Source organism: Corythoichthys intestinalis, chromosome 6 (assembly GCF_030265065.1).
Source record: "Corythoichthys intestinalis isolate RoL2023-P3 chromosome 6, ASM3026506v1, whole genome shotgun sequence".
Taxonomy (NCBI): domain Eukaryota; kingdom Metazoa; phylum Chordata; class Actinopteri; order Syngnathiformes; family Syngnathidae; genus Corythoichthys; species Corythoichthys intestinalis.
In genome coordinates, this window is record NC_080400.1 from 57,376,718 (window position 1) to 57,442,929 (window position 66,212).

Sequence of the window (66,212 nt, forward strand, 5' to 3'; positions counted from 1 at the left end):
TAGGGTTGTTCTTGAGTAGGCGTTGAAAGGCAAACAACTGGGAAGAGGCCAGCGACGTGTTCTTCCATCATGTGTGGTCTCCCACATCCGTGACAAGTGCACTTCTGTCAGTGGGAACTACAATGGTTTTAGGGAAACTGAAGATGCTCTGCAATTGTTCTAAGTACAACTCCTACATACCCAGAAACTTTTGATCTTTTAAACCTTCAGATTTCACAAATAAGACAATATGTGTTTTTTTTCTTATAGTACATTCAAAAAAATCTATTAAAAAGGAAAATGTCAGCCTAATTATTTTTTAAATCTACTGACATGTAAAATGACTTTCTTTATCAGGCCTTTTGATGCCTGGGGAATTGTAGTTGGAGGCTTGAAATAAAAGTCTGGGTCAGCAAATTTCACTGATGAATCCTGCAGTCTTTCCAGGACATGCGCCACCAAATTCTGTCAGAATGTCCGCGTTGTTGGCTTGTAACTCCTCCAGGCAACCCATCTTTTTGTTTGCTTAGGAAACTCCAAGCTGTATCTCGAAGTCCCTAATAGAGTAAATCTGATTGAGATATGTACACATAAGAAGGGTAGAGTGAAATTGTTAATGGGACAAATGTTGATAGAGCCTACCATCAGCATTCCTCGCTTGCTGGCGCCCTTGCCTTCATGGAGTTGAAAACAAAGTGGAGCCTCTTCTGGGTGTACCTACAGCATCTCCAGGTCACCTAGAGATCACCGTAAAAAATAGCTTGTTATATTTGTCATGATAATATGCCTGTGTTGTAGACACAACCGCACCACGGAATAAGGTAAACCCTAATATCTAAAAAAAACTTATCCAGGATTGTCATATTCAGCAAAAAAGTTTTAGAATTTATTATTTAAATCGTATTTAGGAGCGTTGTTCAACGCTTTCTCAAAGACCAACTCGGAGACTACATCTTGGTTTATTCCTTTATTTATTACAAGCTAGGTAGGTGTCACTTAAGGACATAGAAACGTAACAGTTATCACTAAGCGTACGGTCAAAATGTTTCTTCTCAATTTTCATGAAAGGGATAAAGTATTGCAATATCCCCCAGTTCACTCACAATCCTTATTATAAATAACCATTCAATAACTGATTGCGTGAGGTGTCTGGGGCGAATAGTGAAGGATAAAAAAAATATTGTATGATTGACATATTACTTATTTACATACAACCAACTACTAGTTCCAATGAGGAAGAGTCAGATTACGTGTCTGTGTGTGGGGTTGTGCAAAAAACGGTGGTTGCTCACGCACATAACCCACGAACCATTCGTAAACCGAATCCCAACCCGAAGTGGAAGGATTTACTGCATTCGGGATGGTGACCTGGAAGTTGACTGTACTGTTCCCCTTGAGTGTGTGAGTGAACACAACTCCATTCAAAATAAATACGGGAGGTAGCGTCGGAGGTCCAGGTGCTTTATTGTGCTGCACTGTCGCATCCAAAAATGAATCAGAGCGAAAAGACGATGCTTCGAAACTGCAAACAACGCAACCTGCGCTCACCAAACGACGGACTGACGAAAATACTACAAAAATGGCCGCCGCAGTACTTCCTTCCTGTCAAACGGCTGTTTAAATAATAGCACTAATGAAAAAATTCACTTCGTGAGATTTTGGACAGAACATTGACCATTGTTTCCTATTTAAAAACGCGAACCACAAATATGCATGGGGTTAGTTACAAGCCTCTCTCACGCGAGCTGCGATATTGAGGTGTGCATGCGATATTCTTTCATATATGAATTTTTTTTTTTTTTTTTTACCTGTTTATCAGAAGCTCTTGAAGACGTTTGGACAGTCGAAGGTACAGCATTTGGTTTCAGGAGAGGATACCGATGAAAATGCGCAATGCAAATACTCCAGAGCAGTACAGTACTTTTCCCCCGGTGTGTGTATGTCATATCCACCAAAGTAACCACATTTTGAATAGTTCCTCGTTCTTCACAGGCAAGCGGTGGAAACTTTCCTTTGTCCATTTCTTCTGTATGTTTCCACAGCTTCTAAAAGCACATTTCACCATGTTGACGTCTGTTGTGTATTACACTTTTGATTTGCAATGCCACCATGCCGCCAGTGGGCGTCAGTATGTGACTGTACTTGGGTTGCAAGGGAGAAGAAGTAGAGTTGAATAAAAAAAAAAAATGGAGAAGTGTGGATGTGAAGAGAAGACGCTCGTCTCGTGTACTTCTTCGGCCTTATTCTATTCTAGTGATACAGTCTAGAATAGAACAACGTCCTTCCGTGAACACTGTGCATAGCAGACCGTGGTGAAGACGAATGGCCGTAGCACTCCCCTCTATTTTGGTGTCATTACGCATATGGAAAAATAGTCCCACAGAATTAAATGAATTACGGCAGTTTGGTGAGACATTGTTTTGGCTTCAGGGGGTTTTTGAACATTGAGCTGCGTTTTGAATTTATTTGACTATGTTAGATCTGTGAATATTGGTATTTATATTTATACATATTGACTTGCATTAACATAATCACTGAGGAGCCCTGAAAATAATAAAAGACTAACAAACGATACGGAATTTCTTTCGGTCAACTCCACTGACGAATTATCATCTTCGTTGCTGTCGGCCTTGCTGGTGGCAAGAGCACCGTCCTTGGTCACAGATTCTGATGGATCGCAGATTTCGGTACAACACCTGATCTTGTTCCGGCAGGACCCAGCACAAATTAACCCCTGGCTTAATCAGTAAATAGATTACATTTTCAAGTAGTCTGTGGCCAGTGGCGCCACCCCTATAAATTTGTTGTCCACCCCACTGGCCACCCCGCTTGCCAGTATATCGTTAGATTGTTGTAGCATCAGTTATGCCTTCATCCCAAATGCACAGCCAGGACTATTGATTATGGACTATGCAGGGGTCCCCATCTGTCGGCATTCAATACCGTGCCGCACAGAAATAATATTTTATTAACGACCGCATTCTGGCCGAATTAAGTTTGGCCTGTGCCCCTGCTTAACACATCAACATCCCTGTCTACACTAGATATAATACTACAGTATGGATTAGAATGTCGTCATAGAAATCCATTGATTGGACTGCAAGCAGTACATCTTGTTCCGTATAGTACATCTTGTTCCGTATATATAATATATCTATGTGCGTTTGTCCTCCATAATAACGTATGACGAGGCCCCGGGCGCAGCACATTTGTTCCCCCACACTAGCTAAAATTACTGGATAACAGACGTCTTTGGAGATATTTTTTACGGCGAAAAAGGGCACCTGACTAGCCAGAAGATGAGCCTACAACCTCAAAGACCCACGAACTGTGAAGGAGTGGATTCCTGACCCGTTTGTGAATAAACCGAGTGATTCGAGCATGTCTGTGCAACAGGAGGATCAGCTTGTAGAGATCGCAAATGACGGCAACCTGAAATGTACATTTGAGACAATTAAAGTCATTGCGGAATATCCTGACAGCGCTACAAGAACACTGAAAACCTTGCACGCATCTTTGTAAAGCGGGCTTCTTCATTCATGCTTAACGACACGGCGAAGGCGTTAACAGTGAGAGAGCGGTGTGCAGCTAACATGACAGGATGGGTCTGAGGAGAACTTTTGTCCATCCACTATCAAACGTAAATTAATATTCCTTTCTTTAAAGAAAGTTTGTAGTGTTTAATTTGGAATCGCTGCAGTGGCGGCCATTTTTAATGTTACGCACATGCGCGGAACCGCATAGTTGCAGTTTTTGATGGGTTGCAAAATTTGTCAGAACCAGTGACGGGATCTGTCGTTCACTTGAGTAAACGAATCCATTCCGGTTCGTTCAGTAAAAAGATTGGTTCAAACGAATCGTTCAACGAATCGTTCGCCCCCCTCATCTCCCTCCCCGCCCAAATAAATCGTTCGGTTAGTGAACGGGAAGTGACGTTGCCGAACGAATCACCAAAGATCGCTTTGCAGTATAACTGAACGGGAAGTGACATTGCTTGGTCCCTCCCTCTATCGCACATTGACCACTCGTCGTAGTTTCAGAAATGAGTGACAGGCGATATCATTCTGCTTTCACAGACAGCCTCGTCTCCCTCCCGCTGCTGCAAAAGTGAGGGAGAACTTCCGCGTCGTCTGTCCTAGTTCTATGGGCTCAAAGTCATGGCTCGTGCTTGCATTTCGATTTAGGACACGGTTAAACATTTTCCTTTTGAGGGGGAAGTGGGGGTTTGGGGTCGGGGGCGCACGGACTTTCTTTAGCATGATCTTGCTCACATATTCAATGCTGCTGCTACCAGCCAACGCGGCATGCTTGCTGTCACGAAAATAAAAATAAATCGAAAGTTTAATTTCTAAATATGGAACGACCAACACATCATATTTACCTCTCGCTCTGTTCTATTTTTGTTTTTTATTATTAAGATGATCGTATTGAATTTTTGCACTGGTATTAATAAATAAAATAATCCGGTCAGCTCCCCTGTCGTCCCCGCATCTCAGATCGTCAAATGCTGACGAGAAATAGTTGTTTGCTCTTTATGATGTCGCCTTTCTACTCTCATTAGTCTGTTAAAAAAAAAATGTTGACATATTGCGACATCTCCCGTGTCCGCGCGCTTTGTTTTTGGGCGCTTGAGTAGCACGTGATGGACGGATTGACATAATTTGTCAAACCAACCGACACCCTCTGACACGAAAAAAAAAATAAAACACTCGGAAAAAATTGACATGTATATACAGTTTCATTGCAAATCAGTATTATGGTGATCATACTAAATATTCTTTTTTTTCTGTGCACATATGAGGTAAATATCGCTGCCATGAAGCCTCCATATAGTGACAGTTCTCCGCCCGCTTCACTGCCGTCACGTGACCGCAGCTCAGCTTTTGCTTGCCTCGTAGCTACGCGTGTTTTAAATTACTGTAAATTTGATAGTATATCGTCATAGGTACAGTCCCGAGTCTGTTGAGAAAAGTAGAACACTAAACCATGCTCGCTAGATTTGTGTGGTGTTTTTGTCTGTTTGAGCAGCATTTGATAGGCTCCACGTTAACAAATATGTGACAAAGTCCTTTCCTTTCATTTTATGACTCGTTCACCGCATAGTCATTACTGGAAAGTCAAGTTAGCAGCAAGCTAGGTCAGGAACCGGAGGACCGAATCACTGAACGGGAAGTGACAAAACTCAGTCTTTCCCCCCCTGCCTGCACGCTTGGCTGCTTATTGGCCACACGTGGAAATGAGTGACAGACGCCTTGATTCTGTTTCCGCTCCCTCCCCTGCCCGCGATGAGGCTGGCGTCTGATTGGTCGTGTGCGATGTCAGAAGACGCTGCCGCTTGCTCAACGCCCTCCCACGCAGCGAACAAGTGCCACCAACTTCATAGAACGAATCAGTGCAGATGGTGATTAGTTCGGTCTCGTTCACCCAAACAATTCGTTCAAAAAGAACGAATCGTTCGCGACCGATACAACACTAGTCAGAACACCGGTCCGTGAAAAAAGACCCAAATCACACCGGTCCGTGGTGCAAAAAAGGTTGGGGACCCCTGCATTAAATCATTAGTAACATCAAATATTACACAATACACCAAAGTATATCAGTAGCCGTGTCCTTAAGTATTTCTGATAGTTTTCCCCTGATCTTTTTACTGCAATAATATAATAAAAACCTGAAATAATGGCTTTTAGTTTTGATGTGTCACCCCCAGATTTTAAGTGGCCCCATCTGGCCACCCTATGAAAAATTTCTGGAGGCGGCACTGTCTGTGGCAACACCGTCAATGTTCTGCGGGTCAGCGTCTAACAAAATAAGGAACGCTTCACGAATTTGCGTGTCATCCTTGCGCCAGGGGCCATGCTAATCTTCTCTGTATCGTTCCAATTGTAGCATATGCGAAGCCAAAGCTACGCAATGTACCTCAGGAGCTGAATCGAATATGAAAAAAGCAAAAACTAATACATTTTACGATTACGGTGTCGATGACAAGTGCTGAGATACTCAAATACCAGTGGTTACCACACAGTGGTATATATGGGCCTTTAAAAACCCCTCTTCAACATTTCCCCCCGTCATCGTAGTGCTTGTATTGGCATAAATTATCAAGAAAATCACACAAGGCTACCATATGCACCCCTCTGATTGGCTGCCATGGCGATTATGCAAAAAGCTGATAGGAAAAGATGTTTTCATTTTGAAAATTAAAGGAGGGCAAGGTGCCGCAAATCGTAGCGACTCTGAATGGTTAAAGGAAGCAATCAAAGCGTCGCCGTTGCGGAAATATTGAACTCACAGAACAGTTTATTACTTCGTATGTCAGTTGCATTTCTATCCACGTGAGGGTGCTGTCGCCTTTGTTAACAACTGCTTAGCCAACAATGGGCCAGTGTCAGTGTTTGCACTGGTAGTTGATAGGTTTATTTCCATCAATAGACCCTACTCACCTACGTCGCAAAATGACGTGTCGCTGTATCCGGCCGCCATATTGTCCGTCATTTTTTAGCCCTATTCTCAATGGTTTCAATTAGGCGCGCAATTTATAGAGCAATTCATGGAAGCCCCGGTGTTATCTGACGCTGTAAACTCATTGGATGCGTTGCATAAAAGGCGTTATGTGGAAAAGCTTCAGTTTATCCATTCGCCAGATATTTGATGCCTAAATCGATGTTTTTCGATCCGCTGTCTCCGCCGTCTCTGCCTGACATCTGCCCTGATATTTACAACTATCTTGTCCACACAAAATCAGCCTATTCTCACGAAAGTTTGAAAAACTCTAAGAGCTTGGAGGCTTATAAATACTTCGTTGCTGGTTGGGTGAAACAGGTCCTCGTCCACGAAAATTCGGCAGGAATCTATCTTGTGCTCGGGAAGGTGAGTTACGAAATTTTCAATTCAAAATCTTTTGTTCTTGCTAACATCCACTGTCAAGTCTAATGTATTTCATGTCATTTGTCAATGGAGCTAGGGCTTTTAATGTTTATATGGTTTAGCGATAGCCCTCTCACTACATACATATATAATATGTAATAAATATGAAGTGCGATAGCACTACTCCAGATTGTCCCTAGTTGAATTTATTTTTTGGCTTTTGACCTCAATAGTGAAATTGTAAATTAATTGTATGACAACTGTCTTATTATCCCCTTATAATTATATATTTTCAGGTAGTTCATTCACAACGTCTGAGTGTATGTTGTCGGCGATTAGCCTCGCAATGATCTTAATTGTGGTTGTCAGCCCAAAACCCTCTAAATATATATTAAATGCATCTTACCAGATATAAAATGACTACTACATAATCTGTGGTAATCGTTTGGAGCCCAGTTTTCTCGTCGAATTGCAGCAGCCCATCTCGCTCTCCTCTCCGGGTCTCCCTACTCACAAGACGTCACAACCACGCCTCCGCGCCATATTGTCCGTCTACTCGTCGTGTTGACGCATTACCGCTACGTAAATTCCTCCTATTATGGCGTGTTTTTCTGCTCGTTAACATTAATAATCAAAATGGTGAAGGCGTGTGTGGCGGTCGGTTGCAATAACAGAGAAGATAGACGGAGAGACTTGAAATTCTACCGGATTCCGAGAGACCCGGAGAGGAGAGCGAGATAGACTGCTGCAATTCGAAGAGAAAACTGGGCTCCAAACGATTACCACGGATTATGTAGTAGTCATTTTATATCTGGTAAGATGCATTTAATATATATTTAGAGGGTTTTGGGCTGACAACCACAATTAAGATCATTGCGAGGCTAATCGCCGACAACATACAGTTTCAAATTCAAGATGCTTATTTCTTCCACCATCATTACATTTTGAATAATATTTAGCTGGTACCAAGTGAAAGAAGCTGGCCTCGTCTACGGATCACCAGTTAAACAGGTGTGTCCAAACCTTTTGCAAAGGGGGCCAGATTTGGTGTGGTAAAAATGCGGGGGGCTACCTTGGCTGATTTACATAGAACAATATATTTAAACAAATTTTAGCAAGCCCTTCTGTGTGTCACATTTGCTTTATTTTTTATTTTTTTAATTATAATTTCAACAGTCTTGTCTTTGTGGCTTTCTCTTTCGACATTCAGACTCTTGCGAAATACTGCTGCTGTGAAAAAATAAACTAGCTTCAAGTTGCTATAATTTCTCGCTGCGTATCTTCCCTGTAATGTTGTCGTACATGTCAGCGTGTCTTGTTTAGTAATATTGCGTCACATCGAACTCTTTGAAAACAGCGACTGTCTCTTTGCAAATGAGGCAGACACAGTTGTTGCGTGTTTTATTGAAGAAATAGTCCAATATCCACCTATCCTTGAAGCGTCGGCCATCGCAGTCAACTTTTTTTTTTTTTTTTGGATTGTCGCCATTTTAGAAATCACACAGGGTAATGTTGCTTAGAGTGCACCTTCCCGAGCACAAGATAGATTCCTGCCGAATTTTCGTGGACGAGGACCTGTTTCACCCAACCAGCAACGAAGTATTTATAAGCCTCTTCCATGAACTGCTCTATAAACTGAACGACTAATTGAAACCATTGAGAATAGGGCTAAACAGAGACGGACAATATGGCGGCCGGATACAGCGACACGTCATTCTGTGATGTTGGTGAGTAGGGTCTATTGCGCTTTTCATTTTATGTAAAAAAAATTTTTTTAAATTAAAAAATCTGTCTGCAATGCATGAAAATAATGTAATTTAAAGTTTCACTTTTTGAAAGCATTTACGAAAATATATAATCTTTTTGATGATTTTCCAATTTACTGGCCAGCACCTGTAAGTGATGATTCTGCAACTGACTTTTCTGATTCAAAACTTCACTCATTGTTCTTCGGGTTAGCGTCTGACAAAAAGAGGAACACTCTGCGGTTTCGCAGGTGCTGCGAGCGAGTAATAGTCGAGGTTCATTCTCTGGAATGTCAGCCAATAGGGTTCTCTGATTTCTTGCAATTTCAGCCCCATTTCTTGGAATGGCAGACAATAGCGTTGCGAATCCCGCTGAGTGTCAGCCAATGGTGATACGAGTTGCGTCGTAACTAGCGTAACACGTCACCTTTGCTCATGAATATTCATGACATAAGCAACTGTTGCTAGGGGGGTCAAACTTGCATTTGTCCCTCATGCTAGATGCATGTAAACAGTGTACGAAGGAGACGTTTACTGAGCGAAACTTACACATTTTTGGTCTTGGTCTTAAGACAAATGTTTATTTTTTGCATTCCTGGATAGTTAAGCGATTATAAACACGTGTATTTATTGTGTATAGTAATATGATTGAAGTTATTAGCAAATTTAAATTAAAATATTTGAACATACATACATACAAGTTCTCAAAATGTTTCTTTAGTAGTTTTTGAATACAAAGGTTTGAATTGAATGGTCAATCACCTGAAAGCATTACACATGAAAGATTTATTTTTGCATTGATCCTTTAGCCTATCAATTAATTAGGTTCATACTCTTGAGAAATGTAGCCCTAACCCCCGTTCACCCAATCTGCTTGGTCTTATTAATGTTGCGTCCCCATCAAAAAAAAGTGTTCATGCAGGTTATGCCGTCTCTTTGAATGTTGAGACCAAACCTACACCCTTGCTGTAATGTATGTAGTTTCTGACTGACCACTTTCTTCCATGGTACAAAACGAACAACCATACCTTCCGACAAAAAAATCATCTTCATGCATGACAATGCCCCAACTCATGCTGCAAGAACACCAGAGTCACAGGCTGCTATGAGCATACAAGAAGAGAAATTCATCTTCTCCTGACCTAGATCCTATTGAGAACTTCTGGAGCATCATCCACCAAAAGATCTTCAACAGTGGGAGACAGTTCACATCCAAGGAGCAGCTCTGGGACGCTATTCTAACATCCTGCAAATAAATTAAATATATACGAAACTGTACAAGAACTCACAAGTTCAATGGGTGTAAGGCTTTATAAAGTGATATCAAACAAGGGATCCTATATTAATATGCAGTACAGTTCGATGGTCATGCGTAAGTTCTTTGGAAATACATTGTATCACAAAAGTGAGTACACCCCACGCATTTCTGCAGATATTTAATTTTATGGGACAACACTGACAAAATGACACTTTGACACAATAAAAGTAGTCTGTGTGCAGCTTATATAATAGAGTTAATTTATTTTCCCCTCAAAATAACTCAAAATATAGCCATTAATATCTAAACCCCTGGCAACAAAAGTGAGTACACCCCTCAGAAACTACATCCCCAAATGTGCAAATTGAGTACTGCTTGTCATTTTCTCTCCAAAATGTCACGTGACTTGTTTGTGTTACTAGGTCCAGGTGTGCATAGGGAGCAGGTGTGTTCAAATTTGTAGTGCAGCTTTCACACTCCCTCATACTGGTCACTAAAAGTTCCAACATGGCACCACATGGCAAAGAACTCTCTGAGGAGCTTAAAAGATGTATTGTTGCGCTACATGAAGATGGCCAAGGCTACAAGAAGATCGCCAACACCCTGAAACTGAGCTGCAGCACAGTGGCTAAGATCAACCAGCGTTTTAAAAGAGCAGGGTCCACTCAAAACAGGCCTCGGGTTGGTCGTCCGAAGAAGCTGAGCGCACGTGCTGAGCGTCACATCCAAATGCTTTCTTTGAAAGATCGTCGCAGGAGTGCTGTCAGCATTGCTGCAGAGATTGAAGAGGTGGGGGGTCAGCCTGTTAGTGCTCAGGCCATACGCCCCACTCTACATCAAATTGGTGTGCATAGCTGTCACCCCAGGAGGAAGCCTCTTCTGAAGACAGTACACAAGAAAGCGCGCAAACAGTTTGCTGAAGACATGTCAACAAAGCACATGGATTACTGGAATCATGTCCTATGGTCTGATGAGACGAAGATTAATTTGTCTGGTTCCGATGGTCTCAAGCGTGTGTGGCGGCGACCAGGTGAGGAGTACAAAGATAAGTGTGTCCTGCCTACAGTCAAGCATGTTGGTGGGAATGTCATGGTCTGGGGCTGCATGAGTGCTGCAGGTGTTGGAGAGTTACATTCCATTGAGGGAAACATGAACTCCAACATGTATTGTGAAATACTGCAGCAGAGCACGATCCCCTCCCTACAGAAACTGGGTCGCAGGACAGTGTTCCAGTATGACAATGACCCCAAACACACCTCCAAGATGAACACTGCTTTACTGAAGAGGCTGAGCGTAAAGGTGAATGACTGGCCAAACGTCGCCAGACTAGAACCCAATAGAACATCTTTGGGGGATCCTCAAGCAGAAGGTGGACTTGCACGACGTCTCAAATATCCAGCAGCTCCGCAACGTCGTCATGGAGGAGTGGAAGAGCATTCCAGTGGCAACCTGTGAAGCTCTGGTCAACTCCATGCCCAGAAGAGTAAAGGCAGTTCTGGATAATAGTGGTGGCCACACAAAGTATTTCATGTTGACATGTTGTATGTTAATATTGACAACTTTCACTAAGGGGTGTACTCACTTTTGTTTCCAGGGGTTTAGATATTAATGGCTATATATTGAGTTATTTTGAGGGGAAAGTAAATTAACTCTATTATATTAGCTGCACACAGACTACTTTTCATGGTGTCAAAGTGTCATTTAGTCAGTGTTGTCCCATGAAAAGATATATATATCTGCAGGAATGCGAGGGGTGTACTCATTTTTGTTATATACTGTATGCATTGTTTTCATAAACTGAGCAATGTACTGTACTGTCTTACAGAGTAGCAGAGATCATTTTTCTTCCCCTTATTGCTTGTAACCTGTGTCCTGCTTAATATTGTGGAACATCACTTTCAAGCAGTTTTTCTTTATTTGGGCTCACCTGAGAGGCAATCTATCACAGGTGTCTGAGATTGATGTCAATGACTACAGTGCACAGAGACACAACAAAAACATTTTCTTTTTATACTCTAAAATCAAATTTGCACAGTTAATGTAGCCATATATGCAACGCTTGAAAGATCAGTCTAAATCATCGAAAATAGCCGGTAGAGTGTGAAAATGGTTATTTTCAATGTCAAAACAAAATATTTGATAAAAACATACATTACGTTTAAATGAACTCTTTTCCAAATAACAGCACTGGGTGTCAGTAATGAGACTGTTGGACTGCATCATATCATTGCTTTTCATCTTTTATTTATTAATTTTTTTCCGTTGATTTTCTAAGCAGGAAGTGAGATCACAGAACATATATTCCGGTGCGCAAAAATATATTTTTCTCATCATTTTTATGTTTGGTAACTTATAAGTCTCTGCTAAAACAATATATACCATTTTTATCTATGACAAAAATACATGTTCTTTTTTTAACAGCAACAACGTACTCAACAGGATAAGTGATACACACAGTAGTCTCTGCGATACAAGTACAACATGCAACTATTTACCAGACAGATAATATGGGCCATTCAAATATCTTAAGCCCTCTCGGATTTGTGACCTTTTCACCTTTAGATAATTGCTGCTGTCGTGTCGTATACTTGGCTGCTTTTGTCATAAATCGCAATGTGACTAACGATTGAATAATGCGGCAATACAGAGCGCTCCCCCTTTTTTCTTGACATCTTTACTGCTTAATATGACTGCTATAATGATACTCGACAAGTATTCTGATTGATATGAGCTCATTCTCCGCCAATGACGTGGAATCCATCTGAGCAGGGATGGTTGGCATTTGAAAGATGTTTCAGTGGCATTGATGGTGAAATAGCAAAGTAGTTGCAACAGCACGAAGGTTGCTGATAGGTTTCCTGTTGTAAGAGGTTGCAAAATTACCATGAGGTCAATGTGCAGTGATGTGAAAAAGTATCGGAATCTTATGAAATTCCTCACATTTCTGCATAAAATCACCATCAAATGGGATCTGATCTTCGTCAAAATCACACAGATGAAAATACAGTGTCTGCTCTAACTAAAATAACCCTAACATTTATAGGTTTTCATATTTTAATGAGGATAGTATGCAAACAATGACAAAAAAATAAGTGAACCCTCTGCCTAAGGAGATTTAAAGAGCAATTGAAAACATTTTTTTTTTTTTTAACTGATAATTGGTTTTAAGCTGGCCTGCCCACTATAAAACAAACACCTGGTAAGAAACGTCATGATGAGAAGCATTGTCTGATGTGCATCATGGCTCGGTCAAAAGAGCTGTCTGAAGTCCTGCGATCAAGTTGTGTTATTTTTTTATAAAGCTGGGAAAGGATATAAAACCATCTCTAAAAGTGGCTGTTCATCAATCGACAGTCACAGAAGTTGCCTACAAATGGAGAGAGTTTGGCACCGTTGCTTCTCTCCCAAAGGAGTGGCCGTCCACCAAAGATGACGCAAAGAGTTCAACGCAGCATATTCAGAGGTAAAAAAGAACCCTAGACTGTCTGCTAAAGACTTACAGAAATGACTGGCACAGTCCAATATCTCTGCACACATCAACTATATGTAAAACTAAGGCCAAGAATGGTGTTCATGGGAGGACTCCACAGAGGAAGCCAATGCTATCAACAACAACAACAACAAAAAACATTGTTGCTCGTTTAATGTTCGCAAAAAGGCACTTGGACACTCCACAGAAGTTTTGGCAAAATATTTTGTCCACTGATGAAACCAAAGTTTAATTGTTTGGGAGTAACACACAATGTCATATGTGGAGGAAAAATGGAACACCTGACCAACATCAACACCTCATCCCCACCATTAAGCATGGTGGAGGGAGCATCTTGATTTGGGGCTGTTTTGCTACCTCAATGCCTGGACAATTTGTAATCATTAACAGAAGAATGAATTCAAAAGTTTATCAGGATGTTTTGCAGGAAAACCTGAGGCCGTCTGTCAGACAGTTGAAGCTAAAACGAGGATGGAGGCTGCAACAAGACAATGATCCAAAACAGAGAAGTAAATGAACTTCAGAATGGTTTTAGAAGAACAAAATACACATTCTGTAGTGGCCAAGTCAAAGTCCAGACTTGAACCCCATTGAGATGCTGTGGCATGACCTAAAGACAGCGATTCATGCCAGACATTCCAGGAATCTGACTGAACTATAGCAGTTTTGTAGAGAAGAATGGGCCAAAATTAGTCCTGATCGATGTGCCCGACTGATTTGCAGCTACAGGAAGCGTCTGGTTGAAGTTATTGCTGCCAAGGGGGGGCACAAAATATTAAATGTGATGGTTCACTTACTTTTTCCCCTTCTGTCATCGTTTTCATACTGCCCTCATTAAAATATGAAAACCGATATATGTTTGGGTGGTTTTAGTTAAAGCAGACTTTTTTCATCTGTGTGATTTTGACAAAGATCAGATCACATTTGATGGTTATTTTATGCAGAAATGTAATTCCAAAAGGTTTATATACTCTTTCATACCAATGTAATTACCATTTATTTTTTACAACCGATGTGTTTCTTGTCCATCATCGTCAATGGGAGCCAATGAGTTAAAGTACTTGTCATTTAGGTAACGACAGGAGGAAGGTGGAGTAAGTGTGGGGGTGAGGAGTAAAGAGCAAAGTACATCAACACATTGCAGGATGATTGGTTAACAATTTATTTTGATTGAATTATTCTCTATGTCTAATCTGCACAGGAAGAAACAAAACGCAAGTGTATGAGGCTACACTTCAATCTATGGCACAATTAGGAATGTGTAAATTATATGTGTAGTAACACAAGAGAAAACCACTTGTTCTAAAATGGGGGAAATAATTGCTTACAAAAGATTCACTCTAAAGTGTCTGCAAGAAATAAAAATACAACCAAGTAGATCTATTTTTATGAGCTGCCTATTTATGAAATGAGCACACCATTGTGAACTTTGTCAGATGTGATAACAGATTAACACAAGATCCGCGTTTGAGAACTTAAAGGGATAAAAAAACTTGCTTACTACTGCATCAGCAGCAAGTATTGCTACACATTCATTCAATTGCATCCAATTTCACTGGGATGTTAATTTGCCCTTATTTTGGAAGCCAAAACAAGACCGGACAATTTACAAAAACCTTGTGACGTCAGACACACAACAAGAAAACCTTTACTGCATGCAAATCATCCGACCTTCCTGATAAAACCATTATCACAGTTACAGTATAGAAACGATCAAAAACAAAAACATGCCATTACCTTTCCTCACTATGAATAGCTGTTCTTAATAAATCCCCTAATTCATTGGATTTTTAAGTGATTGTATTCCCGAAACCCATTCAATATGGGCTGATATTTTTGCCATCAGACACTGAATCTGACAATGCCATACTGAATCCGAATTACTTTATTTATAGGTTTCAATTTTACTTTCTCACATTGTTTGCAAAATTACAGTTCAAACCACATTATTCAGATTCAAGTGAACGTTAGGCTGCAACAACAAATCGATTAATAAATTAGCTGCCAACGAATTTGATAATCGATTTTTTTCCCAGCGCCTAATAGCAGTCCCGTTTGGGTCTTTATGTAATATGAGGCTGTGATTAGAGCATGCGAGAGAGAGAGAGTTCACTGCTACACTCAGGTTGGGTTGCTAAATGAATAACTTTACAAAGTGTCGGGGGTTTCCTGTGGTGTTAGATCCAGTGTGCCTCCGTCAGAGGTAAGTAAATGAATCCAACAGCATACCGCACAAATGCCATTTTTAGACCGGGACGTCGCCATTGTATCGCGGAAGTGGGCCATTATAGACACGCCCTCGAATACAATCCATGTCATTTCGGCTTGTTTTCTCTGTTAATCATTCAAAAAAGAACATGACGATTAAACACTGCTGCTATGGAACTTGTAGGAACGACTCTAGACATTACGACATATGATGTTTCTTCATACGTTTCCCGAAACCTAAAAACTCGGAGGAAAAATTTTGAAGAATGGATCAACTTGCGCAGACGTTCAAAAGACCAGTTTAATGCCAGCAAGGTGAAGCCATTCACATTACATATGCATTACACATTTTTGGGGGGCCATAGTCATTCAGAGGAAGAAGAGGTAAGCCATTTTGATATTTTTTACTTATTAGTGTGGCGTTTTGCCGTGCTGCTTGTCTGACAATGAATGACCTGAAAAATTTAAAAATGGTATCTACTGCCACTGTTACCTTTTCTGTTGTAAAAAAAATAATTTTTGTAAGGGGGAAGTGTAAATAAATTATAGAATTAAAATTAGTTATTAATGAAAAAAATTTAAAGTGTTCGCTGGCTGTCAACGAGTAGCATTTGAGGTCTCTACATAAAAATAGCAATGTAAATTGCCCAAAAGAACGGTCAGAGACATAAGACAGAGGATATAGTACATAAGAAAGGAAGGGCATATGGTGGTAAAGGATATATTGTTGAAACAGGAGAATGACATCATCAGTGGTATAAGGCAATGCACACAAGAAAAAGATGTCAATAAAAAAGCTAACTCTGGTTCATGTCGGCTCTTTTTTCAGTCCTCGACACTCAAGCCATCTCTTTAACTGAACATTTGTATGTTTTTTCATCATCATTTTCTGACAGAATTAGTAGGTTTAGCTCAGTAAACATCTCGTTCGTACACTATTTCCATGCATTTACTATTAGGGACAAACGGGAGGTTAACCCGCTTAGCCACAATTGCTAACGTCATGAATATTAATGATCAAAAGTGACGTGTTGCTTGCGGTACGCCATTATATTGTTTGTATTCTTTGTTGATGCAATATTACTATTTGGCACAGAGCGCTAAGGTAGTTAGCGATGAGACTAATCAGTGTCTTAAGTGTCAGTTTGTATTGAGTTATGGAGAAGTGTATCAGCACTTGAGTTATTGTTAGATAGTAAAGTTGTTTCAAAACTTTTTATAAAGAAACCACACACATAAACCCATTCCATAGACTTAATAATGGTATTGATGGGTCAGATCGGTCATGCACTGCGCCTCGCCTTCAAGTAGGGGGCTGCCCACATCAAGAGGAGCTATTCACAAACACACTGACGTAGCGATCTAACGCCGGATTTCTGTTGAAAATGAAAGCTGTAGGGCATACAAACAGGAAGGGTTTCTCAGGAGTGATTTGTTCGAAGATTCAAGGTAATTATTATATTTTTTGAACCATTTATGCATTTTGAAACGTTGTGAAAAAAAATCAATGGAATAAATTAGCCGCTACTGCAATTGCATCATAGTTCGCAATTTTTCCGTAAAACGTTTTTTTTTTTTTTTGCTTTTAACAAAGAATCAAGACTGTTTTACATCCATATTTATAAAGAATTCGGGGATTTAAGCATTTATTCACAATAATTTTCACCAAAAAAGCTGTTTACATAATGCGCCCGCTAGCCACATTTACTATCAGACTAGCATTGTATTTCGACATATTGAAGTAAAATAAATGCTGACTGCACATTTCGTTCTTTTTTGCTTTTAACCAAGAATCAAGACTGCTTTACGTCCATATCTCGATAAAGAATTCAGGGATTTAACCATTTAATTCATTAAAATTTTCAACGAAAAAAGCTCTTTGTGATTCCACTCGGTCAGCTTTGACGGCCTCGCCAACAATGCAGGCCCCCTATTTATCGGCCCCGCGCCCCGTGACTATATTATAAAGTCTATGCCCATTCATATAACAGCTTAGAGCAGGGGTCCCCAAACTACGGCATGCTCCACATTTGATCCGGCCCCCTGAACATTCCCCCCCCAAGAGTGTTATTTATTTTCTGGCTTTTTTCTGTGTAGAACCCAGAGAGGGTTTTTGGGTTATTATCTAATTAATTAATAGTGTTATAATTTATTATTATATTACATTACATTATTATTATTATTTTTTTTTATTATTTACTTTTGTTCCGTGAAGAATCCAGAAAGGGTTATTTGATTGTGGCTTTCTGAAAAACAATACATTTTTACATTTAAGGCACTCCTGCAATTGTCACACTTTTTCTGTTACAAACTGACCCGGCCCCTCATCAGAGAAGGGAAAAGTTATGTGGCCCTCACAGGAAAAGGTTTGGGGACCCCTGGCTTCGAGTCTCATTTCAACACAAGCTCCCATTCAAACTGTAAATTGTCATACGAGAGAGTGCTTTGAAATTGGATTGTATTTATGAACAACTGTTTGATAAGGAAAACCGATTCATTACAGTCTGCCTCCTCCTCATTCGATTTTGTTTGGTTTAAAGAAAATAAATGAGTCATTGACACAATTTAGATCTGCACTTTGCCCACAAGATAAAAAATGTCAAGGACTTTGTCTTATTTGTGTACCGAGAAATTTTATGTTCTCTACGCAGAACCTTAAATACTTAACACATTTTGTGTACTTTAAACAGTACAGTTGTAGACTACAGTTAAATTAGGACGCTTTAATAAAATATTTTTGAATGGTCATCCATTCTGTCTTGTTACTTACCACATGCCTAAAACTATTTCCAGTTAAATTGTGAAGGTAATTTAAAAAAGTGATTCATCCAATTAATCGTTTAAAATAATCTTAGTCATTCTTAGTGAAGTAATTCAGATTCAGTTTGGCATTTACAGATAGTTTCTGATGGACAAAATATCAGCCTATAATAAAATTTCTCCTCGGTCAGCAAATTGAGGGTTTCAAAAAATTTCAAACGTCTTGTAGACTTATTTTAAAATGTAATGTTCTGACCAAGCAATTAGAGAACACAAAAGTTTAACGTTATCGACACTCAGCAAGAGCAGTGGTCCCAAACCTTTTTTTGCACCACGGACCGGTGTAATATGGGCCTTATTTTCACGGACCGGCAGAAAATGTATGGCAGAAAATGACAAACGGCAAATATCCGTGGTCGCAAGCATAATGAGTTCTTCTTCAATCGTGTAAGGTTTTTTTAGCTTTAGCAATACGGTTCGCCATGAGCTATGATGCTTTCAGTGCATTCGCTTTTCTTGCCTCGTTTGCTAGCTTTTAGTCACATATTATGCGGGAATGGACTGGTAGTAGGGTTCTGGCTCAGGTGGCCTTTTCTCCATAAAAAAAGCTGTCCAAAGATGTCGCCGCCCACAGCCAACAGCAGCTAAAGTTACTGTTTACATTAACTAGCGCTGGGCTGCTATAGGTGTGCAAACACCCCAAAAACTGCAGCCAACCACTTGATGGCAACCTATACAAATCTTAACTCTGATTAGTCTATAGAGTAGACACGGATATTGACGTGTCAAGAGCCACAGGCCAGATTGCAGTCGTTAATAAATTATTTCTCTGCGGCCCGGTAGCAGTCCGCGGCCCGGTGGTTGGGGACCACTGAGCTGGAGAACAAAAATGTCCCATTGCAGATACAGTTTATGTTACAGCCGGCAGCACATAGAGGTTAAAATCTGATTGGGCCAAACATTAAAAAAAAAAAAAAAATCAGCATCCATATTAACATACTGGAAGCAGAGTAGCCAAGAGAATGATTACAAATGAAGAAATTGAATGTAGGGGAAAGATATGACGCAATTTCATGAAAAAATATACTTCGGTACAATCTACATTTTGATCAGTGGTTCTCATACAAGTATACTGGTAGCCTAAAATAGCTATGCGTGCTGAATAAATTGACACAATGCACTAATCTTAATATGCAAAATAATTGGAAGTTAAAAAAAGTTCCATTAGCAAGGGTGGGTAAAAAAAAAAAAAAAACTTGGAACTCTGAATTGATCGCGATCCCTTGATGAATGCCAACTTGGCAGGAACCATTGAAATGTTATACCAGACACTGTGTATAAATGGATGAACTGTTGCGTAAAAAAAAATCTTGAGCTGCATTTTGAAGAGCTTCCCTGTGTTTCCAGTTCTGTATACCAAGTGAGGACACCTCCCTCCAGATTGCGCTTGCAAAAACATTGACACAGTGAGTTCTGTCATGTCTTGTTACAATTACAAAAAAAAAAAAAAAAAAATGTGATGAAGGTGGATTTCACAGTGTACAGAACAAACAAGAAATGCCTTTCACCAGTTCAACAGATTTGAAAAACCGAACTAAACAGTGAATGTCATATTTATTCATTTCATTTCAGGTGAAAAATTGCATAATCTGTTTTACTGTTATAGCAGAGGTGGCAACCATCAACAGATGATTTGAAACCACCGAGGGGGGAAAAAAATGGCTGAGGCCATAATTTTAGGAAAGATTTGAGACTCAGTCATGCGCCAACATTGCATGAGGCTTCTTTTTTCCCCCCCCGTGAGCAATTATTGTCATGCAATTAAATTTTTAAAATATATTAGGTCACGCAAACACACGTACACTGCATGTCACTTTTGAATAAACACATTTTCTTAAAAAAAAAAAAAAAAGCGGAGTGAAACAACATGACAATACTGAAACATCACATGCATTAGACAATAAGTTTGAAGTCAATGAAGGAATGCAAGACAACATGTACAGTGTTTATCAAATACTAAAATTAATATTTGGACTACTGGGTGTAAATCCACTAAAATGGAGCACGCACAAACACAGACCCACACACACATTTGGACTGGTCCCTATTTGTTTTCTTATCTGATGAAGTGCATTTACTTTTCCGTTATCATTAAACAGTTAATCTTATCTAGTTGCTAAAATATTTGAATTGCATGTTTCACTAACTTTGTTATAAAGTGCCAAATTCGGAGCTTGAAGAACGTAAGATATGTGAATGTAGTTTGAAATCTGTCTAACGATGAATGTGCATTTTCAGGATTGCCGTGTGCTTCCTTTAGATCGTCATGAGCAGAACGCCGACTGAAGCTGTTTGAAGGCGGCTTGCCTCTCCTTTTTCTCCACTTCCTGTTTCTTGCGTTCTTCCTTCTCTTCTCGGATCTCGGCCTCGAACTTGCTGCTCACCGACAGCGCCTGCATCTGGTGAGGTATAGAAAAAGAAGTCTTTTGAAGGACAGTTTTGCATACCGTAATAAGCGCACGATAAGGCGCACCTGACTATAAGCCGCCACCAACCCAATTTGACACGAAAACGACATTTGTTCATAGACAAGCCGCACTGGACTATAAATCGCAACTGTCTTCACTGTATTATGGGATATTTACACCAAAAGATATTAACTGATGACAGTGGCATCATACGACTATCATAAGACCAAATGAACCACCATGAAGCTTTGAACCAATTGCCTGCAAAACTTCATTCCTTCAAGAAGCTTCATTTGACCATCACTGCGCCCTAGGAAGAGACAACATTTGCTGCCACCTGCTGTCAACACTGGTGTTGTCCAACATGCCTCCTAGCATGCAATGCAGCGCTACAGATGTAAATAACAATGAAAATTTATGTGCTGTGCTAATGATTTCTTCAGTTACTGTTCCAGTTGTTGTATTAATTGCTAGTTATGGTATTTGGTAACACCTCATTTGACAGTGGCGCCATAAGACTGTCACCAGACCATCATAATTATGACATGACACTAAGCCTGAACGATATATCGTTTAAACATCGCCACCGCGATGTGCGCATGCGCGATAGTCCCATTGCAAGGACGTGCGATAGTTTTTGTTTTTTTTTCCCCAATCCACAAGCCTTTGTTCTGCTTTATTCGCTCCCAAAGCCTCCCCCACCCCCTCTCGCAGCTCTCAATCACTGCAGCACTTGCTTATTAAAGTTAACGATGGCTTTGATCTGGCCAAAGAAGCTGACTTCACACGGGCAGCAATGTGTCAATCATTGTTTAACTTGTTAAACCGTTTCTGCAAGGAAGCGAGGGCTGGAATGAATGTGTGATTGTGTGTGTGTGGGGGGGATGTGGAGATGTTCGAGACATATAAAATAAACGCCAGAAGTGATCATGTAGAGTTTCTAATTTCTACATGTCACTCCAAGAGTCACAGCCCTGTTAGGTAAACAGAAGCACTTAATAAAGCCAAGCATTTTTCTACTACAGTACTTTATTCTTGTTTAAAAATGATAAGGTGGGACAGTTATGTTTAAAGCTGATCATAATTATTACATTTGAAGTGCTTAAAAAGCATTTACTAAAATATATATATATACATATATACACATGTATACATTTTTTAAACTCATACTTTGGGGGAAAAAAGTGAGAAAAAACATATCTTATATGTATCTCTTTCCAGTGCTAGATCTGAATAAATACATTGAGCACACACACACACACACACACAAATTAAAAAAAATTAAAAATTGGGGGGGGGGGGGGGTCACTTATCGCGGCGGGTTCTGGTCCCTATTAACCGCGAAAAACCATGGAATACTGTACACTGTGGTCATGATGAGCCATCGAAAGTCTTTCCAAACAGCTATTCAAGTCATCTGGTAAAAAATTCTTTAAAAAAAAAATATATATATTTTTTTTTAATATCGCAATATATCGCAAACCCCCAAATAATCGCAGCAATAGTTTTTTCCAATATCGTTCAGGCCTACATGACACTGTCATGACCAGTGTTGTTAATAACGGCGTTACAATATAACGGCGTTACTAACGGCGTTATTTTTTTCAGTAATGAGTAATCTAATTAATTACTTTTCTCATCTTGGCAACGCCGTTACCGTTACTGAGGCGGGAAAGGCGTGCGTTACTATGCGTTACTAAGTTGGTTGAATTAAAAAAAGTCTGAGAGAAACGGACTCACGGGGACGAGAGCAGAGCAGGAGTGGGAAAGACGCCGTTGCAACCGCGATGCTAGATGGCTCCAATAATACCTGACTGCAGCCATAGCCGACAAACTACGCCCACATGACACGGTAGATATCATATTATATAACTAGATGCAGATGACAGACACTGCTGCATTGCCAACATGTTTTAGGAACTACATGCGTTTGTAAACAGCCGCCATCTTAAAGCAGTAGACCTCTCAGGAAGGCCCTGATGTAGAGATCCTTCCTAGCGAACCTAAGTAATTTTTTAAAATCTAAAATGCTCCTAAATCGGCAAAATCTTAACTTAAATCTATCTTTAAATGATGAAACAGTTTTAAAACTTACACATGTTTAAAGTAGACAGAAGGGAACTAATGCAATAACGGGAGAAATTTCAACAACTTTAACGATTGATTCACAACTTTAAATGACTTCCACACATAGCAAAGGTTACTAGCTAGTTATCGCAATACCCTTGTGTCTAGTTAAGTGGAGGGTAAAGAATTGGGCTTGGGCCAATTGTCCCCCAAACCCTTTAAGCTTCACATTGTGTGACCTGTTTTTTTTTTTTTTTTTTTTTTTTTTTTTTTGGGAGAAAAAAAATATATCACTAGTTACTTTGCCAAGTAACTAATTACTCTTACATTCAGGTAACTGAGTTACTAACGCAATTACTTTTTGGGAGAAGTAATTTGTAACAGTAATTAATTACTTTTTTAAAGTAAAATTAACAACACTGGTCATGACCATTAATGATTGCTAATAACATATGTCATTTAGTGTTATCCGGCAAATGATCTCACTTATAAATGGATGTAAAAGATCCAAGCTGGACATAAATGGGGTTCGTGACATAATTTACTGGATGACACTTAAGCATTCAGTAATGCCCATGACAGTGTCGTATCATAATTATGACTGTCTTTTGACAGTCTTAGTATGCCCCTGTCAAATAAAGTGTTACCTATTAACCCACATAAATCAACAAATACTGGTCTATAGCATACCTGTCAAGTTGTACGGTTTCGGCGTAATTTGTACAAGTGAGCACAGATTTTTAAATGTGTGCGCCGTACGTTCAAAATCTGTACGTTTTTCGTGCATTACGTTTTTTTTCTCCGTTCGGATTTTGTCAACGTTTCGGCAACGAGACAGTGTGCGTTACTACGTTGGTTGAATGACGCGAGAAAAGTCATTCTCCGTTCGGATTTTGTCACCGTTTCGGCAACGAGACAGTGTGCGTTACTACGTTGGTTGAATGACGCGAGAAAAGTCATGGACACAGAGAGAGAAGAGTGTTTGTTGTGACGTTGTAGCAAATGCGATGCTAGGCGGCTCCAATATTTCCTGACTGTAGCCAACAGCCTACAATCTATGCCTAGATATCACATGCATATAGAACTACATGCGAAATAACAGACTCGGCGGTGTTTGTAAATAGCCGCCATTTTAAAGCAGTAGACTTCCCAAAAAGGCTATGTTGTAGTAAACCTTCCAAGCGAACCTAAGTAACTTTTTATTTAAAATACTCTTAAATCGGCTAAATCTTGACTTAAATCTATCTTTAAATGACGAAACAGTTTTAAAACTTTCACGTCGAAAGTAGACAGAAGGACTAATGCAAAAACAGGAGCAATTTTAAAAACTTTAACAGTTAATTCACAACATTAAATGACTTCTAAACAGCAAAGGTTACTAAGTTTTTGTTTTTGGGGGGAAAAAATGACAAAAGAAACATGAAAGGTAACACCAGTTACTTTGCCAAGTAAATAATTACTCTATCATTCAGGTAACTGAGTTACCAACTTAATTTTTGGAAATGTTCACTGACTCATTGCATAGGTAAGTTAATTTTATCAATTGACCTTTTAATTGGACACACTAACGAACTACCTTCAAGTCAAACTGAATTGCCAGCTGAAGTGCCATGAAGTGCAGCCATCAATACATGATAGAAATTGCCAAAAGTCACTGTTAAATTTTAGTAGTCATGATGTAGCTGAAGGTATTGATTGTTCTTTATTGCACCAGGTTATATGTTACAATATTACCGATAAATTCATATTATTTTAAAAATCTATTTCTTAATCTAAATCTAAAGTTTAAATGATTGTATAACATTGCTTGTCAAGATTTTAAAAATAAATAAATAAATAAATAAAAAAAGCTATGGCATCCATGCATTTTTTTCCCTTTTGCTTCAAAAGGCAAAAAAAAAAAAAAAAAAGCTATGGCATCCATGCGTCATTTCCTTTTGCTTCAAAAGGCAAAAAAAAAAAAAAAAATTTTTTTTTTTTTTTAGTCATGAATGATTACTAACAGCGACGGCACATGCCTAAAGCGACGTGTGCGAGTGCTGACGTCATCAGAGCGGGAGTGTTCCATTTGAGGGCCGGAATCAAAAGTGTGCGTCTTCCCCTTCCGTTTTCGCCATCTCCAAGTAAAAGCAAGGCCATTCCGCAACACAATTGTCGCGTCTTGGTGTTGCAGCGTCACCATGTAAACGGCCCATAAAACTAATAAGTATTGTCATCCAAAAGACAAAGACAAACATTAGAAGAGTTGCCGAACACAACACTGCCAGTTACTCATTACTTGAATATTAATTTCGCTGAATCCTTTTTTTGTTTTTGTTTTTTAACTCGAGTAATTTTTTTGGATGACTACTTTTACCTATACTGAAATAGAGTGATATTTTAAAGTAATGCTACTCTTACTCGAGTAATATTTTTGGCTACTCTACACACAGGCATTGGTTCTGCAGGAACCTTTTGTTGCTCGATGGGTCCGAGTCACAATAAAAGTGTGATGTGTTTTTTTTTATGTGCACCCACGGTCAAAGGTTTTGAGACACTTTCTCATCTACTGATAGTTAAGTGTCTCCAAATGTTCGATCGCAAGAGTACTGTATGAATGAAATAAAATATGCAGGTCAGGACACTGCCTGGATTGGGCCCATGGCGGGCCATTTCCATGCCGCGGGCCACACTTTTGACACCCCTGATCTAGTTGGTAGCAGTGTTGTTAATCTTACTTTAAAAAAGTAATTAGTTACAATTACAAATTACTTGTTCCAAAACGTAATTGAGTTAGTAAGTCAATTACCTCATTGTAAGAGTAATTACCGTATTGGCCCGAATATAAGACTGTGTTTTTTGCGTTGAAATAACACTGAAAAAGATGGGGTCGTCTTATATTCTCGGTCTAGATGTTATACCCATTCACGACGCTAAATGGCGCCAGATATCATTGAAGCGATGTTCTGTCATGACAGATCTCAGCTACTCTCAAGTTTGACCAGTTTGCATAATTTCATTGCAATGTTTTTCCCTTATTCAGATTTGTTTCAAGACTACAGTTACAGTTAGACTTCACTTTGATGGTTAATGCTGTTATTGCAATTTTGATGTTTTATCACAATAGATTGGTTTATTTACATTTCAAAAACCAGAAGTCATTCATATACGAATGTGATTGCACTTTAGTTTACATATTTAAATGTTCAGATATTAAGATTTCAATAAGGCAAAATAACATGCTTTTTCTCTCAACTATATTGTTATAATCATTTGTTTCGGATGAACAGTAATTATTTTCTGTATAAAAATTAATTTGGTGTTCAAAAAGTCTTTTTTCAAACTTCAGTCTTGAAAAAGAGGGGGCCGTCTTATAATCAGGGCCGTCTTTTATTCGGGCCAATACGGTAGTTATTCAGAAAAGTGACTGACGTGACTTTTCATGTTCTACACGTTATTATACATTTTATAACATCTTTCACATCAAAGATGTTTGTATTAACTGATTGAATTGAAATTATTTTTAATTTTTAAAAAAATGTAGGTCACACTTTTTTGTTTTAAATTTCACCAATATAAGAGTGTAACAGTACAAACTTTACGTTCAAATGCTGTGAGAAACAAAGCCTTTTTGTTTTTCCTGGTGTACTGAACCAGCACTGAACCATGACCCCCGTACCCTGGTACGTACTGAACCATGACTTGTGTGTATCGTCACACCCCTAACATATACACTAGTATATACTGTAGATGTATTTTTCCATATGGATGTGAGGTTCTGAATCTTCTGCCTTTCCTGTCTTTGCTCTAGTTGTTTTGATTGAAAAAACATCACACAATGGATAGGTCATTCAAGAAATGTTTAGGGCAAGTGCCTATTTTTGGTAATAATAAAATATATGTATTATTATATTGTAGAGTCTACAAGGCAACGCTAACTTGGTGATGACAATGCAGTTGCCCAAGAGTTTTAAGATGACGCTCGCCAAGTTAAATGCTAATGCTAACAAGCGAGCTAACTCTATGCTAACGGTCCGTCCCACTATCATCATCATCAATGTCTTCGCGTTTGCAACAATGTAACCACCCCCTTCCCGCTTTGCTCTGTCTAGGCAGCTTTCAAAATACGACAACTCGCGTTTCATTCAACCAAATTGTATAAACATGCCCCTAACCCATATCCTCAGTAACAGTAACAGCGCTGCAAAGATGGGAAAAGTTAATTAGATTACTCACTACTGAAAAAAATAACGCTGGTTGGTAGTACATACAGTACAGGTCAAAAGTTTGGACATACCTCATTCAATGCACCACAAATGAAGGTCCCAACCCCATTGATAAAGCGATAAATTCCACTAAATCAACCCTGAGTGGGGAAAAAGTAATCAAAGCAAAGGGTGGCTACTTTGAAGATACTAGAATATTATACATGTTTTTAGTTACTGTAACTTTTTTGCCAAGTACATAATTCCACAAATGTTCATTCATAGTTACATAGTTAATTACCTTCAGTGAGAATTTATAAATAGTCATGAAAATAAAGAAAACATGAATGAGAAGGTGTGTCCAAACTTTTGGCCTATAGTGTAAAACAAAACAAATGATAATGTTCCACAATACTTTCCCTCCTGAGAATATAAAAACATACCTTAGCTTCAAAGAAGTCTTTGGCCCCACTCACTCCCTCAGTGGAGACGTTGATTTCAGAAAGTCTGGCTAGTGCCATAAGACCACTCTCTTCTTGAAGCTCCCCTGCTGCTGCTCTTCGGAAGATCAACAAGAACTAAAGAAAGAGAAACAGTAGTTCAATTTTGATGGTGAATGTCAGTTGTGTACGTACACAAACTGTTCTGGGGCGCCGTTTCATATCTGACCACTCAATATGTACAGAGTTTGTACATTTTATTACTTCATTTGTAAAAAAAAAAAAAAAAAAAAAAAAAAACATAAGCATTATAAACTTGGCAATTTTAAAGGAGTGTATTTCATGTAACATTATATCGTTACAAGTTAATGTTATCAGCTATGGATGCACAGTTCCCTTTTACAAAGAAAACTATTAGCAAATCAGAGAAAAACATACTAGCCAGTCTGAAACTACAAGTAACCAGTGGATGTCCATTTTTTAAATCGGTCTTCACGGCTGAAGGGAATAGTATCTTTTCTCGTATTTATTGTTTGACTGTTTGTATTACTCTAACACACTTTACTAGGAGTGCAGCTATCGATTATTTTAGTAGTCAATCGATGAACTAGTTAGTTTGAATAATCGAGTAATCGGATAAGGAACATAAAAAATTAAAATGCCCAAGCTGAGCCTGAAACGGTATTAAAAAATTAATGAGGATCAGTACAGGAAAAGAACAATTGGATAACTTACATAGCAAAAGTCCGCTTGCTTAAATGCTATAAAATGCTAACGTTTTATTTTATTTTTTTCCAATGATCGTAACAAATGATTCCACCAAATAATTCTTCAAAAAAAAAAAAAAAAAAAAAAAAAAAAAAAATATCTAAAAAGTAAATTGCAAATGCATTAAAAAAAAAAACATTAGCTCAGACAAAAACTTAGCTTTTGTTGGTCTTAACCGGGAGCAGCTGAATTTAGTCATGTGAAATGAGTTATGTCTTACTCACTGTTTCCACTAGAGGGCAGTGCATCCACCCAAATCAATAAAGCTAAATGCAAACACTTTCAAAACAAACCATTACAACGCCACTTAAATTAAACGAATACTCACAGCAGCAAAATTAAATTCAAATGTTTTTTCTAATCGAATTCCTGGAGTTCATCGATTAATCGTTGCAGCACTACACTTAATATAATCAATCAGGTAATAGCATCTTGGCTCATATTTACTATTGAATTACTCTAACACACCCAATATAAAATAAATAGCATTTATATCATAGTTTAAGAAAAATAAACTGAATAAATTTAATATTATAACCAGTTGGACTTGGAATGATTAGAACTTGCAGAGCCAAGACAACGAGCAGATAAGGACAGAAAGACACAAGACGCCTACTGACCACGGAAGCCCAACGCGAGTATCATGCAGGTGACTGAGCAAGATTGACAACCAGGTGATAGGCAAGACATCTACAAGTCCACGTCTACACCAACAAATCCCGCAATCAGTTCTTCAGGACAGTCTAAAACAAAAAGTGGGACATCTCGTCTTGCCACAAGGAACATCTGATACGGAGGAACCCGTGACCGAAAAGTGAACACTCAGCACTAACGTGGCGCTGAGGTGGCAAAAGACAACAGTAACGCCCGAATCCTCCAGTCCAATCCAGAAACAGACAATAATCCTCAACAACGTCCAAACACACCCTTCTTCCGGTCCACAGCCCGCCTCTCCAGAGCCTTTAAAAGACTGAATGTTTAACTAATCGTTGTCATTTTTTTAGGAATTTTTTACTGTTTTGTGATGGGGTCAGCCTGGATCCACGCCTGGGTCTCTCTATGCTGTATGATTGCTGTCGAGTCGGAATAAATTGTTAACTTGTATTTTGAAGCCTTTTTCCATCTTTTAAAATGAAGTCAATACAAGGGGTTAAGACTAAGGTGAACACCCAGAGTTTGGCCTTTTGGCCGGGATTCCACCAGCCCGGGTCGTTGGAAATGCGCTAGCGTTGTTCCAGCGGTTCGGCTGGCATGATTCCCGCAATCTGGCTTAAAGGTCAGATTCTTTCACGGCAAATGGTTAGTCTTTACAGGGTCATCGAGATATCGGCCTGCCGATATAGCGGGCCGATGTCGACATTTTTTTAACCCATTTTTTTGTCATTTGCATTTTACAAATTACAACTCATTTTTATAAAAGACAACTCTTTCTAATCAGATGTTTTACTGTATTTGGACTTTAACTGAATTCTATTCATGTGATTTCTCTTTTCAACTGTTAAATGACCAAATCCACAAATCCATCCACTAAACAGACTCACCTCTCGATAGCTCAGCTTTCCATCAAAGTCCTCATCCACTTCTTTGATCATGTTCTTTAGGCCTAAGTGTGTCTGTGGAGCCCCCAGTTTCTCCATCATCAACTTCAGCTCCATCAGGTCAATGAAGCCATCTTTACCAGTGTCATACCTAGAAAGGAAAAAAATCAAAGTCGGTTTCAGTTGTGGAACTGAACTGGTACCTGTAGTAAAAGAACCTACTAAAAACAATTTATACCTTGTAGTATACAAACTCGCATTGTCAGGATTGGTATTCAATTTGCACTCAGCTCACATAGACACTTTTGACCAGTGTTGTTTTTTGAAAACATGTCTTGGATGACTAACATAACAAGACGATAGCCAGTTTTCGTCTTTTTAAAAAATTTTTTTTAAATAAATATACATACAGTTCGTAGCATCCAGGTGGGTAAAATGAATTGAAAATAATGTACTGTTTTCCTGCTGAGTGTGTTGGTGTTGTCCTTGTAGACGGTATAATACAGTGACCTCCATAATTATTGGCACCCCTGAAAAAGATGTGTTTTTAGCTTCTAATATCTTTTTTATTCAAATAATATGGGACCTTAATGGAAAAAAAGAGAAAAATCCAACCTTCAATACAAGTGCATTCATTCAGTGGGGGAAAAAAATCCCACATAAAGAAAAAAATCATTTGACATCAAATAATGTGTGTCACAATTATTAGCACCCCTGGTGTTAATACTTTGTACAACCCCCTTTTGCCAACAAAACAAGGTCTGGGGACTGAGATGGCCATGGGAGGAGCTTGATTTTGTGTCTGGTGAACTATTTCTGTATAGATTTGGCCATATGTTTAGGGTCATTGTCTTGCTGAAAGACCCAGTGTCGACCCATCTTCAGCTTTCGGGCAACAGATTTTGATTTAAAATGTCCTGGTATTTCAAAGCACCCACTTATAGTGTTTGTTGCCAAGAAGCTCAGTCTTGGTCCCAAACAAAAGTACACTGCTTTGGTCAGATGAGACCAAGATTGAGCTTTTTGGCAGCAAACACTAAGTGGGTCTTGCGTGCCACGAAAGATGCGCATGCTGAAAAGCACCTCATACCCACTGAAGTATGGGGGTGGGTCAGAGATGCTGTGGGGCTGTTTCGCTTCCAAAGGCCCTAGGAATCTTGTTAGGGTGCATGGCATCATGAATGCTTAGATATACCAGGACATTTTAAATCAAAATATGTTGCCCTCTGCCCGATAGCTGAAGATGGGTTGTCACTGGGTCTTTCAGCAAGACAAAGACCCTAAACATATGGCCAAATCTACACAGAAATGGTTCACCAGACACAAAATCAAGCTCCTCCCATGGCCATTTCAGTCCCCAGACCATGTTTTGTTGGCAAAAGGGGGTTGTACAAAGTATTAACACCAGGGGTGCTAATAATTGTGACACAAATTATTTGACGTCAAATACATTTTTCTTCAGGTGGGATTTTTCCCCACTGAATGAATGCACTTGTATTGAAGGTTGGATTTTTCTCTTTTTTTCCATTAAGGTCCCATATTATTATAATTAAAAAATATATATTAGAAGCTAAAAAACACATCTTTTTCAGGGGTGCCAATAATTATGGAGGGCACTGTACGTGCTCGTCTGTCAATGTTCATTCGAAATAGGCATGTGCCGGTATGACATTCTGACGGTATGATAACCTTAAGCCAAAATGTCACAGTATCATGCTATTGCAATTACAGGTTAGGTGAGCCTAAATCTACTGCCACGGCTTAACATTATTACCATCAGAACAAAAATAATTAGGGCTGTCAAAATTATCGCGTTAACGGGCGTTAATTAATTTTTTTAATTAATCACATTAAAATATTCGACGCAATTAACGCATGCACTGAATGATTCGCTCGCACATTGCCTCAAACAGATTTAAATGAGGCCGTTTATGGACATTAAGAGTGAAGAGAATGCCACCGGCCGCTTGGGGGCAGTGCCGTTCCATACTCATGTTATTTCTTCTAAACGTGGGAGAATTAGTAGTTGTGAGACGTTTATGCTGTATTCACAATGCAATGCAAATTGCTATTTGTGCTCCACACATATTTCGGTAAGTTTTCTTCCTTTTAGTGGCAATTATGTGTCTCTTGTTGTATTTTGGGTAAGATATGTACAGATATGTTATACAGTAAAGGCGAGTGGACACAGGCGTTCTTTGGACCGCGCCGTTTATTGGCATAAGCTTCAGCAACTCCTTCACAACAAACATAAGAATCGTTTAGTGAAAGCACAACAAAAATAATATTCCTATCTCTCCCAAAAAAAATAATGTTCACAAAAAGAAAAGCACTTCAGTCTATAGTAATGAGGCCCTATTTCTGACACACAGTTAAACAACAATGCAAAATGAACTGGCATTCCATATCAAAATAGCTATGCAAAATACACGTAAAACTTAGTCAGACTTTGGTCATTCTATTTTTATTATTGTTATTTTTATTCTTATTATTATTATATTAACTCTACTTTTGATTGAAATTTTTACAAATTTTACGAAAACATTAAGAGGGGTTTTAATATAAAATTCCTGAAACTCTTAAGAACTACAAGTCTTTCTATCCATGGATCGCTTTAACAGAATGTTAATGTTAATGCCATCTTATTGATTTATTGTTATAATAAACAAATACAGTACTTATGTACAGTATGTTAAATGACAATCTGTCTTGTGTCTTATCTTTCCATTCCAACAATAATTTACAGAAAAATATGGCATATTTTAGAGATGGTTTGAATTGCGATTAATTACGATTAATTAATTTTTAAGCTGTAATTAACTCAAAAATTTTAATCGTTTGACAGCCCTAAAAATAATAGAAATATTTTCCATAAAACGCACGTGTGTATGACTGTGTCATGTTTACATTATATGTACACCTCTTTCTTAACACAGACAGTTGCTAGAAAGAAAAAAACACTATGTTTTACCACCACTAGACACACTGAACACGCTGGAGTTAACTGTCATAGCTGGTGGGAAACGTTCATGACAGTGTTTAGTAACCTTTAATTTTGTAAAAATGCGACATCTTATTGGAGGTATTGCCTCCTCGGCAGCCACCCTTCGCAAACATGTTTTACATGTCGGTTGGCCTTCCTCCTCTAAGCTGCGGCCGTGGTTTTGAAGCCTTGACGTGTTCATACCACGGCATACTTTGAAACCGGTAATCGGCACGTCTAATTAGAAATGGTTAGAAACCTGAAAACATTTTTTGTCTACAACGAGACGAAGACAAACACATTATGAGATGACTAATAACTGACAGACTAAGAAGTATCATCCCAAAGACTAAGACGAAAATTAAAAGAGCTGCCCAAAAGAATACGGCTTTTGGATATAGGTAGGGAAAATGTGTTTGAGGGATTTGAATGGGCAAAGAAGATAAAGGAAGAAAGGAGAGAGTGGGACTGATACAGACTTGTCAATAATATGAAAAGTGTAGTGGCGTGATGTTCGGGGCGTGTGTAGTTTGTCCTCTAGACTTTTACCAGGTTAAACTGAAATCACATTTATTATCAGACAAAAGGTGGCGAATTGTGGTGGCACACCTTCCATAGTCACGAACGCCTAAAGGAAAAATTCACATTGTTTTTAGAGATACTTAAATAAACCACACACATGCAGTCAGATTAAATGTAGAGCAAGAGAAAGAGTGAGGGGGATGGGCTAATATGGTGCATCTTGTGCCACTTGTGTTCCCCAGCAAGCAGTCCCACTTTTCACTCCATTGGATAAATTGTGTGGGTTTCACAAAACGTATTGTATGCGTTTCATTCAATCACCACAAAATCAAACTAAACGAGATTATTTCTGCCATAACAATGCCACATTTAAACCGGAAATTACAAAGTAGACTCAAGCAGCCAGCTGTTGTCAGCAACTGGGTGAGCCATGGGCCATGTCTTATATTAAAATGTATTTTTAGAAGCTTTCGGCAACTGTTTACGCAAGTGTACTGGTTTGCCTTGTTGACCTTGGAGACTTATCTGCTGCCAACAGGAAACAGGTCATTGTTTTATTCAAGGCTTTTTAAATGTCAACATTGCGTTTTTCACAGAAACATCAAATGTTAATTCTTCCAACTTCCAGTATTAAATAGTAATGTTTAAGTACAAATGACCTTCATGTGTAAGATCGTAGCCTTTTTGGCAGCCATTTTAATTTTCGAAAATACGAAAATACTTAATAGTCTTAGTCGTATTTTGGTCATTTCAAAATGTGCTTGTCTTCGTCTAGTTTTAGTCAACGAAAACTAAAATTTCGTATTTCTGAGTAGCCGCATGGCAACGAGACAGACTCCGAAAAGGACGAGAGGGAAACTGGAGTGTTTGACGGCGAACTTGCCCAGCTGTTCATTTCGGAAACAGAAGATGAAGACTTTATGGATGATGATTGATCAAAAATAATGTGAGTACATTGATATACAGTGCCTTGCAAAAGTATTCGGCCCCCTTGAATCTTGCAACCTTTCGCCACATTTCAGGCTTCAAACATAAAGATATGAAATTTAATTTTTTTTGTCAAGAATCAACAACAAGTGGGACACAATCGTGAAGTGGAACAACATTTATTGGATAATTTAAACTTTTTTAACAAATAAAAAACTGAAAAGTGGGGCGTGCGATATTATTCGGCCCCTTTACTTTCAGTGCAGCAAACTCACTCCAGAAGTTCAGTGAGGATCTCTGAATGATCCAATGTTGTCCTAAATGACCGATGATGATAAATAGAATCTACCTGTGTGTAATCAAGTCTCCGTATAAATGCACCTGCTCTGTGATAGTCTCAGGGTTCTGTTTAAAGTGCAGAGAGCACACCAGGCAGGTCCGAGATACTGTTGTGGAGAAGTTTAAAGCCGGATTTGGATACAAAAAGATTTCCCAAGCTTTAAACATCTCAAGGAGCACTGCGCAAGCCATCATATTGAAATGGAAGGAGCATCAGACCACTGCAAATCTACCAAGACCCAGCCGTCCTTCCAAACTTTCTTCTCAAACAAGGAGAAAACTGATCAGAGATGCAGCCAAGAGGCCCAATGATCACTCTGGATGAACTGCAGAGATCTACAACTGAGGTGGGAGAGTCTGTCCATAGGACAACAATCAGTCATACACTGCACAAATCTGGCCTTTATGGAAGAGTGGCAAGAAGAAAGCCATTTCTCAAAGATATCCATAAAAAGTCTCGTTTAAAGTTTGGCACAAGCCACCTGGGAGACACACCAAACATGTGGAAGAAGGTGCTCTGGTCAGATGAAACCAAAATGGAACTTTTTGGCCACAATGCAAAACTATATGTTTGGCGACCTGAATCCAATCGAGAATCTGTGGAAAGAGCTGAAGACTGCTGTTCACAAACACTCTCCATCCAACCTCACTGAGCTCGAGCTGTTTTGCAAGGAAGAATGGGCTAGAATGTCAGTCTCTCGATGTGCAAAACTGATAGAAACATACCCCAAGCGACTTGCAGCTGTAATTGGAGCAAAAGGTGGCGCTACAAAGTATTAACGCAAGGGGGCCGAATAATATTGCACGCCCCACTTTTCAGTTTTTTATTTGTTAAAAAAGTTTAAATTATCCAATAAATTTTGTTCCACTTCACGACTGCGTCCCACTTGTTGTTGATTCTTGACAGAAAATTAAAATTTTATATCTTTATGTTTGAAGCCTGAAATGTGGCGAAAGGTTGCAAGGTTCAAGGGGGCCGAATACTTTTGCAAGGCACTGTATACGTCATTAAGGTACAACTGAATTCAGTTTTGCTCCAGTTCCCTTTTTAAAAACATATGCTATATTTTGGGGAGCATGCGTGTTCAAAGCTAGCTTACACTGCTGGCCAAAAGTATTGGCACCCCTGTAATTCTGTCAGATAATGCTCAATTTCTCCTAGAAAATGATTGCAATTACAAATGCTTTGGTGGTAATAGCTCCATTTATTTTGCTTGCAATGAAAAAACACAAAAGAGTGAAAAAAAAAATTAAATCATTATCTTTTTACACAAAACCCCAAAAATGGGCCAGACAAAAGTATTGGCACCCTCAGCCTAATACTTGGTAGCACAACCCTTAGACAAAATAATTGCAAACAACCACTTCAGGTATCCATCAATGAGTTTCTTAAAATGCTCTGCTGAAATTTTAGACCATTCTTCTTTGGCCAGATTTGAAGGGTGCCATTTTCACATCTCTCCACTGGTTTTCTATGGGAGTCAGGTCTAGACTCATTGCTGGCCACTTTAGAAGTCTCCAGTGCTTTCTCTCAAACCATTTTCTAGTGCTTTTTGAAGTGTGTTTTGGGTCATTGTCCTGCTGGAAGACCCATGACCTCAAAGGGAAACCCAGCTTTCTCCCACTGGGCCCCACATTATGCTGCAAAATTTGTTGGTAGTCTTCTGGCTTCATAATGCCATTCATGGTTAAGCAGTCCAGTGCCAGAGGCAGAAAAAACCCAAAACATCAGGGAACTTCCGCCATGTTTGACTGTGGGGACAGTGTTCTTTTCTTTGAAGGCCTCGTTTTTTCCCTGTAAACTCTATGGTGATGCCTTTTCCTAAAAAGCTCTACTTTTGTCTCATCTGACCATAGAACATTATTCCAAAACGTTTTTGGCTTTCTCAGGTAAGTTTTGGCAAACTTCAGCCTGGCTTTTCTATGTCTCTGGGTCAGAAGTGGAGTCTTCCTGGGTATCCTACCATAGAGTCCCTTTTCATTCAGACGCCGACGGATAGTCCCGGTTGACCCTGTTGTATTCTCGGACTGCAGGACAGCTTGAACTTTGTTCTTTATCCACCGTCCACACAATCTTTCGTTGAAATCTCTCTCCAATTTTTCTTTTCCGTACACATCTAGGAAGGTTAGCCACAGTGCCATGGGCTTTACACTTATTGATGACACTGTGCACGGTAGACACAGGAACATTCAGGTCTTTGGGGATGGACTTGTAGCCTTGAGACTGCCCATACTTCCTCACAATTTTGCTGCTTAAGTCCTCAGACAGTCCTTTGGTCTTCTTTTCTCCGTGCTCAATGTGGTACACACAAGGACACAGGACAGAGGTTGAGTCAACTTAAATCCATTTTAACTGGCTGCAAGTGTGATTTAGTTGTTGCCACCACCTGTTATGTGCCACAGGTAAGTAACAGGTGCTGTTAATTACACAAATTAGAGAAGCATCACATGATTTCTTCAAAGGGAGCCAATACTTTTGTCCGGCCCATTTTTGGAGTTTTGTGTAAAATGATAAAAAGGAGAGAGAAAAAAAAATCCTTGTGTTTTTTTCATTGCAAGCAAAATAAATGAAGATATTACTAGCAAAGCATTTGTAATTGCAATCATTTTCTAGGAGAAATTGAGCATTGTCTGGCAGAATTGCAGGTGTGCCAGTACTTTTGGCCAGCACTGTATGTTTTACCATGCCCACATCCAATAAAACGGTGCATCTTATGAATTTGTTGAATACAGAATTAGCCCCCAAAAGAGACTCATTCATTCATAATCTGAACTGCCTATCCTCATGAGGGTCTTTGAGACTATCCCAGCTAATAACGGGCAGGAGGCAGAATGAATGAATGAATAAATGATACACTATACTCACATTTGATTGGTCAAAAGACTTCTAGAATTTAAAAATGACTGCTCGGCGCAATTTTGCCTACTTCATGTAAATATTGGCTTTTATTGACGTATTTCTAAACGGGGAAAATAAAATTCTGTTTTACAAATTCTCATACAAGATTCTTCCAAATGGGAGACACTTTAACAAAAACATTACAATTCATATCAGGCTCAAATGTCAGGTGTCAGATTCTCTTGATATACAGTGTGTTCTTTATTTGACAGAAGCTGTAAGTAGAGGTATGTAACAATTCAACAATTGCTGCACCAACTGCCAAGCATAGCAGCCGTGCTTAATAGATGAGCAATGAGCCACAGCTCGAAGGGTTTGGTGTGATCAAGGTTGCCAGAACGCAAAAACAATCTCAAGTCCAGTCCAATCATACCGTAAAACACGCCCAATTCGATAGAAAAACAGCTCATGTTATTAACTTCCCTTCAAAATAAGTTGTTTCCCTTATACAACTATATGTATATTTTTGTATCATAACATGAAAAAACTAAGTCACTAATAGCGGACACATTTCAGGGGTCAACAATATGAATAGCACGGTGGCCCGGATGTACAGTCAGGGCTACCAGAATGCTTCAACCGCTTGCCCCCAATGCGTAGATTTCACATTAATTCCCAGTGGTTCCGTGTTATGATGATGTTACGCTATCTTGATCAAAGACAACCTTGCTCTCCGTGGGGCATAAACACACCTCGTTCACTCGCTCGCTCCCGCGTAAACCGATTACTACTGCTGATTGATTGTCAGTATTTCAGTACCCGCCTTACATAATACTACGAGACGACATGTTTCTCAAACCCCCGGCCCCTGGTTAAGCACCGGGGGGAAAAAAGACCACTCAAGAAAGAGACCACCACCGGAGGAGTTGAGGGAAAGTGAAATCCAATATGAAAAGAAAACGGAGAGAGTTTTAGCCCCAGTGGCAAGACCGCTGGAAGGAAACGAGGTTTACTGTGATTTGTGCAGATCCATGTCCACATACGCAGACAAAAAAGTTAGAGAAAAGTGAACGGATATGAAACCTATGGTATGAATTTAACGTGATAATTCATCCGCATGAATACGGAGAATATCATCATAACGACATAGTAACATCATAATTGTTGCCAGGACAATGGAGTGCTCTCCCGTGGGCATGCCTCCCCCTGGAGCGCCAAAGAAAAAATGTTTTGTGTGTGTGTGTTTGTTCCCCCGTAAACATTAAACTATGTGTAAGAGGTCAGTGGAGTTTATTTGGGCTTATTCATGTGCAGGTTGGTGCACCCCGTAAAGTTGAAAATCTGTAAATGCTGACACCACAAGCCAGTTTGTTACGCGCCGATGGTACACAAAAATAAGACGCCCTGGATACAATACCTTGGCATTAGGGTGCAAAAGTCAGCCAAATGAGGAGATGGAGGAAGAACCGGCTATACTCCAGTTATTATGGAATGATTATGTATGTGATTATGGAATTGGAATAGGATTATTTTTACTAGATTCATGTTTTTTGCATCATTTTGCTGCACTTTTCATTAAATCTACCAAAAAAAAAAAAGGTTCTTCACGTTATTCACGCAAATTGTTCTTTTTCGTGATCAATGGGATCAATAACTGACGCATTAACCTGGGCCGGTGGTTTTTGATTGCAAAAAAATTGGGAAAAAAATTCTGAATCCTGACTCCAAAGTGGAAGAATTCGATTACGGCCCCTTAGATGCATGTTAAGTCATCCAGGACCAAAAAAACACTGTACAGTGGTGGAAAAGGCATTTATAGTGACTATATGTGTCTCAATTAAGGCTGCAACAACTCAGCAATTAATAGAATAGTTGACAACAAATTTGTTAATCGATTTTTGCCGGCAGCTGTGAGCAGTGCCGTTTGGGTCCTTGGTTGTGTATAATGTGAGGCTGCGTGTGCGTTCCAGTAATTAGAGCAAGAGTGAGAGTTCACTGCTACACTCAGTTTTAGTTGCTGAATCAATAATATTACAAATTGTCAAGAGTTAGATTGTCTTTTATATTGTAAGATCCAGTGTGCCTCCGTAAGAGGCGAGTAAATGATGCCAATTGTATTGTTTGTATTCTTTGTTGATGAGACGTAACTACTTAGCGCAGAGTGCTAAGCTACAGTAGTTAGCGATTATGCTATTCAGTGTCTTTAGTGTCCATTTTTATTGTGTTTTGGAGACGCATATTAGCATTTAGTAAGTTATTGTTTGTATTTTTTCAATAAAGAAGCCACACAAATAAACTAGAGCTGTCCCGACTAGTCGATGTTGTCGACGTCATCGATGACGTAAATGCGTCGACGGGCAAAACATACCAAACATACGTTGTCAGATTGAGCAAAGAGGAAGAAAGTGGGCGAGCGAGCGAGAGAGAGGGAGCGAGATCAGTGAGTTGGAATAGTGCGCGGGTAGCGCAGAGTTTATTGTCTGTGTCCCCCGTTTTTGTTTTGGTCAATTAAAGTATCCATAAAGAGCCATCCGACGCCTCTCGGTGTTTTTATGCATGCCGCCGCCTTCCTGAGGAAGAAATCTGACGAACCCGGACGAACTGACGACAACGAGCCAAGTGAATCGCCGGTTCGCTCCTCACTATGGCGAGGAACTGAAAACACTGCCAATTACCAAAAAGGGCAGAATTGGTAACACGTGAAAGCGGCATAAAGCCAAAAAAGCGGACCAGAATAGCCAGAGCTTGGAATTATTTCAAGGAAAATATGGAGGGTGCCACTTTGTGTACTCTTTGGCTAAGCTGAGCTCGCATACCACGGTAGCACATTGGCTAAGAAGAATATTTCAGTGTGCCCTCTACTTGATCTATTTTCAGGTTAAAACAAAAGTTGAACAGTTTTTCCCACCCCCCCATAAAATGCGGAATGCACACCAGAAAAAGCATCTGAACTGACACAAATTATTCTGAAAATGGTTGTCCGGGACATTGCAATTCATTTGAACATTTAGAACAATACAGACAATGACATACAAGAGTAAGAATTGTTTTGAATCCTGTTAAAGAGATGAAGTCACAGTGTTTCCGTTTACATTTTTTGCACTAGTTAATGCCAGCAGCATTTGACCTCATTGTTTGTGATTTATTATTGGTATTTGTTATTTATTTATATGTTAATAAAGAATTTAGGTGTTCCAAAATGTTTTTTGTGAATTATTAAGCTTGAGCAAAAATTTCATTATTAAAGTAGTAAAAAAAAAAAAAAAAAATTTTTTTTTTCATTATTAGATTAGTCGACTAATCGTAAAAATAGTCGGCTGACTAATCGGGAGGAAATAAGTCGTTTGGGACAGCCCTAACATAAACCCATTCATATAACAGCTTAGAGTCCGCTTTCAAAACAAACTCCCATTCAAACTGTAAATTGCATACAAGACTGTGTGCTTTGAAAATTTGGATTGTATTTCTGAACAACTGTTTGATAAAGAAAACAGATTCATTACAGTGTGCCTCCTCCTTTTTCAATTTTGTTGTTCAGTTTGTTTAAAGAAAAAGGCACACGATACTGTACACTCAAAGGACCATACATTCTCTTGCAGCCTTTCCACCAATGGTCACGTACCAGTATCCTGTGACCCTAACAAATGGTCATTACAAAACAGTTTATGGGGACAATGTCAAATGCAGAAAAAAAGAATTCTTTTCACGGATGTGTTTGATATTTAATTTGGCAACAGTTTTCATTACTCCATATTGTTGCCTGCAAGAGGCTATAGCGAGATTCATTGTTCTAATTTTTCCTTGTTAATTATAGATTACTGAGGATTTGGCCAAGGGCATTCACTTTCTCAGTCAATGTACTTTGGTATTGTAACCATCCAGTTCAGTCAAGTTTTAAAGAGTTTTTTCCCCCCCTAAACAGTAGAACAATACAGTAGACCCCCGTTCCCACACTGGCGAGGTAACCCAAATTTCCGTGTGAATGGGAATTAACTCTTTAAGTATCCCTAAATACCCCCTAAATCTCAATAAAGCTATCAAAAAAAATGTATTAAACGTCAGTGTACTGTCGCTGCCAAGACGAAAACAAATACAAAAAGTCAACCAAACGAAAGTCAATATTATAATCAAGGACAAATTTCGCTGAAGGGCAGAACAGTCATATTACCATAATTTTTGGACTATAAGGCGCACCTGACGATAAGCCGCCACTCACCAAATTTGAACCAGAAAACGACATTTGTTCATAAATAAGCCACACTGGACTATATGCCATAGCTTTCCTCGCTGAATTATGGGATGTTTATACTAAAAGATATTAACTGGTAACACTTTATTTGACAGCGGCATCATAAGACTGTCATAAATGAACCAGCATGAAGCTTTGAACTAGGCCTGAACGATATATCGTTTAAACATCGCCATCGCGATGTGCGCATGCGCAATAGTCCCATCGCAAGGACGTGCGATAGTTTTTTCATTTCATTTTTTTAAATCCACAAACGTTTGTTTTGAGCAAGGAGCGAGAAAGAGAGTGCACAGTCTCTCATTCTCTCCAGCTCGCAGTCATCGGCTCCTCCCCCTCCCCTGCTAGAGCAGAGTGGAGGGAGGAGGGGCCGAACAGCAGAGCGGAGGGAGGAGGGGCCGTTTTCAAAGTGAAAGCAAGCAATCAAGCAGCACGTTGAATAGGGAAGACTGTCTCCAAAAGGAGTTTTGGAAGTATTTTGGCTATCGACAAGAATATAAGGAACAAAAAACAGCCCTGTTGACAGTGCCTCGCCATGGTTGCCTCAACAAGAAGTAATCCGTCGAACATGTGGGACCATTTAAAACGCAGGTATCTATGCATTCCTGCTACGAGCTTCCCATCAGAGGCTTTTTAGTACAGGTGGGAACATTGTTACGTGCCAACGTTGTTGTCTCAAGCCTGCAATGGTGGATAAACTAGTAGTCTTGGCCAAAAACCTATGAGACCCAGTTGAGAATTGCTGAGCAAGGAAGGTGGACGATATGCAGACAAATACATAAATTTGGGAGTTAAAATGGTTCTGTTATTCATCAGTTATTTGCTGTTATTCAGTTCAATTATTTACAAGTTCAATTGAGTTTCTGTTTCTTTTATATTTAAATTAACTGTAAATCGTATTTTTCAAATAACTATAGTACAGCTGCACATAAAGTTTTGATACTTAATATTTTTTTAAATATTTTTACAACTTTGTTGCAGTTTTGCAGTTCTATATTGTTATATTTTGTGTAAACAACTCAGGGGACTAATGCACTTGCACTTTTATTTGACAGATTTAATATTTAAGTTCAAATATGTTGACAACTTTATTGTTTTACTGAGGTTCTTATTTATTGTTATAGTTTGTGAACAACTCTTATTTGTCATATTTAATATTTTTGTTCAAATATGTTTACAACTTTGTTGTTATTTTACCGAAGTTGTTATTTATTGTTATATTTTGTCAAAAACTCAGGGGACGAATGCACCTGCTCTTTTATTTGTCATTTAATGTATTTGCTGCTGTTGAAGTGTCAAATATTGTGTTCAAGAAATTATCTATTTTGTGCAGACATGGCTTCCTGGATCCCTTCATAATAATACAGCAATCTTAATCATTCACAAATGAAACGGTATTATATGAATACACTGTGGTCACGGTGTGTCATGCAAAGTATTTCCAAACAGCTATTCAAGTCATCTAGTGAATATTTCTTTAAAATTTTTTTTTTTTTTTTTTTTTTTTTTTTACTATCGCAATATAATATCGCAATATATTGCACACCTAAAAAAAATCGCAACAATAGTTTTTTCCAATATCGTTCAGGCCTACTTTGAACCAATTGGCTACAAAGCTTCATTGCTTCAAGAAGCTTCATTTGCCCATCAGTGCTCCCTTGGGGGAGACAGTCAGCCTCTGCTGCCACCTGCTGTCAACACTGTTGTTGTCCAACATGCCTCCAAGCATGCACTGCAGCACTACCGATGCAAATAACAATCAAAATTCAAATTATTTGCTAATTATTTCTTCAGTTACTGTTCCAGTTGTTTCATTACTTCATTACTAGTTATGGTATTTGGTAATTTTTTTTGATAGTGGCGCCATAAGACTGTCATAAGACAATCATAATTATGACATCACAATGTTATGGGCATTAATGATTTCACTTTTGTATGGATGTAAAAGATGTGAGCTGGACAAAAATGGAGTTAAGGAAATAATTTGCCGGTGTCAAAGTAGCGGCTTATAGTCCAAAAATTAGGTAATAAAATTAATTAAAAAATAAGATACTGTGAGGTACAATAAGGTACTGTTTACACGACTATTAAAACAAAACCAAAAAACCCCAAAAACGACTGCAGACCGAAATGGCGGCCGAGACTCTCGTGTCTTAAAATCGAAATTACGCAAGTCGGCTACGTTGTAACCCAGAGACTACCTGTATACAGTACAATTGTTAGATACGGTCCAATCCAAAAGAAAGTGCCGTAGAAATATTAAACAAGTTGAAGTATTTTTTCAGGAATACGCCATAAGGGAAAACAGCCTGTTAAAGGAAAGAAAAAATGGGTCACTGGGTGGTAACTTTCCCATGGGAACGTGTATCATGTACTGGATCAGTGCAGGCGGGTAAGTGAGACTAAAGGCATTTGAGACAAATGTAACTGAATATGGTCTATGTTTTTTAACTAACTGTATGCAGTGTTGGACTATATCTACTTTGTATTCTTCCAATAGAGTCTCTGGGTCACATTATGAATGCATGACCAATTCAGCGGAAAACAACACAATAAAACCAGTGTTTTTAAACAGCAGTCATCATCACTTGACTAACCACCAGTGCAAAGCTATGGGTAAAGCAAATAAGGATCAGAATGTTGGGATTTAAACACGTAACAACTTGCCACCTTCCTTTCTACACATCCCACTTCTAAAATAGTTATAATAATATATATAATAGTTTGAATACTGACTGCAAAGTAAGTGAGATAATAGGATGATGCAAAGCAATTTAACTACATTCTGATGGGGGGATGGGAGCAGCAGATATCCATTCGACTATCAACAACAACAGAGGTTCTGTTCTCAATAGTTGCAACATAATAAAGCGACATTCTTACAGACAAGGCAAACAAAGCTGAACTGTTGAGCACACATACTGCAAACGCCAATTTGTTGGCTGATTGTTTGAGAGTATCGTAACAAGAATTACATATACCAGAGACAACAATTTACTTCATGCTTACAATCAAAACCACTCAATGTTTTGATGAATTGCTAAGGCCCATCCACCGATCCATCTTTAACCATTAATCTGAAGTTTCGTGAGTGATGTAGCTTCATAAGAAAATCCCTGACTTTTCGGAATCAGGTGGGAAAAGGTCGTGTTTTTAAGAAAGCAACAAAATAAGACGCACAGGTATACTGTCAAAAAAAGACCAAAAAAATATGCTTTGTAGCAAATCAATGGATAAACGAATAAACTGCAGCGGTATCAAGGGCTGCAGCTATCGATTAACTAATCATTTAATCTATTGATTAGTCAATTCGAATAATCTAGTACTACAAACATTTAATGCCTTGCAGAATAAATTTGAGATGTAAAACGAAAGAAACAAGTGTTAATGCTTGTAATAATATTATACAAACTGAGTGTTTCTATAGACTGCAGAATTGTGCTTTCATTTCACAAGAGTAATAAAGGAATTTAAAACAAATGATATGCCAAAGCTTAGCCTCAAACGGCATAAAGAAAAATAAATGAGGATCTAAGTACAAAATGAACAGCAGTGTACCTACCACACGACTGCTTTTTTAGACCGTGATGTCGCCATCATAACGCGGAAGTGGGACATTATCGACAAGCCCTCGCATACAAACCATGTTATTCCTGCTTATTTTCTTCACTAATCTTTTAAAAAAGACCATGCCGATAAAACACAGCTGCTATGGAACTTGTAGAAAGGACTCTAGACATTACGACATATTAAGGATGTTTTCTTCATACATTTTCCGAAACCAAAAAATTCGGGAGGAAAAAATGTGAAGAATGGATCCACTTGCGCGGACGTCCAAAAGACCAGTTTAACGCCAGCAAGGTGAAGCCATTCACGTTATATGCAGTAAACATTTTTTGGGGGGCCATGGTCCTTCAGAGGACGAAGAGTAAGCCATTTTGATATTTTTGCTTATTTTTTAGCATGGCGTTTTGCCATCTGACAATGAATGACCTGAAAAAAATTAAAATGGTATCTGACTGCCACTGTTACCTTTTCTGTTGTAAAAAAATAAAAAAATAAAAATAAAAATAAAAACTTTAGTAAGGGGGAAGTGTAAATAAATTATAGAATACAGATTTGTTATTAATGAAAAAAATTAAAAGTGTTCGTTGGCTGTCACTTGAGTAGCATTTGCGATCGCTACACAAAAATGGCAATGTAAACTGCCCCCAAGAACGGTCAGAGACGTAAGACAACCAGAAGATATAATATATAAGAAAGACAGGGCATATGGTGGTAAAGGATAGATTGTTGAAACAGGAGAATGTCATTGTCAATGGCGTAAGGCAATGCACACAAGAAAAAGGTGTCGGTAAAAAAAGCTAACTCTGGATCAAGTCGGCTTGTCTTTTTCAGCCCTTGACACTCAAGCCGTCTCTTTAACGGAACATTTGTGTGTTCTTCTACATCTTTACCAGTGAATTTGGCACCAGGGACATCATTTTCGGACAGAATTGGTAGATTTAGCTCAGTACTCATTTCGTTCGTACACCATTTCCGTTAATTTACTATTGGGGACAAAAGGGAGGTTGACCCGCCTAGCCACAATTGCTAAGGTCATGAATATTAATGGGCAAAAGTGACGTGTTGCTTGTGGTACGCCATTGGCTAACTTGCATAGCAAAAGACCGCTAAGATGTACTAGCTCAAAGGGAAACTTACAACCTTATGTTGGCCGTAACAGAGAGCAGCTGGATTCAGCCATGTCACACGGCATATTCACTGTTGCCACTAGAGGGCAGTGTATCCACCCAAATAAATAAAATTAAATGCACACACTTTCAAAACAAACTATTGCAACGCCATTCTAATTAAACGAATCATTGTTGCAGCAAAATTTGAAGCTTTTTCCTAATTGAATTACTCAAGTTACTCGAATCAATTAATCGTTGCAGCACTAGGAGTATCGTATCAGTATTCGGTATCAGCAGAGTCTCAAAATCAAGTGACTAGTTGGGACACACCCTCCAATCCCCCTCGCTCAATTTTTATCACAGCATTCTTAGCCGAGATAGGCTCCATCACCCCTGCGACCCTTGTGAGGATAAGCAGTTCAGAACATGAAAATCATTTTAAAGGCCTATAAATGTTCTCAGTACAAATGATTCTCTATTTTCACAGATGGCTATTTTACAGTATATCTTTATTGGACTGTCATGTGACTGATCAAAGGTCAATGCAATTTATTTGCTTTTTCGATTTTCTGTTAAAAGGCCTAAAGTTTACCACTGAAAAGGGTTTAGAACCTTAGTCCTCTTGTTGTGTATTATAACAAGGTATGTCTGCAGTTTGGAAGTATTTTTGAGGTATTAAAGAAATTATTAAATGAGGTAAAATAAAATAAATTTACGTCATCGCTGCTTCACGCTCGTTCTGAAGTTGTTTTCCATTGATGTGCAGAGTCGCGTAGAGTACAGTGCATTTGAGACCTTGTGTGAATAAGTTCAGCGTTTAATTCAGCAAACAGAATACAATTAAGTAGTCTTTAAACACATACATGTGCATTTGCTGTGGTTTAGTTATAGGAGTGGCGTTTTAATGGTTCGTTTTTAAAGTGTTTGCATTTAGAGTTATTGATTTGGGTGGATACATTACCCTCTAGTAGTAACAGTGAATATGACATAACACATCTAACATGGCTTGGGTCCAGCTGCTCCCTGTTAAGACCAACAGATGGTTGTAAGTTTTTGTTTGAGCTAGTATGATTGTTTATGCATTCGTAATTTAGAGGTACATTCAGCAGTTTTTGTGGGAATATGTGTATGAACCCTTTGTTAACAGCATTGTTAATTTTTTTTTTAAAGTTAGCATTTTATAATATTTAAGCTAGCGGACATTTGCTATGCAAATTAGCCAACTGTTCTTTTTATGTACTTCATAAAAACCCTAAAGAATAAATAGGGCTGGGCGATAGGGCTGATTTTTTTTCATCATGATATAAACCAAAAAATATAGACAGTTTTTTATCCAGATTACTAAACTGTGCTTAGTTGCAGCATGCCTTTGGCTAAGGTTTTGTCATAAAGAGACTCCTGCCAAGTAACTTCCCCTTGTACTCTGATGCTGCTTGTTAGTGCTGTTCGGCGCATCCGCGATTTCAGCAACAGCAAAACAACATACGAGTTACGACTGGCAGAGGTTTGTAGCAGACTGCAGACACCAAAGGGATTAAAGTGCAGGCTCACACAAGTCAAGCAATACCAGCTTTGCGACGTTCAAAGCAAACACAAAATATGCATCAATGACACGCTCACACAAGTTTTTAAATTAAATTAATATATTGATTTATTACCAGAGGTGCACATAAGTGGTCCGCATGCGCGCATGCGTACTGGACGTAGACAAACGCGCTGGCCCTCAATGGCTTACATACGCTTTTGCGTACCGATGGCTGACCACTGTTTTTGCGGCGGACACGAGAAAATACCTTCTCAAAATGTCGAAGAGGCAGGCCCCACTGAGTAATTATTTCCGTGTTCCCCCAGCCCCGTCAAAAGACAGACAGATGACAGAGACGTCACCGTAGCTACCGAAAAAAAGGACTTTTGCTGAAAAGTGGCTGAAGGAGGTACCATGGCTAGAAGCAAATGATGCTCGCACGGAAATGCGGTACAAAATATGCCGTGAGAATCCCAATGTCGCTGATAAGAGCAGCGCATTTTATGTAGGGTCAAATAATTTCAGCCATCCAAACTTTGAAAAGCATGAAAAAAACAGAGAGCATGTGGCATTTAAGCAAACTATCGAGGTCAGACAAGACCCCACTCGCGCTATGGACAAGTGGCGGAATAAAGGTAATGAACAGCGCCATGCACTGACAAACCCGTTTTTGCTCGCATTTTACAAAGCTAAACATGCACGTTCAATGAGGTCTTATGAGGAGGACATCCCACTTTTACAAAGGCTTGGAGTTCATGTGAGAGCCGCATAATGCCCTTTATTTTGAATTGGAGCTTTTATGTTTATTTCTTTCCATTTCACTTCAAAGTAATGGCAATTTTGTTGTGCCAGTTGATGTTAATCAAGCATTAATTGTTAATATAATTAATTAAAGTTAATTAGCTCCAAGTAAAGCTTGTCATAATTTTATCGCCTCAGGCGGGTCGGCTCTCAAGCTCAATGAGGACCAAGTCACATCTCCAGGTCCTCCTCTGAGAACCTGGGCAAAAAAAAATATGTGCACCCCTGTTTATTACCAATCTACTTCTGCCATGTGATTGGTCGACACCCGTAGACCGATCTAAGATGGGATCTAATGTACAATTAAAATCTCCTGCAATTACAAATTCGAGACAGTTCAGCAAGGCTGAGAAATAAAGTTCTTAAAAAATTGGGGGTCAGCTATATTTGGACCATACACATTTATTAGGTTTAAATCCTTGGCCAAGAGTTTGCCTTGGATTAGTATATATCTACCTCTACCATCCTTGATATTTTTTTTTACTTGAAGTGGGACAGTATTGTGGATAAGAACCATGACACCTCTTGCCCTTGATGAGAATGATGCAGAATATACTTCCCCTTGACACCTCCTCCGAACCCGAATGACATCGCTTTCCAAAAGGTGGGTCTCTTGTAAGAAGACAATTTTAGCTTCTTTATCTTTCAGGATATTCATAACCTGCTTCATTTTTTTGGGCTGCTGCAAAGTGCAAACCCCGACAGTTCCATGAGATAAAATTAAGCTTCACAACTTGTGGCATTTATAGGGCAAAGAATAAAGACAAAAAATTGTATCAGGGAGCTGGAGCATTTCTACTTTAAGCAAATCTAAAGAGGAACAATATAACCACAAAAATACAGTGCTGTACAAAACCAAAGAGAAGTAATAACACCAAACCCCCATTCCAATTCCCTCCATACATGAGGGTTCCACTTCCATTCGTTCTCGACTCCTGTTACGCTGAGGACCAGACCTTTCAATGAGGATTGGTCCGCACAATGTAGGCCTGAACACTAAAAAGAAAATAAGAATAGCACAAAAAGTTCGCTTTTCTCCCTGCTAACCTTAATACGGTCGTGCATGTCTTTTGAAATATTATATAGCTTTGCGGTTAGTGATTTCGGACAAATCGAACTCACCACTTCGTTTCCAACGCAGTCCTTCGTTCATTATTTCACAATCTCCTCCCGTAGTTTGTTAAGAAAAACCTCTGCTTGAGCTGCAGTCTTGAATACGTGAGACTGATCTTTGTGAGTAACCAGTCATTTTGTAGGGTGGGCAATTCCATGTCTAAGTCCCAAATTACGCAGCTCCCGACGAACTGCATCGAATTGTTTCCTCAGTTGATGCGTCCTAGTTGCTTCGTCTAGAAGCGCACTTGATGGTCCTCGTAGCGGATTTCCTTCTTATTCCGGGCCGCTGCGACGACTGCCTTTTCATCGTTGTAGTTGAGAAATCGCATGATGAGCGTCCTCAGCGGCGTCCGGGCGTCCCTCGTCGGCCCAACGCCATGTGCCCTCTCCAAAACGAAGCGTGGCCGGATCAAGCGCCTTCGGGATCCATCTTTCCAAAAAAGAGCATGCGCCCTGTCCTTCCGCACCTTCTGGTAGGTTAACGAGCCTTAAGTTGTTTCGCCGTGATCTATCTTCCAAATCCAGTAGTTTTTCATCATTGATGGCGTTTTTTGCTTCAAGCTCCTTTAGCTTAGCTTGCATGCTAGCCATTTCATCCCCGGCGTTTGAAACACGTTGTTCAACGTGCGCCATTCGTTCGGTGCAGTCGCTGATTTCCTTTCTCATATTTTCGATTGCTTCCACCACGCCATCGAACCGTGCAGAGAATTCGTGTTTCAAAGCGTTGATAGCTGCGAGGATCGCATCTCCCTTTCCTCCGCCAAGGTCGTCTTCCTCCCGAGGCAGTCTCGTTGGCGTCGCCATACTGTCACTAGAACGCTGCCCTTCACCAACAACACCTAATTCCGTCAGTGTTTGTTGTTTCGTTGATTTGCCTTCTTCTTTCGTGTCCTTGCGTGACTTCGGCATTGTCATTAATCTAGAGCTGAAACGAATTCTCGAGCAACTCGAGTAACTCGAGTTTAAAAACTGATCCGAGTAATTGTATTCACCTCGAGAAATCGTTTAATTTTGCCAGCTCTAGGCATCACATTTTGCCCAGACTACTTTTAATGCGTGACAACGCGCTGGTGCATAGGAGGAAGAAGCAATAAAAAATAAAAACCTTACTGCAGCCGACAGCCGTTACAAACTGCACCGACGTTGCTAAAAACTACGCTTGCATGTTGCTACGTGGTAGCAGGTAGTGTCTGTATGCGTGTCATAGATATCACATGTACATAGAACTAGATGCGAAATGACCGACTCGGCGGCATTAATAAAACAGCCGCCATCTTAAAGCAGTACACTTCTCAGCGCTCATAAATAAGATTAATGTTACTGTCACTCGCTCACGTAAAGTTATCCCTGCGGAGGGCTACGTTTCTATTCATTATGACTATTGTCGATGCGTGGCTAACTCTTACATACAGGCTTTATTTAATCTGTGAAAACAGTGCTATAGAGTGAGTAGGGTGTAAAATAAAAACTTAATGGTAACTGTCAATTTGAGCTCAGTAGTCATTGCTGGATAAAACACCAAGTAGCACTGGTGCTTAATGTGCTCCAATACAGCACATTTATTTTGAACACTGCAAAAACTCAAAATCCTATCATGACAGAATAACTTAAAACTTAACTAGAACTTATAGCTTGACACAAGTGGAAATTCAATTGAAACACGTGGGGAAAAACACCTAAATTTTAAGTGATGTGTGCTATCAAGCGTAATTACATATTTAGGTAAGAAATATATATATATATTTTTTTTATAAGATCTAAAAGTTTTTTGAGTGAAAGCAGTGAATTAGTCTTTTTTTTTTTTTAAGGCACATTTGAGACGCAATTGTTGGCTGTTTTCAACAATGTACATTGAAAATAAAGTCATTGATTGAGTGAAAATGGTTCAATATTAGATGAAATGTCTTGTTTTCTCGTCTATATTTATAATTGCTCTTTACCCCAAAAAAAAAAAAAAAAGTTTTATTCGATTACTCGATTAATCGATAGAATTTTCAGTCGATTACCAAAATATTCGATAGCTGCAGCCCTACATTAATCACACGCTTTTACAAAAAAGAAAGCAATTTTGTGTAGGATTGTCGAAGATTAGCAGGAGAGCAACGCAGCGTGCGTCCTCCTACATGGCAGTCGCAACCAGAAGTTCCCCCTAGTCAGACTATTTAGTTTGTTATGCGATTGTTAGTTTAGTTTTAAAACCGTGAGTTTTAATTATTTTGATTTAGTGACCTGCTGTTATTTCTCATTGTCTGTGTTGAAGTAAATGTAAGCTTGTGTATTTGCATACACAATATAAGCACAATGTGTTCAGTGGCTGTGTTTTTACAGATCCAGTTCTTCACAGACCGACAACTGATTCAAATTGGTTTATCATTATACCTGTACCAAGCATCCTTATTTGGAGACATTAAGAGGTCTCTTTAAGCATAGCTGATGTGCTAAACTAAGGTCAGTCAGTGTAAAAAAAGATGCAGGCTAATACATTTATTTTCTGCCCAACATGTCACAATATTGTATCTCGTTTTGTCGATACATAGTCATATCGCCCAAACCTACTTACAAGGCTTTAAATGTTTTTTTTCCCCAACCATCCATGATATTGTATGTCTTTATGATAAGTCACTGCCCTTTTTCTTCCTCCTCCCACTTAAAGTAGGCAGTTCTGTTTTGTGCTACAGGTCACAAAAACATTGTTCTTACAAGTACAGCTAGTGTGGAGCAGCTGAAATTCTCTCACGCTCAACAGTCGTGGCTGACTGCTGCCACACAATGAGTCTTACGTCTGCTCGAGGATTCTTCCTTAGAGGGAGTTTAGCCTTGGCTTCATCATCTAGTGCTCATCCATGCATACAAGCACAGCACCATGTTTAACTCATTCAACCCAACCATTTTAACATGACACAACAACCATCAGTACCAGCCATTTTAGATGACTTTGAATGATATGTCAAAAGAACACAGAATATTGTTATATTATCACCAAGCTACCAAATGAAAGAATGGACTCAGTTATTTCACTAGAAAAAATGGGTACAGTAGACAAGTTGTCGAATTTTCATGGGATCCACAGAAACTCAAAATTTAAAAAAAAGATTTTTTAACATACAATTCAGACGGCAAAATGCCAGTGACCAAGCCAAAAGGGCAAATAGTTTAAGACTGGGTAATCAATTAATCTATCAATTAGTTTGAATAATAGGATTACAAACATTTGATGGGGTGCAGAAGAAATTTTAGAATATGTAAAATAGGGCTGCAGCTATCGAGTATTTTAGTAGTCGATTAATCGAACTAGTTATTTCGAATAATCGAGTAATCTGATAAGGAACATGAAAAATTTAAATACCCGGGATAAGCCTCAAAAGGCATAAACAAATAAATAAATGAGGATCTATGTACAACAAAACAACAGTTGGCTAACTTACATAGCAAAAGTCCGCTAGGTTAAATGCTATACAATACTAACGTTTTTTGTTTTTTTTTTAACAATGCTCCTAACAAATGGTTCAGACTCATATTCCCACAAAAAAAACGACTAAATATACCTATAACCTAAATTACGAATGCATTAAAAAACATTAGCCCAAACAAAAACTTAGCTTACGTTGGTCTTAACAGGGAGCGGCTGGATTCAGCCATGCAAAATGAGGCAGACCAGAGGGCAGTTTTCCCACCCTAATCTATAAAATTAAATGTAAACACTTTAAAAATAAACCATTAAAACGCCCCTTTAATTAAACGAATACTCGAAGCAACAAAATTTAATTCGAATATTTTTTTCTTAACGAATACTCGAGTTAATCGATTAATCGTTGCAGCACTGATGTAAAACAAATAAGTGTCTATGCTATCAATAAAACTTGTATCGGCTTTCTAAATTTGCATTTTTAAAAGAGCATTAGATGCCAATACAAAATAAAATTCCTGAGTGTTTCTTCAAACCATGCAGAATTGCACTTTCATTTCACAAGAGCAATAAAACCTTCAAACGACATTAAAAAAAAAAAAAAAAAAGAGGATCCAAGTACAACAAAAGGACAATTGGCTAACTTGCACAGCTAAGCTTAAATACTATAAATGCTAATTTATTTATTTATTTATTTATTTATTTATTTTTATGCTCCAAAAAATAGGTTCATATATATTCCCACAAAAATTGCTGAATATAATTCTAAACTAAACAACAAATGCATAAAAAACATTAGCTCACACAAAACCATAAGTTGGTCTGAACAGGGAGCAGCTGGATTTAGCCATGTTAGACATATAGTTATGGCATTTTCACTGTTGCCACTAGAGAGCAGTGTATCCAGCTAAATGTGAATAAATAAAACTTAATGCAACACTTTAAAAACAAATGTCATTAATTAAACAAATCCAAATGTAATTCGACGCTTTTTTCTAATTACTCGAGTTAATCGATGAATCGTTGCAGCACGAGATGTTATTTTTTTTCTTCATTATTTTGCACAGTTTGGTCTACTGTATATAACCTGTTTTGACCATAGTATGTAGAAAGGACAAAAACCCCTATGTTTCTGTTGCTTTATCAAATATAAAAGTATTCAGTCTCATTTTTTTCTGTTGAATGTTTAGTCCAACAAGTTGAATAAATATTATCGAGCTTCAAAACGGTTTGTTGAGCGTGTTTATTGGTCAATGGGACATCAATATTACAAATTTTGACAAAAAATGTGGGATTTTTTTTTTTTGTCTTTTGGAGTCCAAAACAAGGGCATAGCTTTCCAAACCAACTTTAAAGCAACCTTATTTGCATTATATGGGTTCAGTTATATAGGTCATTTAGAGTGTCTTCCTATATGTTGTAAGGACAGACTTGATCCGACCATCATTAAGTGAATTATTTTCGTTGTGTTCAGACTTACATTTACCCCTTTCACTTGCTGAACGTCTGGTCCATTTTTCTCCCCGAAAACGCACGTTTAAATGTACTTATTTATTTTCGACATTATTTAAATATATTTTTATTTGCAGCCTAGACAGACATTTTACAGATAATCATACTTTATAATAATCCAGGTAAAAAGTTTTAATTTTTTTGTTGAGTTTGGCTGTGCTTGTGGACAAAAGCAGTATTTTTTTTTTTTTTTTTTTTTTTTTTTTTAAGGCTGGCTCCATTAAAAAAAAAAAAATACACATGAAAGTTTGCATAAGTCAATACAGATTTATTTTTGCATTGATCGTAGCCTATCAACTAATTCGGTTCATATTGGTGAGAAATGTAGCCCTGACCTCCGTTCACCCAATCTGTTCCCATATAGCAGATAGACATTGAATAAACGTTGATTTTCCGTCAAAATCATCCGTATGGATGACATTGAAATTTTCGACAACAATATTGAATCAACATTAGTGCCGCAACTATTGATTAACTCGAGTATTCGATTACAAAAAAATATTCTAATTAAATGTTGTTGCTTCAAGTATTCCTTTAATTAAAGTGGCATTGTAACGGTTTATTTCGAAAGTGTTTGCATTTCGTTTTGTTGATTAGGGTGGATACACTGCCCTCTGGTCTGCCTCATTTCACATGGCTGAATCCAGCTGCTCCCTGTTAAGACCAACGTAAGCTAAGTTTTTGTTTGAGCTAATGTTTTTTAATGCATTTGTAATTTAGTTTATAGGTATATTCCCTGAACCATTTATTAAGAGCATTGTATAAAAAAAAAAAAAGTTAGCATTTTATAGCATATAAGCTAGCGGACTTTTGCTATGTAAGTTAGCCAAATGTTCTTTTGTTGTACTTAGATCCTTATTTATTGTTTTTTTTATAACGTTTGAGGCTAAGCTCAGGTATTTTAATTTTTTATGTTCCTTATCCGATTACTCGATTATTCGAACTAGTTCATCGATTAATCGACTACTAAAATAATCGATAGCTGCAACCCTAATCAACACTGCAAATACCGATGACACCTGACAGTGATGTTGAAACAACTTTGTTTTGTGGTGTGTCAGACGATGGTTGGGTTAACAGTTTTATAGTTGATGAAATAATGTTATAGTTTATTTTTGATTGACCAGGAAATATGATTGAAAAGTCATCGAATTATGGATGAGCGGGAGTTATGTTAAAAATATAGTTGTGTTCAGGGTTGAGCAGGAAGACAGCATATCACCTCAAACAAACTCCACTGGAAAATTTAAGGATACCCATATTTAAAGGAAAGCCTGTTGCTTTTCTTCAGAGCCTTTAATAGCAATGATGTCTCACGGTTGAATAAAGCGCATTTAAAATGGTTTGCCTGATTCAACGAGACAAAGTTGCCAACATTGTAAGAAACTGTGCATTTGCCGTTTAATTGAACAGCAAGACAGTGCGTTCATTTTTCCATCGTAGCTAGCTAACTGATTAGCTCCATTCCCATATGTAGCGCTAATTTGGTTTGGGATTGGTTAAGAAACTTACTTCACCACAAAATACTAAAGTATGTTAAACTAACCCATGATACCTGCTTGAGTACATTGATATAAATTAACTGAGTGCTGTTTTGTTTGTAATTTTCAGATTCACTGAAGAGGCAGATCGGGATGGACGCGTCACAATATGCATTTGCTGCTGTTGTGCATAAGTGACTACGCTATGCCCCAGACCACGTTGGTGGCAAAGTTCGCAGCGAAGCTTATCAGACTGAGGAGGAGGCTTAAAGTGCGTATGACACCAAAAAATATGTTCATTTCATATTTCACGTGGTGTTTAATGCTCATGAATGAAATGGACCGCTTGGATGTGTGTAGAAGCGATCGTTTTATATATTCAATTTTTGAATCCCGCGCCACGAAAATGAGTGTCTTCCGGCTTCAGTCTCGGGTTTGGGACGAATGCGAATGTGACGTAGCCCGGGTCAGCATCTCACAGTGCAGCATTGCTTTATAGCATGCAGATGGACTGCGGATTCAGCTGAATTTGCGGACTAATTCGTTTATTCTTTGCATCACACCAAACGGCTGCAGGCTTTTGTAGCTGCACCAGAGAGAGGTGTGTGAGCCTTTTTGGATTTCAGAAAGTTTCCGTTCACCCCGAGATCGGCCAAGACAAGTGTGTGACAACTGTGGGACCACTGGACTTACGAGGAAGTGAGTAAACCGTGTTTTATGTCAAAAACTGCGATCATGGCACACGTTTTAATAGGGAGGTGGCTTGCATTTTGTGGCTGGCAATGCTCCTTGTCCACCAAGAATGCCACTTAGCTGACAACCGGCGTCTTGTCGCACACCCCCAACCCCACCAGGAGCGCGCTGCACTCTGCTTATTGCCCTCTTTGTGTGCCCGGTGTTCTGTCAAATTTTCAACCCCATCAGAAATTGCAACTTTGTGTTAAAAATGGCCGCGAATACAGTGATTACAAAGTAAACACTACAAACTTTTTTTTTAAATAAAGGACTACTTACTTGCGTTTGATCATGGACGGACATGAAGAAAAGTTCTACTCAGACACATTCTGCCATGTTAGCTGCACAACAACTGCAGCCACTCTCGTATGACTGTCTCACCATTTAAGTCTTTGCCGTGTAGTTAAGCATTACTTTACGCCATATTCGCGTTGACCATGTGGCAGTTACGCGCTCCTCCGACGACGGCCGGTTTGTCCGGCGGTCATTGTCCAGCTGCTTCCCCGCAAACGAACCCTCTGCCCGCAGCAGGGGAACGACAAGCTTTAACTTGCTCGACGCCGGGCAGGTTGCAGATTGGCGAAGACAATCGACAACCCCGCCGTCGTGTGAAATTAACCGGGCTAGTTATGTGTGATTTGTTGCTTCGAAGATTTTGAAACATCACTCGGTTCGGGTGAGCATGTCAGCTAGCTGTCATGCCTCTTTGTTTGTTTACATTCTCCGAAGCCGGGGCAGGGAAATGACAAAAGCCTGACTAACTACGGTGGCATAAAATATCGTTCGGGAGGTGCGAAGGTCAAGGTGAAGTCGACAGTTTTGATCATTATGGAGTAATTTTGGCTTGTTGTACTGAATAAATGCATTTTTATGATTTCATATTCCATTTAGCACAAGACTTATCTGTCATGACGATACCATTTATTTAGCTATTGAGAAAAAAATACTTGGATAAAAAGAATATCCTGTAAAAATACTGGAGTAGAGAAACTGAAACAATGACATTTTGTGGCTCTCTTCGTCGCATTTTCCACGTTCTGAATAATTCCCCCTCAATGGGCTAAATTTTAAATCGGATGAAACCATGACCCTGCCGACATCCTCCTCCTGTTGGGGACGCTAGAGCACTATAATGGTACGCGTGGCTAAACGGCGGATTAAAAGATTCATTTCTCGTCATCTGGGCTTTGCCAAATTGTTGTATATCGTCGAATCGTCTCAAAATATGATTCTAATTCACATAATAATGCTATTTAAGACTTTTTTTTAATCCTGTCGTACGCACTTTAAGTTCGAAATAACTTTACTCAGAGTTAATGAAGTTTTCTATTGTTGTGATTCAATTAAAAATAATTTGAAATGTAGCCAAGATTTATTTTCATTATTTATCATTGTTGAATTATTTGATTTTTTTTTTTTTTTTTTTTTATTAATTGAGGGTGCAAAAGTCATGACAAATCAACGATGGGTGTCAACGTTGATTCATTGATATAGGATTGACAGCGGAATAATAATTCAACATCATTTCAACGTCTGTCTGCTATCTGGGATGTTTGGTTGTGAATGGGAAAAAAATTTGGATTTATTCTTTTTTTTTGGGGGGGGGGGGGGGGGTCTTTTTCGCTCCAAAATGTTGATTACAATTGGTCAGTGAAGAAAACAACAATTTGGACTTGAAGGTTATGGTGTCCTTAGGAAAAAAAGGGGGACCCAACCAGGCCATTGTGAACACTTTTTTTTTTTTTAAATATAAAAGGCAACATCAAAGGCATGCAAAATCAGACAAAACAGGCCCGGACCTTAAGGGTTAACAGAAGGTCTTTTTAAAATATGCAACCTAAAAAAAATGCATAAACAAAATAGGTGTTCAATTAAAAATAAAAATGAATTTAAAAAAAGACGAAAATACTCAGCGAATGATGTTCGGTTCAGTGAACCCTGACCATGCCACCAGTTAACATTCATAGTCAGCACACAGGAATTTCATACACTACTATTCTGCTGTCCACTTTAGACAACAATCTAGCCAGCGGTTCTGCTTTTTAGGATGATCGTTGTGAGTAAAAAGAGGAAATGACCGAGTCATGAGCAAGAGTTTCCAAATGTTAAGAACCCAACTGATCCTTATCTCTAATCAGTAATTTTCCCAAATGACCCAAAACACTGCTCATCCCCTACTTGGCCAGAGTAATTAGGCTCTTTAATTCGCTCTTTTGAGTAGGAGACTCTGACTATTCCTTGTGTTTTATTTATTTATTTTTGGATTTTGTGTTAGGCTGACAGCACACCGATATTGCTGCAAGAATATTAAAACTGCGACACAAATCCAAAACGAGTTCAAACTAAAAGGCAAGGCTCCATGTTAGCTCCACGTGAATAGGCCCGCACCTACCAAATGAGGAATTAATTAACTTAATGAACGAGCCGAGTGTTTTCACTCGTCAGCATCTTCATCCTAATCTCATCACGAGTTTGCACGGCTCAACCCGCACGACAGGGCAACGCTTCGGCGTGTTTGCGGACAAATGACGGGAATGTAGGCTAGCGCTCGAATCGGTTCTTACCTTTTAAACATCACCTCCATATCCTTAATCTGCTTTCGGGAGAACTCCTTAAATTCAGTGTAGGGGTTGAAAACGCGACTAGCCCGAGGGGGCGCGTTGCCTTCGTTGATGTCCAGCCGTCGATTGAGTTTAGCGGAAAGCTCGGTTGAAGTATCGCCGCAAGCCGCCTCCGATTCTTGGTATTTGGCCGGGACGAGGTTCTCCTCGAGCTCTGGCCTCGGCTCGGTCTCTTCCGAGGCGGCGAGTCGTGACTGTAGCTTCTTGGCAAGCTCTTCAGACGCCATTCTGTGGAGGACGTTGCTCACGGTGACCGTCACAACTTGGAAGAATGGAGATGTTTTTTCGTACGACCAGTCTTCTGGGATCCGCTTGACGCTCTACTCATAGATCTCACGTATAAAAATGCTAGATGTCTCAAAGCGGAGTAGCGGTATAAGGAAGTCGCGGCCATCTTGCGTCGGAGAACTTGAACGGATTATGGTGGCCATGGTTCACACCAGATGTTGAACTTTTAAAAAAAAGCATGCAGTAAATTTACCCAATCTCTTTCGTTTATGAAAAATCAAGGCGTTTTTAAAAGCGTCTGAAAACTGAGCCATCTGTTGCGTTTTCTAACTACATGGCCGACAAGCGGCGACGACCATCCCCATTTAATCACACGGACATCAGACATCTAGCTTTATGTATATTCTATCTATAGTTCGATTGTCAAATGGAGGAGTTTCTGGCTGCCGAACAGGTGATGCAAGCCAGTTCCGCTTAACCCTTAAAGCCTGCAACATGAAGCAATTGTCAGAGAATCCCAAAATTTAAAAAATAAGGACATAATGGTACTTTTTTCAAATTTGTAAGAAAAAAAAAAGTAAAATCAAAATGAATACGTGTAATAAGCGCTGTAATATCTATAACCCTAGCTAAATCCAGATTTTTTTTCTCATGGAACCTGCAGATGCATGTGTTGACTTGCATCCATCATTAAAAAAAAAAATAAAAAAATCTAAATTCTAAATTAGTCTCAAAATAATGAAATTCTAAGTTTATCAAATGTGATACATTAGGCTATAAGATGTTATTCAAAATAGAGTTTTAAAAATAAACATTTTAATCGTTTTCGGTAAAACCGTATAAAAATGGGAAGTAGTAAATAAATCGCAAGTTGGGTGGGTGTACGTTTCTCAAACAAGGTAACCTTGACTAACCTTTATCAATTGTCAAATTTTCACAAAAATCGTACAATCCAACAAAATTATTGGCCCTCTACATTCATGTAAAAAATATACAGCATATCAAGGGCGTAGCTTTGGTCTCAATATTGGTAGGGACAATATAACAACATAAGATACATGCACAGTTTTTGCTGGGGACAGGACATTAACTCATTTGCTTCCAAAAACTTATAAATACGTTCTATTTTTAATGTTTCAGTGTCCCAAAGACGTATTTATACGTCTTTTACATTTTTTTTTTTTTTTGAAAAAAAGACATCTCTGAGTTCTGATTCAATTGAGCTCCAAAGCACAAAGCTGAAAATCAATTTTAAAGCAATAAAACTGGCCACTGGAGGGCAGTAGCGCATTTGGTAAGACCAGCAAACCGATTCAACGGCAACGAACGGCCAAGCCGCACGGCTGGGGCGCCAGCGGAAGACGACCGAATGGATGCCAGGCAGAACAACCGGTAGGACGCCCGGGATGCCAGGCGCTGGACGACCGAGCAGAACGACCTGGACCAATAGTGTGGCGGACGATGCCCGTCTCATCTTTATGAGACCGGCGGTGATGAGGGAAAAGTTAAACCGGCTGTCACGGCCGGAACAGCGTCATCTTTAAGTTAGTTATGTGTAAGTAAATTGTTACTTTGCTATCAAAAGCTCTATTTGTCTTGTTGTTTATATTATTTTGTAAAAGGAAAACATTATTCCGATGTTTGGGATGTAACTAAAAAAAAAGCTGTGTTAAAGTTTTTTCATCAGAAATTGGAAAACTGCTCAAACTAAGCTATTTTCTAATGCTGATTTCTAAAGAACGGGAAAACATTTAACTTTTTTTTTTTTCCGCTGAAAGAAGAGAGTCTAATCTTTCTTTTGGTGGGTTCCATGTTTGTATAGCAATAGAACAGAATTTCCTGTGAGCCTTGCAAAATCAGTCAAAATCCAGTAAAACGGCCGGGAGCGAACGGCCTTGCTCCGGTAAAAATGGCTGGGAGTGAATGAGTTAAAATAAGACCAAACAGATTGGGTGAACAGCGGTCAGGGCTACATTTCTCACCAATAATAACCTACAGTAATTAATTGATAGGCGAAATGATTAATGCAAAATAAATTTGTATTGAGTTGTACTAACTGTCACACTGCAAATTTACAGTATAACGTCTTATATGATTGTTAGTTTATATCAGTTTTATCGTTATCAGTTGCTAAAGCGCCCCATCTAGTGGCCGTCTTATTTATTGGTTCTAAAACAGTAGAAGAAGAATGTACATCGGAAGTTCTTCAAATGTTATTCAGCGTGTTCGTCCAAATTTCCCATTCATTTCCAAATTCCAATGGCATTTACTTTGGTTTATGCCATTGACGGCCATGGATGTCGATTGTACTGATGTCAATGTACTTGGATTCCATTGACGCATATGTAAGTCGATGCCATTGAAGGCCATGGACATCCAAATTTCCCATTCCTTTTCAATGGCAAAAAAAACATTGTCCCACATCAACAGGAAATGACCAGATATCAATACGACGTGTCCCCCAAAGGTCTCCAAATAAACAGGAAGTAACCTGATATTGTCCCCGAAATGTCCCCCAAAAAACCTGGGCGGAGGTAAGATCTGCAAAGCCGCATAGTAATTTCTCCAGAAATCACAGTTTCTAGTTGCGAGCAAAGGCTACTGCACCAAATATTAACATTCGTCATAGACTTCATAATTCCCCAGATACTGCGCCACGCCTTCAAGTAGGGGGCCGTCCCACACTCCGCTTCAGTCGGTCGAAGTAGGTAGCAGTTATTCTCAAACACATGCAGCAATCGAACGCCGGATATAGGTTGAAAAACTGCAAAAGCTTTACCGCATACAAACAGGAAGGATTGTCTCAGGACTGATTTGTTCGAGGATTCAAGGAAATTATATTTTTCGTACCATGCATTCATTTTGAAACGTTGTTTAAAAAAAATCAATGGGAGAAATTTCACCGCTAAAGGATTGCAGTCAAAATCCACAATATTTACGTAAAATAAATGCTAACTTCCCCGTTTTTTGCTTTTAGCCAAGAATCGAGACTGTTTTACATTCACATATATAAAGGATTTAGGGATTTAAACATTTATTCACAAGAATTTGCGATGGAAAAAGCTCTTTGTGGTGATAAGGCGGCGCCACAGTGGCTTAAAGACTAGCATCGTACTTTGACATATTTACGTAAAATAAATGCTGTGGTTTTTTTTGTTTTTTTTTGCTTTTAACAAAGAATCGAGACTGTTTTACATCCATATCAATAAAGAATAAAGGGATTTAGGCATTTATTCACAAGAATTTTCAAATAAAAAGCTCTTTGTCTGCGTTTCCACTCGGTCAGCTTTGACGGAGATAGGTCCCGTATTGATCGGCCCCGCACCCAATGTCCCATCAATATATTATGACGTCTATGCATTCGTTTTCTTAGGTGTTCAAATACTTATTTACAGCTGCATCACACAAATAAATCTGTGTTCAAATACTTATTCACAGCTGCATCACACAAATAAATCGTTAAAAAAATCATAAATTGTAATGTCTGGATTTTTCTTTTTACTAAGTGAGAGAACTTGCAAAATAGCAGGGTGTTCAAATACTTATTTTTTTTACTGTACTTAGAGTTTTTTTTTTTTTTTTTTTTAATTATTATTATTCTTTGGGGAAAGACGGGAAAATATGTCCTAGACAGTATGTATCTCTTTCCAATGCTGTTAAATATGATTGAATACATTGAATACACCAAAAAACAACAAAAAAATTATGAAAATAAGCTCCGTCACTACTTTTTGTGGTGGGGTGCGGTCTCCATTAACCGTGAAAAACAAGGGATCACTGTACTGTTAGAAGTGACCCATGGAACAGCGACACATCCCAACTCAATTTCTCCAGAAATTGCATTTTTGAGCTACAAAGTAATACAGTACATAGACTCCACCATCAGTTGACAAGACAGCTCCCACAGACATTGCGCCACGCCTTCTCGTAGGGGGCTGGACCCAGGCAGAAGTTGAGTTGGCTTTCACTGTGATAAACTCAAACACACGCTGCGTTCTAACGCCGGACTTAGGTTGAAATAGGACAAATGTTTTTCTGCATATGAGGAGGCAGCAGTGTCTCAAGAGAGATTTAGTCGAGGAATCAATGTAATTATTATATGAAATAATTAGCCTAACTTTAGCTTGAAATATTCACGTAAAATTAATGATAACTCACCGTTCTTTTGTTTTTAACCAAGAGTCGAGTGTGTTACGTTCATATCTATTGAAATTCCGCGATTTAAGGATTTATTTACATGAATTTTCAACTTAAAAAGCTCTTTGTTTCGTGACTTGCGCCATGTTGGATATAAACATTGTTTACAATTCCGTAACTTTGGCTCGAAATATTTACGTAAAATGAACGATAACTGCCTGTTTTTTTTATTTTATTTTTAACCAAGAATCTAGACAGTTCTACGTTTATATCCATAGAAATTCCACGATTTAAGCATTTATTTACATGAATTTTGAACTTAAAAGCCCTTTGTTTCGTGACGGGCGCCATGTTGGATTACACAATACTAACTTTTGCTTGAAATATTTATTTTAAATGAACGATAACTTTTTTTTTTTCTTAATGTTAACCAAGAATCTAGACAGTTTTACGTTTACAGTGCCTTGCAAAAGTATTCGGCCCCCTTGAACCTTGCAACCTTTCGCCACATTTCAGGCTTCAAACATAAAGATATAAAATTTTAATTTTTTGTCAAGAATCAACAACAAGTGGGACACAATCGTGAAGTGGAACAAAATTTATTGGATAATTTAAACTTTTTTAACAAATAAAAAACTGAAAAGTGGGGCGTGCAATATTATTCGGCCCCCTTGCGTTAATACTTTGTAGCGCCACCTTTTGCTCCAATTACAGCTGCAAGTCGCTTGGGGTAGGTTTCTATCAGTTTTGCACATCGAGAGACTGACATTCTTGCCTATTCTTCCTTGCAAAACAGCTCGAGCTCAGTGAGGTTGGATGGAGAGTGTTTGTGAACAGCAGTCTTCAGCTCTTTCCACAGATTCTCGATTGGATTCAGGTCTGGACTTTGACTTGGCCATTCTAACACCTGGATAAGTTTATTTTTGAACCATTCCATTGTAGATTTGGCTTTATGTTTTGGATCATTGTCCTGCTGGAAGATAAATCTCCGTCCCAGTCTAAGGTCTTGTGCAGATACCAACAGGTTTTCTTCCAGAATGTTCCTGTATTTGGCTGCATCCATCTTCCCGTCAATTTTAACCATCTTCCCTGTCCCTGCTGAAGAAAAGCAGGCCCAAACCATGATGCTGCCACCACCATGTTTGACAGTGGGGATGGTGTGTTCAGGGTGATGAGCTGTGTTGCTTTTACGCCAAACATATCGTTTTGCATTGTGGCCAAAAAGTTCAATTTTGGTTTCATCTGACCAGAGCGCCTTCGTCCACATGTTTGGTGTGTCTCCCAGGTGACTTGTGGCAAACTTTAAACGAGACTTTTTATGGATATCTTTGAGAAATGGCTTTCTTCTTGCCACTCTTCCATAAAGGCCAGATTTGTGCAGTGTACGACTGATTGTTGTCCTATGGACAGACTCTCCCACCTCAGCTGTAGATCTCTGCAGTTCATCCAGAGTGATCATGGGCCTCTTGGCTGCATCTCTGATCAGTTTTCTCCTTGTTTGAGAAGAAAGTTTGGAAGGACGGCCGGGTCTTGGTAGATTTGCAGTGGTCTGATGCTCCTTCCATTTCAATATGATGACTTGCACAGTGCTCCTTGAGATGTTTAAAGCTTGGGAAATCTTTTTGTATCCAAATCCGGCTTTAAACTTCTCCACAACAGTATCTCGGACCTGCCTGGTGTGTTTCTTGGTTTTCATAATGCTCTCTGCACTTTAAACAGAACCCTGAGACTATCACAGAGCAGGTGCATTTATACGGAGACTTGATTACACACAGGTGGATTCTATTTATCATCATCCGTCATGTAGGACAACATTGGATCATTCAGAGATCCTCTCTGAACTTCTGGAGTGAGTTTGCTGCACTGAAAGTAAAGGGGCCGAATAATATTGCACGCCCCACTTTTCAGTTTTTTATTTGTTAAAAAAGTTGAAATTATCCAATAAATGTTGTTCCACTTCACGATTGTGTCCCACTTGTTGTTGATTCTTGACAAAAAAATTAAATTTCATATCTTTATGTTTGAAGCCTGAAATGTGGCGAAAGGTTGCAAAATTCAAGGGGGCCGAATACTTTTGCAAGGCACTGTATATCATATCTGTAGAAATTCCCCGATTTAAGCATTTATTTACAAGAATTTTCAACTCAAAACCATACCTGTCAACCCGAGGCCGTTGGCAATCTTACAAATAGTGACGTATGCCCTTACAAATTGGTGACTAATCTTACAACGTCGCATATAGCGTGCAATATGGAACAAAAAAACCCTCAAATTTAAAAATAATATGAATTTATTGGTAATTTTGTAACATATAACCTGATGCAATCAAAGAACAATCAATATCTTCCG

General features: G+C 38.9%; 1 protein-coding gene, 1 long non-coding RNA gene and 1 other non-coding gene across 5 annotated transcripts in view; all 3 read right to left on the reverse strand.

The window, feature by feature from the left end:
* The window catches only part of LOC130917007 (uncharacterized), a 3,961-nt gene extending 1,417 nt beyond the window's left edge, over positions 1 to 2,544 (reverse strand). The window contains exons 1-3 of one of the 3 annotated variants that reach the window (XR_009063399.1): positions 1,788 to 2,544; positions 622 to 716; positions 1 to 536 (exon numbers count right to left, since the gene is read on the reverse strand). The exon at positions 1 to 536 is cut by the window's left edge and continues 1,417 nt beyond it. This is a non-coding gene — a long non-coding RNA (uncharacterized LOC130917007). Of the gene's footprint in view, positions 537 to 621; positions 717 to 1,288; positions 1,572 to 1,787 lie in introns of those variants that run through there. The other 2 variants (XR_009063400.1, XR_009063401.1) reach the window with 2 other exon arrangements.
* A 3,237-nt stretch (positions 2,545 to 5,781) lies between these two features.
* On the reverse strand, positions 5,782 to 5,888 carry LOC130918248 (U6 spliceosomal RNA). Its single transcript, XR_009063695.1, has one exon. It is a non-coding gene; the product is annotated as a U6 spliceosomal RNA (small nuclear RNA).
* Positions 5,889 to 12,068: 6,180 nt separating this feature from the next.
* Positions 12,069 to 59,848, reverse strand: efhd1 (EF-hand domain family, member D1). Its single transcript, XM_057838653.1, has 4 exons — positions 59,442 to 59,848; positions 29,773 to 29,920; positions 27,467 to 27,601; positions 12,069 to 20,763 (listed from the first exon to the last, which is right to left on the reverse strand). Exons 1-4 carry the CDS (start codon positions 59,723 to 59,725, stop codon positions 20,629 to 20,631), a joined length of 702 nt encoding a protein of 233 aa, XP_057694636.1. The 5' UTR covers positions 59,726 to 59,848; the 3' UTR covers positions 12,069 to 20,628.
* Between the last annotated feature and the right edge of the window lie 6,364 nt (positions 59,849 to 66,212).

Excerpts from the sequence above, each read along its gene's own strand:
- efhd1 (XM_057838653.1), bottom strand. The coding sequence starts at position 59,725 with ATGGCGTCTGAAGAGCTTGCCAAGAAGCTACAGTCACGACTCGCCGCC. Across the intron at positions 29,921-59,441 it reads ATGGAGGTGATGTTTAAAAG|GTATGACACTGGTAAAGATG; the intron begins GTAAGAACCGAT and ends TTTCCTTTCTAG. Across the intron at positions 27,602-29,772 it reads GAAAGCTGAGCTATCGAGAG|TTCTTGTTGATCTTCCGAAG; the intron begins GTGAGTCTGTTT and ends CTCTTTCTTTAG.